Genomic DNA, 72,089 nt, shown 5'->3' with positions numbered 1-72,089 from the left:
AAGCCCTGCATCGGTGGAACATCATCATCGTCACCACGCCGTCGTGCTGACGAAACTCTCCCTCAACACTCGGCTGGATCGGAGTTCGAGGGACGTCATCGAGCTGAACGTGTGTAGAACTCGGAGGTGCCATACGTTCGGTACTTGATCGGTCGGATCGTGAAGACGTACGACTACATCAACCGCGTTGTGATAACGCTTCCGCTGTCGGTCTACGAGGGTACGTGGACAACACTCTCCCCTCTCGTTGCTATGCATCACCATGATCTTGCGTGTGCGTAGGAATTTTTTTGAAATTACTACGTTCCCCAACAGCTGGTCCTATCATGTGCTGTGGCTCAGAGTCCTTGATAATCTTTTCTCACTTTTAATTGTGGATCAAGTGCTGGTGCATGATTTCTGGTGCAATATACATCTTTGTGTCCATGAATAGCACAAATATAAGTTGGAACATTCTTAACTGGAACATTAGAGGGATGAATTCACAGGATAAATGGTTGGCCTTAATGCAGAAAATAGATGAGAGTGACTGCAATATTTTGTGCTTACAAGAAACTAAGAGAGAGAACTTTGATGATGCTTACATAAATTTTTTTTGTCCCAATAGAATCAATAAGTTTGCTTTCCTCCCTTCTATTGGAGCTTCAGGGGGGCTCCTAGTGGCTTGGAATGGCTCTCATTTTGCTGGAGAAGTTATTGCCCAAAATAGATTTTCACTTTCCATTCAGTTCACCATTTTGCTCTCCAATCAGTCCTGGATTCTCACTAATATATATGGTCCATGTGACCCACATGACAAAATTGAGTTCATTGAGTGGTTTTTGAATATTCACATGCCTGATGATGTGGACTGGATTCTTATGGGAGATTTCAATTTCATGAGGGCTCCATCAGACAGAAACAGACCTGGTGGAGATGTTAATGAGATGCTTATGTTCAATGAAGCAATTAGTAATCAAGGTTTACTTGAGCTACCTTTGCATGGAAGGAAATTCAGTTGGAGTAACATGCAACAAAATCCTTTGCTGGTCAAGCTTGACTGGTTTTTTACTTCTGCCTCTTGGATGACCACATTCCCAAACACTATGGTTCTACCTCTTGCAAAACCAATATCAGATCACTTACCATGTGTCATCAAAGTTGGTACTTCTATCCCCAAAGCAAGAGTTTTTAGATTTGAGAACTATTGGTTGCATCACTCTGATTTCAAGCAGGTGGTTAATGTTGCATGGAGTATTCCAGTGGGGAATCTTGATTCTGTCAAAAGTTTGAATGCTAAGTTTAAAAACTTAAGGAGAGCTCTGAAGTTGTGGGCCAGATCTTTATCTTGTCTTAAAACCCAAATTGCTAAAATCAATGAGCTCATTTTCCTTGGGACTTTTTTGAGGAGTTCAGAGAGTTGGACACTTATGAGTGGAATTGTAGGATCCTTCTCAAAGAACATTTGCTAATTCTTCTGAGGAACCAAAAGATTTATTGGAAACAGAGGGGGAAAATTAAAGGGGTAAAGTTTGGGGATGAAAACACCAAATTCTTTCATACCAAGGCTTCCATCAATCACAGGCACAATCATATAGCTGTCTTGCAAAATGAGGCTCAAGTTGATATATCTGATCATGCTGGGAAGGCTGCTATACTCTGGGATACTTATAAGAAAAGAATGGGGACTTCTCACAAAACTTCCATGCATTTTGATTTGGAATCATTATTTGGCCAGAGACAAGATCCCACACTGTTTGATACCTTGGAATTGCCTTTCACTGAGGAAGAAATCAATGATGTAGTAAAAGAATTACCTCTGGACAAATCACCTGGCCCTGATGGTTTCAATAATGAATTCTTTAAAGCTTGTTGGGACATAATTAAAGGAGATGTGCTCAAATTCATTTCTGATTTTCATGCTGGACAAATCTCTCTAGAAAGTTTGAACACCTCTTTCATAACTTTAATCCCTAAAGGAAGTACTCCCCTCACAGCAAATGATTACAGGCCAATCTCCCTCCTTAATTGCTGTCTCAAGCTAGTCACTAAATTGTTGGCAAACAGGTTACAGAGGGTGATCTTAAAATTGGTCCACATTAACCAATATGGCTCCCTCAAAGAGAGATCCATCCATGATTGCTTGGGTTGGGCCTATGTATATCTGCATCAATGCCATAAATCCAAGGAAGAGATTATTGTGCTGAAATTAGATTTTGAAAAAGCTTTTGACACCATTGAACATCAGGCAATTCTGGACATTCTAAAAGCTAAAGGTTTTGGAGATAGATGGATTAACTGGATCAAAATGTTGTTCACTTCTGCCTCATCTGCCATATTGCTTAATGGTGTTCCTGGTAAAAAGTTCTACTGTCTGAGAGGAGTGAGGCAGGGAGACCCTCTGTCACCACTTCTGTTTGTGCTTGCTGCAGATCTTCTTCAATCAATCCTCAACAAGGCCATGCAGCTGGGTTTACTATCTCCACCTTTGCAAGTGAATTCCTGCCCTAATTTTCCAATAGTACAATATGCAGATGACACTTTGGTCCTTCTTCAAGCAGATGCCAGGCAACTCCACTGCCTCAAAGCCCTTCTCAACACTTTTGCAGATGCTACTGGTCTGAAAGTTAATTACTCCAAATCCAGCCTCATCCCACTCAATGTGTCTGAGGAGAAAGTTGAGATTTTGACTAATACTTTTCAATGTAAAAGGGAATTTTTCCCCATTCAATATTTGGGTGCACCTTTGGGTATTCATAAACCAACTGTTGAACAATGCCTACCTCTGGTCACAAGGCTGCAGAAGAAACTTATGGGTCTATCTTCCTTCATGACCATGGCTGGAAGGCTGCTGCTGGTAAAATCTGTGCTCAACTCTCTGCTGATTTACCTCATGGGATGCCTTGATGTGCCTGTCACTATTAAAACTCAAGCTATTAAATTGTTGAGGCATTGCCTCTGGAGAGGCCCTGACTTGGAGGATCATAGGCCAGCCATGGTGGCTTGGAGAACTGTTTGTAGACCAAAAGACCAAGGAGGTTTGGGAGTGATGGACATCTTTGTCCAAAACAAAGCTTTGTTACTTAAGAATCTGCACAAGTTTTACAACAGACACAACATTCCATGGGTTAATTTGATCTGGGAGACACATTATAATGGTGATTTGCTGCCTGGCAACAGTTGGATTGGATCATTTTGGTGGAAGGCAAATCTTAAGCTCATTGACAACTTCAAATCTCTGGCCAGATGTCACATTGGAGATGGCAAAAGTGCTTTTTTCTGGTCTGACCTATGGCACTCAGCTTGCTTGCAGGACATGTTCCCCCATCTCTTCTCTTTTGTGAAGAATAGGAACTCCACTGTGCACACCATTATTCACACTGAATTTCTGGAGGATCTATTTCATTTACCCTTGACAGTGCAAGCATTCCAAGAATTTGAAGCAATGGAAGACATTTGTATAGCTTTGAGGGGTTCTGAATATCTGGAATGTACAGATACCTGGAGCTACATTTGGGGAAATGATCAATTCTCAGTTGCTAAGGCATATAAACTGATGATGGGAGTAAAAATAGTGCCCCAGCAATTTAACTGGATCTGGAATAGCTCTTGTCAACCTAAGCACAAGGTGTTCTTTTGGAGGTTATTACATGACAGGCTCAATACTAGGAATCTCCTTCGAAGGAAATCTTTTCAGTTGGGTAACTATAATTGTGCTGTAAATAATTGCCAGCAGGAGGAAACACTTCACCATCTCTTCTGGACATGTCCTTTTGCTGCTCAGTGTTGGGACCTGATTTGTCCCTCTAGACAGGCCAATGTTTCAGTGCTTGAAGCTTTTGCTGATTTAAAACTAAAACTTCATGTGCCTTTCTTCATGGAAATCATCATCCTAGCATCCTGGGCCATCTGGATCTCTAGGAACAATCTCATTTTTCAAGCCATTCAACCAAGCATACAGGGATGGCAAGCCATCTTCTTGGAGGAGCTCAACTTGCTTAGGTTAGAATTAAAAAGAGCTATGCTAGAGCTTTCTGTCTATGGCTTGACAGCCTTGTACTGTAATTTAGTAGCTTTTAGTTTTTTACTTCTTTTTTATTTTTTTGGCTTTTCTCAAGCCTCTTTGTACTGCTAGACATCTCTTTTTTGATATAATTTAAAAATTGCAGTGGGGTTTTGCCCTACCGTGTATAGTCAAAAAAATGCTTAGAAAATGCACATAATCCCCTAAATATTGAAAATGAACCCGGAAAAGTGCCAAATTTGAATACGGTGATTTGCAGGGTTTATGTTCATCATAGAAAATAACTCATAGACAAAGGACAAAGGAAATTTGGATTCCCCTTCAATCTCGGTGATTTACTATCACACACGATTCATCTTCGTCGCCTCTGCGAACTGTGTGTGTTCACCCACACATGCAAAAGGAAAAAAAGAAAACCTCGCCCACTTCGTCCCCACCCACTCGCCGCGGACTCCTCCGCAACTCTGCACCTCATCAACTTCTATCGCGGGGGCCACCCTAAGCTCGACGGCTTTCGTCAATGGGCGGAGGTCGCGCTCCAAACGGCACGGATTTCGCCCCTACCACTTGTCGCCGCCTATCTGCACCGACATTCTAGACTCTTGGTCGATTGGGGTTTTCTGCTGGATTGGGCCGGGGATTTTTCTCATGGAGAAGGTAATCAGTTTAGCGAAATATGCACTCATCTCTTATCGTAGTCCATCCGTCGCTGTTAATAAACCAGCGGAAATCGCCGTTGATTTATTTTTCTTCTAGCTGACTCGAGGGTTTCCATTCATGTGCCCACAGTGCGAGCACAAATCGGGCAAGTGTGGTCGCGGCCAGTCAGAAACAAAGTTCTACCTCACCATTCTGGATGACTTCAGGGAGCGCTCCGTATGTTCAATCTCACCCTACCACGGTCAGAATGGCCTAAATTTGTGAACATATATCGTCTGTTGCTACATTTGGATAAAAGGTATGGTGCCACATGCAGCCCAGATGTCGAAGCCGATTTGCCCCTATATTAGGCAAATTTATGATGTATTGTTCATTTAGTTACTCTCATATTTGGATCAAATCTTTGTTGCATTATCTTTTTTTAATTATATATTTTTGTACTTTGCCTTCATCTATATATTGATCGGTTCTATCAGTTACTCCCATATTTTGCATCTTGCTCTGTTAATTCAATGTATCTAATTTACGATCTTAGTTTTCATTTCAAGCAGTACATCCCTTTCTTTGCAAGAATAGGAGTAGAAGGAAATCTTGGGCTTTACTTTGTTGATGAATCCATGGATGTCATATTGACAATGCAGCATGGATTTACAATGACAGTTAGCGTAAAACTTGATAATGATGGTCACTCCTATTTTGATGTGGACCTTTGGAGAAAAATGTCTAAGTGTTATGAACTGAAAGCTGGCAATAAAATTCTAGTGCGTGCACCACAGTCTGGTCTAATTAACATGGATGTTTACTTCCCCAATGTCATGAGCCGATCAAAGTCTGATCGAGGTTAATGTCCTTTCAACTTTCTCCATGCTGGCATATTACTTAGCAAAATCGGGGTATTTGTTCTGACTAATTGATCACTATTTAAGCAACCAATTGTGATTTCATTTTCTGACTCCGTTCCTAGGCAGTAACAAATTCTATTTACCAATTTATGCGCACTATATATTCTTTTGCCATGTTCTGAATAAATAATACATTTCCACCTTTTAAGCAGGATATGTTGGATGCATAGTGAACGATTTGTATGTTACTAAGCATACCAAATTTCAATGAAGGACTTGAAGCATGTCATAAACTTTGTTGATAATCTGACAGAGATAGCACAACGTATGAACTCTGGATTTTGGATGGGATTAATTATACCTATGGTGCACACATTAAACAAGACCAATTGTGTGCACAAAACGCTGGTACAAAGTCTTACTTTTATGTTGATGCTCATAAACTATATATATCTTCAACGATATGTTACAGTTGGTTTTTATTCTACATTTCAACAGAAATTGCCCACTGTAGTTGTTCCTGGATCGATTTCCCGGCGTGGTCGAATCACACTTGTGCCAGCTAATAACGCCAAAGTGATTGCAAGGTACTGCATTTCCCGCAGAAATGCAACCATTCAAATTAACAAGTTCTCGCTTGTCATGGCAATGCATCCATATTGGAAAATTGGAGACACTGTTCTACTCATGCTCTACCAAGGCACAAGAGGGCTCTTCCTTTTCACTGACGAGATGCCGAGTCGCCACGATCAAGCTTCTTCTAGTGGATAGTTGTGGTTGTTGTCCCTTAGCCTCTTAAAATGTGCTAGTTGTTACTATGTTAAGTATGTAGATATGGACCATATGGTTGCCTCTTAAAATGTGATAGTTGTTACTATGTTAAGTATGTAGATATGGACCATATGGTTGTCAAAACTATGTTACGAAGATCCTCCTTTTATCGAATAGTGTACTATATATATGTTACTCAAATGCTGTTAGCCAAGTTCTTAAATTTTCACGGAAAGTATTAGTATCGTACACAGTTCATTGAGTTTAAGCGTGTGCCCGGTAGAGCGGTAGAGTAGAGGACGCCCATATTTTGGACATCGCGGTCAGCACCGATGTCCAGAAGGCATTTGCATATTAATTGTCCATATTGCAAATTCACACATGTGTTAACATAAGGAAACGTATGTGTAACTTACTAATCATCGCACACGAGTACTCGCTGTCGCATCGTGTGCGATACTCCTAGTCACCGCAAGCAACTAGTTTGCAATTTTCAAAGTTTTTTGTACACACAGAATCGCACACGAGTTAACTGTAGCAACCGTCTGTGTTGTAATTTCTCATCGCAAACATTTCATCTGAGTGGGCTTTTGCCGCATATCACACACATCTTGTTTACATGACTCGTTTGTATTCTTTTGGCCCATCGCAAACAATTCATCTATGTGAATCGTATGCCGCATATCACACATATCTTGTTAAGTTGAACTGTTTCTGTTGTGTTCCCTAATTGAAAACAGTTCGTCCAAGTGAACCGTATGCCGTATATCACACACACCTTCATCTGGATAACCGTTTCCGTTGCACTCCCTAATAGCAAACAGTTCATATGAGTGAACTGTATGCCGTATATCGCACACACCTTGATATGGCTGCCTATTTCTGTTGTTCTGTCTCATCGCAAACAGTTCGTATGGATCATCTATGTGCCCTGCATTGCACACGCAACTAAAATCTGAACCGTGTTTGATGTCTCCGCCATCGCAAACATTTTGCATCTTTTTTGATGGTTTTTTACATCACCGTTTGCGATTAATGCATCACACACAGTTTCGTCAAAGGGTCTCTGATCGTAGTGTCACGTTAGCAGCATCCTGCAGTAGTGGGTGGCTGGACCTGGAGATGAGATGATGAATGAGACGTCATGATGATTCGAGACAGTAGCTAGGGTTGACTGTGTTTATATAAGAGCTCTCCCATAGCCTCCTCCATTGATGTGGCTTCTCTCCTTTGATCCAAGGGCTCTAAATGAGCCGAATCCTCTCCCAAATCATCCCTTGAAGGCCAAGAAAGTCATGGGAACAAATGGGGCCAAAATCCACGAAGAATCCCATCACAAGAGACAACTATTGAGGTTCATACGGGCGCTCAAACGACCGCACGCGGTCGTATGAAATGCCGTCTTTCATACTCATTTCTTCTACTGCCTCCCTTCGGTAAAACGACCGCCATTTCTTCATACAAACTCAGAATTTGAGGTTCTTAGGCTCGTTCGATTCGTATGAACGATGCCGATCTATTTCTAGTTTTATATTTTGATTTGGAGCACTTTGGGAAAATGATTTTTTTCCACCTTCGAAATGGCTAAGTTTGGGTCCTATATGTCCATTGTTTGAACTCCTTTCATCGTGCTAAGTACTTGGGAAGTCCATCTCACCTACAAGACACACTAAGACAAATAAAACTAATAAAAACTAACAAAGAATAAAGATTATCAATGCTCGTGGTGAAAAGGATAAAAACTGGAAATCAAGCATATGGACATGTAATTGGCTCAATGGAACATGGTATGACTTGATATACAGAGATAATGTGCAACAAATGAGCTCTAAAGATGCGTAAAATATGGAGTCATCAGAAGGCAGCTGTCACGCCCAATATGCAACTCTATCCTAAAGGAACTCGAAGGTCCCACCAAGAATAGAACCGCATATTGACACGCTTTTGCAAGATGGATATCATTACATCGTACCATTACATAATAGTTGGGGATACATACAATAGGCATACAACGCCACAAGAATACATCAATACATCATACATAGAACAAAATCAGACTACGGATGAAACACAAACAGAAACTCAACGACATCCACCCTGCTAGCCCAGGCTGCCGACCAGGAACCTAACCCAAGATCGACGAAGAAGAAGAAGAACTCCAAGACAAGTAAACATCGCTCTCACGTCATGTTCATCGCATTACCTGTACCTGCAACTGTTGTTGTAGTAATCTGTGAGCCACGAGGAGTCAGCAATCCCATTACCATGGGTATCAAGACTAGCAAAGCTTAATGGGTAAGGAAGGATAAGTGATGAGGTTGCAGCAACGGCTAAGCAATGTATGGTGGCTAACTTACGAGTACAAGAATAAGATTAGAAACTACGCAACGGTCGCAGACTAGTAATGATCAATAAGTGATCCTGAACTACTTACGTTCAAACATAACCCAACCGTGTTCTCCTCTTGAACTTCCCCGAAAAGAGACAGTCACGGTTACGCACGTGGTTGGTGTATTTAAATTGAGTTTGCTTCAAGTCCTCTACAACCGGATATTAACAAATTCACATCTGCCACATAACCGCGGGCACGGCTTTCGAAAGATTAAACCCTGCAGGGGTGTCCCAACTTAGCCCATGACAAGCTCACGATCCGCGGAGACAATCCTCCATCGCGGGACCCTCCGATCAGACTCGGAATCCCGGTGCACAAGACATTTTGACAATGGTAAAACAAGTCCAGCAAAGCCTCCCGGCGTGTCGACACCCTGATAGTAGTCGCGCGTATCTCGTCTCAGACCACGTCCGGATGGGTCAGCCTACAGGTATATACCAAATACCTCGGGTTTCTCCGAGGCGGCCCCGCAGTCTGCCCGTTTGGGACCAACACCATCAGCACTGGCCCCTCCCTGTATTATGTTGAAAGAATCCTCAGGGACGCGACCCCCTATGCAAATTAATTAATTATCAGGTTTAGTTATTATGTTGGAAAATGGTAAAACCAATGTTGGGCCTTGCTGGAAGAGTTTTATTCAAAGTAAATTATCAAGAGGGCCCCATACCCCTCACCGTGTTAGGGATGCAAAATCAAGGAACATAACACCGGTATGATGGAAACTAGGGCGGCAAGAGTGGAACAAAACACCAGGCATAAGGCCGAGCCTTCCACCCTTTACCAAGCATATATGTGCATTAATTAATAAAAGATATTGTGATATCCCATGATATCCATGTCCCAAACATGGAACAACCTGCAATTGCACCTGCAACTAGCAACGCTATAAGAGGGGCTGAGCAAAGCGGTAACATAGCCAAACAACGGTTTGCTAGGAAGGGTGAAAAAGGTTAGAGGCTAACATGGCAATTTGGGAGGCTTGATAAACAAGTGGTAGGTAGCGCAACATAGCGATAGCATCGAGACAAATGAAAATGAACCACCGGTAGGATTTGGGAAGAACGAATGAATTGGTATGATAAGAATGGAAGTAAAATTCTTAAATGAACCACCGTGGCAATGAAAACGAACGAAGATAAGAGAACGAATCGCCGGAAAGAATTAGAAAATGAACGAAGATACTTGAGTGAATCAAGATGCAAGAGAACAAAGAGGTCGCGAACTGATTAAGGAATGCTTGAACGAAGCACCAGTACAAATATGGAGATGAACGAAGCCAAAAACTTGGAACGAAGAAATATTCTGCAATGGAGGCCTCCGGATCATCGAAACAGAAACAAAAACTCCTGAAATACTCTGGATGGGTAAGAAACGAATTTCTGACAAACGGAATAATTTGAGAGGATAACATGAAGCTAGCGCCACGAATCTTCGGGAGAACGGACAAGATTTAGGAGAAACTCTTCTTCGGTCTTCAAATGTTGAGAATGACAACGAGGAACACCACCAAAATTGTTGAGATACTCCGGGAGAATGAAAAGCGAATAGGTTGAACCAACAATGAAAATAATTTGAAATCGATCTTGGAAAGGCATCTGACTGGTGAAATTCATTCTTACGTCAAACTTTGAAAAGAATTTGAGAATAATTCTGGGAGAATTAAAAGAGTCAGGTAAATCCTTGGAAAAGACTTGTGGGTTAGGGCCCACTGAAAAGAAACACCATTGGAAAGGATTGTTGGAGAGAGAGATGATGCACCGGAATGACTGAAAGACTCGAATGAGGTGACAACCTCGAATTAATTGAATGCAGACACGAATCTTCTGAGATGTCTTGGGCACTTCGGAAGGATAAACTGACGAGAGGCGAACGAGCAATGGGAAACACTTGAACTGACGGAAAGAATATGATCGATTCGGAATACTTGAATTGAATCCACCAGAAAGAAGACGAGACGAACAATGATGAACTTGACAAAAATTCACCAGTTGAGACAATTTAGAAAAGAATGAAGAGGCTTCGCACGAATGAAATTGATGCTCGAATAGAGGCTCAGACTCCGGGAATAAAAGGGGTGGGAGGGCGGGAAAATCAAAGGCAACTTGGAACGGGGAACCGACGACTAACTTGAAGAGGAAACCCACCGGTTGAAATAATTGAGGAAAAAAAGCAAAGGCTTCACATGAGTAGGATGGATACTCGATTACGGACTCCGGCTACGAGAAGAAAAAGGGTGGGCGGGTGGAAAAAAGAAAGACAACTTCATACGGGGGAGCAACGTCGTTGATAAAGAACTGAGGATTGATCTTGCAAAAGACAAAGAGGGTCGAATGACTCGAGTGCGCTGGATAGAAGAGCTGACATCGCAACGAACGAAAACTAACTGTGTGATCCTAAAAAAATTTGAAGGGAAGAGGAGTATATCAGAACACCTACGTCGAGATTTCTCACCAGAGCGACGAAGGGCTGAGGAGTAAAAAGAATTCCTACTCTCCGATATAACTAGACTCCAAAAAAAAAGTTTTCTTCTAGACTCGACAACGGCAAACTACGAACAATCAATGGGGGCTCCTATGGTTAGTCGAGGCTCTGATACCAACTTGTCATGCCCAATATGCGACTCTATCCTAAAGGAACTTGAAGGTCCCACCAAGGATAAAACCGCATATTGACACGCTTTTGCAAGATGGATATCATTACACCATACCATTACATAATAGTTGGGGATACATACAATAGGCATACAATTTCACAAGAATACATCAATACATCATACATAGAACAACAGCCGACTATGGATGAAACACAAACAGAAACTCAACGACATCCACCCTGCTAGCCCAGGCTGCCGAGCAGGAACCTAACCCAAGATCGACGACGAAGAAGAATAAGAACTCCAAGACAAGTAAACATCGCTCTCACGTCATGTTCATCACATTACCTATACCTGCAACTGTTGTTGTAGTAATCTGTGAGCCACGAGGACTCAGCAATCCCATTACCATGGGTATCAAGACTAGCAAAGCTTAATGGGTAAGGAAGGATAAGTGGTGAGGTTGCAGCAGCGGCTAAGCAATGTATGGTGGCTAACTTATGAGTACAAGAATAAGATGAGAAACTACGCAACGGCCGCAGACTAGTAATGATCAATAATTGACCCTGAACTACTTACGTTCAAACATAACCCAACCGTGTTCTACTCTCGAACTTCCTCGAAAAGAGACAGTCACGATTACGCACGCGGTTGGTGTATTTTAATTGAGTTGCTTCAAGTCCTCTACAACCGGATATTAACAAATTCCCATTTGCCACATAACCGCGGGCACGGCTTTCAAAAGATTAAACCCTGCAGGGGTGTCCCAACTTAGCCCATGACAAGCTCACGATCCGCGGAGACAATCCTCCATCGCGGGACCCTCCGACCAGACTCGGAATCCCGGTGCACAAGACATTTCAACAATGGTAAAACAAGTCCAGCAAAGCCTCCCGGCGTGTCGACACCCTGATAGTAGCCGCGCGTATCTCGTCTCAGATCACATCCGGATGGGTCAGCCAACAGGTATATACCAAATACCTCAGGTTTCCCCGAGGCGGCCCTGCAGTCTGCCCGTTTGGGACCAACACCATCAGCACTGGCCCCTCCCTGTATTATGTTGAAAGAATCCTCGGGGACGCGACCCCCTATGCAAATTAATTAATTATCAGGTTTAGTTATTATGTTGGGCAAATGGTAAAACCAATGTTGGGCCTTGTTGGAAGAGTTTTATTCAAAGCGAACTGTCAAGAGGGCCCCATACCCCTCACCGTGTTAGGGACGCAAAATCAAGGAACATAACACCGGTATGACGGAAACTAGGGCGGCAAGAGTGGAACAAAACACCAGGCATAAGGCCGAGCCTTCCACCCTTTACGAAGTATATATGTGCATTAACTAAATAAGAGATATTGTGATATCCCATGATATCCATGTCCCAAACATGGAACAACCTGCAACTGCATCTGCAACTAGCAACGCTATAAGAGGGGCTGAGCAAAGCGGTAACATAGCCAAACAACGGTTTGCTAGGAAGGGTGAAAAAGGTTAGAGGCTAACATGGCAATTTGGGAGGCTTGATAAACAAGTGGTAGGTAGCGCGACATAGCGATAGCATCGAGACAACTAGCATAGCAATGATAGTAGTGAGATCCAAGGTGACGGTCATCTTGCCTGAAATCCCGCTAGGAAGAAGAACGAGTCCATGAAGAATACGATCCCACGTAGTCGAACGAATCCTCACAATCGCAAAGGAACGGGATCTATCGAGAAGGAGCACAACCGGAAAGAAGCAGACAACATGGTAAACACACAAGCATGAACAAGACATGATGCTCAACCAAGTATGATGCATGACAAGGCTATATGATGCTACTCATGGCAAGAGATGATGTATACAGGAACAACACATCAAAGCAAATTTAAATGAGTCCGGAAACAACATATAACAATTCCGGAAAAACCCCGTGTGCATATTTCGAATTTGGTATTGTGCTGCCCTATACACAATTTTAATGGTGTTAAACAGCAAAATAAAGTGCAGCAAGTTAATCTATGCATTTTTCTACCCCCATTTACATATAAAGTTTATTTAATTTGGAGCTACGGTTAAATAGTTATGAAATAAACCGTTTTAATATGTTACTGATGCAAATTAGTGCAAACAACAATTTTAAACATTTTAAACATGGATGAAAGTTGGAAATTGTGAAAGTGCATAAAAATCTGAGCAAGATGCACATATGACATGTTTCATTTGGATGCATGGATATTTAGTTATTAACAATTCAAAATGATGACATTGGTGTGAATATACTGAAAAAGAATAAATGCTAAATCACATGGGACCGGAAAAAAACATACACGGGCCGGAAGCATTAGAGTGCAGCGGCCCAGAATGGAATCAGGTCCATGTGTGTGAGCCGGGGAACAAAACAGAACTCAAAACAAAATAAAAAGAGGTGACGGTCATCTTGCCTGAATCCCGCTAGGAAGAAGAACGAGTCCATGAAGAAGACGGTCCCATGTAGTCGAACGAATCCTCACAATCGCAACGGAACGGGAACTATCGAGAAGGAGCACAACCGGAAAGAAGCAGACAACATGGTAAACACACAAGCATGAACAAGACATGATGCTCAACCAAGTATGATGCATGACATGGCTATATGATGCTACTCATGGCAAGAGATGATGCATACAGGAACAACACATCAAAGCAAATGTTTAAATGAGTCCGGAAACAACATATAACAATTCCAGAAAACCCCATGTGCATATTTCGAATTTGGTACTGTGTTGCCCTATACACAATTTTAATGGTGTTAAACAGCAAAATAAAGTGCAGCAAGTTAATCTATGCATTTTTGTACCCCATTTACATATAAACTTTATTTAATTTGGAGATACGGTTAAATATTTATGAAATAAACCGTTTTAATATGTTACTTATGCAAATTAGTGCAAACGGCAATTTTAAACATTTTAAACATGGATGAAAGTTGGAAATTGTGAAAGTGCATAAAAATCTGAGCAAGACGCACATATGACATGTTTCATTTGGATGCATGGATATTTAGTTATTAACAATTTGAAATGATGGCATTGGTGTGAATATGCAGAAAAAGAATAAATGCTAAATCACATGGGACAGGAAAAAAACATACACGGGCTGGAAGCATTAGAGTGCAGCGGCCCAGAATGGAATCGGGTCCATGTGTGTGAGCTGGGGAACAAAACAGAACTCAAAACAAAATAAAAAGAGGGTGTACTAGGGCTTGAACCCAAGACCGCATGGATGTTTGAAAGTGTGGTCAACTAGTTGTGCTAGGATGCATCTGTGATGTGGGACGAGTTCGGCTCTGAAATACACAGAACATCGGACTGATCTGGAAAAAATAGGGGCGCCTGGGATTTGAACCCCTGCACTGAGAAGAACTACGATGGCCAGTTGGACTGATCGGTGCTCGTGATAATTGTGAGGATCGAACCAAGATGAACCAAGTGGGCGTGCGTGTGAAATATCAGTAACAACAACAACAACAACAAAAAATGTGGAGCTCACTAGGTTTGAACTCAAGACCTCCTGAACGAAAGACGAGTGCCTAACCAGCCGGGCCACTCTTAGGTTCGTGTTTAACAATGAGGAACGGCTCTACTTAACAGAAGGTAAAGGCAGCGCCTTAGAATCACCATGGACGCATGGTGATTGCCTGAGACGGCAGCGACCAAGCACGACGGCGCTAGCAGCAGCAGGGTAGTGGCGGGCGTACGGAATCCCTGAGAGAGTTCACTGAAGAAGGATGTGCGCGTGCGTGTAAAGAAAAAGAGAGAGGCTAGGCTGGGCTGCGGGCTCCTACTACTGGGCCGCGGTTGGGCTGGCAGGTTAGTCTCTTCTCCTGTTTTCTTTCTTCTGAAACTCTCTGTTTATAAAAACTAAACAGATCTTGAAGAAATGCACAGGGGCTTAGGAAAGGGATGTGAGAGATATAAAAATATCAATGAACTCCTGGAAATATGTACTATGTGAATAAATTGCTTAGGGCATTTTTAAAGGTAGAAAATTAAACCAAATTTGAATCAACTTCAAACTTGATGCAATTTTCAACCCAACCAAAACAACTTGAAAAGGGGTGAAATCCGATAGAGAACGTGTAGGCATGGTGAATTAGATATAGGGAAAGAATGAACATTAATGGAGGAAGGGAAAATAAATATCCCAAATAAATGGAAAAGAAGAAAGGGAAGAATATGATTATGCAATGGGTCATGGGTGGAGAAGAAGATGAAGAGGAGTTCACAAATATAACAAGCACAACAAATATACACACTACCAAGATGATCATGATGCAAATGCAACAAAAAAATGACAAAGGCAATATCACATCATGAAGCATAGAACAAAGCAAGGATGGTGCAATGCAATCTAATATAAGATGAACATGATGCAAGAAGCAAAATGACAAGGCACTCAACATGATCATGGCATAAACATATAGGAATGAAATATGCAAAACAATTATGATAATGCAACAAACACAATGAACACACGACAACAACTAGAATAAAGGAAGGCATCTAGAGCATTGGTCTCGGGGCGTCACAGCAGCAAAGTACACCACTTTAGTGATGTCAACAGTAGGCAAATCTTACTGTGGCCGCTACGGACGACTTTGGCCACACGGAACATACCGGGACCCAGGCGTGAGGACCGGTCGTACACCTTCAGCCTGCCACCTAGAGATGGTAGGCGTCCTCTAGGGCATGGGCTGCTGCTCATCTTCTCCTAGATCAAGGTCTTCTCTTCTTGGGCGTGCTAGATCCTGCTCCTGGGAGAATCCCGGGAAGTGATCCTGGTAGAGATACGTCTCCAACGTATCTATAATTTTTTATTGTTCGATGCTATTATATTATCTGTTTTGGATGTTTAATGGGCTTTAATATACCTTTTTATATTATTTTTGGGACTAACCTATTAACCGAAGGCCCAGTGCAAATTGCTGCTGTTTTGCCTATTCCAGTGTTTCGCAGAAAAGGAATATCAAACGGAATCCGAACGGAATGAAACCTTCGCGAGGATCGTTTTTGGAACAAACGCAATCCAGGAGACTTGGAGTGGACGTCAAGAAATCAGAGAGGAAGCCACGAGGCAGGAGGGCGCGCCCCAGGGCGGTTGGCGTGCCCCCCACCCTCGTGGGCCCCTCGCAGCTCCACCGACCAACTTCTTTCGCCTATATATACTCTTATACCCTGAAACCTTCGGGGAGAGCCACGAAACACCTTTTCCACTGCCGCAACCTTCTGTACCCGCGAGATCCCATCTTGGGGCCTTTTCCAGTGATCTGCCGGAGGGGGATTCGATCATGGAGGGCTTCTACATCAACACCATAGCCTCTCCGATGATGCGTGAGTAGTTTACCACAGACCTTCGGGTCCATAGTTATTAGCTAGATGGCTTCTTCTCTCTCTTTGGATCTCAATACAAAGTTCTCCTCGATCTTCTTGGAGATCTATTCGATGTAATACTTTTTGCGGTGTGTTTGTCAAGATCCGATGAATTGTGGGTTTATGATCAAGATTATCTATGAACAATATTTGATTCTTCTCTGAATTCTTTTATGCATGATTTAAATATCTTTGCAAGTCTCTTCGAATTATCGGTTTAGTTTGGCCTACTAGATTGATCTTTCTTGCAATGGGAGAAGTGCTTAGCTTTGGGTTCAGTCTTGCGGTGCTCGATCCCAGTGACGGAAAGGGAAATGACACGTATTGTATTGTTGCCATCGAGGATAAAAAGATGGGGTTTATATCATATTGCTTGAGTTTATCACTCTACATCATGTCATCTTACCTAATGCGTTACTCTGTTCTTATGAACTTAATACTCTAGATGCATGCTGGATAGCGGTCGATGTGTGGAGTAATAGTAGTAGATGCAGAATCGTTTCGGTCTACTTGTCACGGACATGATGCCTATGTTCATGATCATGCCTAGATATTCTCATAACTATGCGCTTTTCTATCAATTGCTCGACAGTAATTTGTTCACCCACCGTAAAATATGCTATCTTGAGAGAAGCCACTAGTGAAACCTATGGCCCCCGGGTCTATTTTCCATCATATTAATCTCCCATCAACTAGCTATTTCTGTCGTCGTTTATTTTGCAATCTTTACTTTTCAATTTATACAAAAAATACCAAAAATATTTATCTTATTATCTTTATCAGATCTCACTTTTGCAAGTGGCTGTGAAGGGATTGACAACCCCTTTATCGCGTTGGTTGCAAGGTTCTTAATTGTTTGTGCAGGTACTAGGGATTTGCGTGTAGTCTCCTACTGGATTGATACCTTGGTTCTCAAAAACTGAGGGAAATACTTACACTACTTTGCTGCATCACCCTTTCCTCTTCAAGGGAAAACCAACGCATGCTCAAGAGGTAGCATGAAGGATTTCTGGCGCCGTTGCCGGGGAGATTTACACACAAGTCAAGACATACCAAGTATCCATCACAAACTCTTATCCCTCGCATTACATTATTTGCCATTTGCCTCTCGTTTTCCTCTCCCCCACTTCACCTTTGCCTTTTCTTCGCCTTCTTCCCGTATGTTTTTTGTTTGTGTTTCCATGTGCCTTCTATTTGCTTGCATCTTTGCTTGCTAAAAATCTATTGATATGGATCCACGTAAAGTGTTCTACTTGGAACATCTTCGATCCTTATGCGCTCGTGCTGAAACCCCAACTAGCCTAGTTGATGGGAAATCTTTAGATGAGCATGCTCATTTTGTGCGTCACCGTCTGTCTGAAAAAGGGAGACTCTTATGGGATCAAATAAACAGATTGCTCTGTTATGCTTAATCTTTGTGAAATTTATGATTTTACTTGTTGCTCTAAGAACCCTAAAAACACCTCCCCTGCCTATGTGAGTTTAATGATAATTAAATCTTATCTTCTTATGCATAGGGTGTTTATAGTTACTACGATATCGAACAAATTGAGGAATTTGTTGCTTTTAAGGGTGCTTATGAAGTTGCTTCTTTGATTGAAAAGTATGATATTACTCTCTACGAATCTGAAAATTTTGACATACTTCAATATTGCTATGAAAACTATGCTCATAATGTCCATGTCAAAGAATTTATTGAAAGAATGACCGTTGCTTCTGAAGAAAATAATGATATGCATGAATCTATAGATAATTATGATTCCGATGACTTGATTGAAATATCCCTTGATGAACATGATGCTTGCTATTCTTGTGGCCATGATGCCAATATTTATGAAGATGAATTTGCTATAGTTCCTTATGTTAAACATGAGATCATTGCTATTGCACCCATACTTGATAGTTCCTTCGATGAAAAGCATGATTGCAATGATGTTATTATAAATTCTCTTAATGTCAATTGTGTTAGTGATATACAAAACCCTAAGCTTGGGGATGCTAGTTTTGCTATATCCACTACTTGTTGCAATGATCATGATTGGGGTGATTCTTCTTATGATCTTGAAAAATTATTTAAGCCTCATGATGAATATGAGATTGATAATAATGTTGGCAATAATATTGAACGTGGGTTTAGAAGAGTGTCAACTTTAGATCCCACATATTTGGAGAATGTTCAATCTTATGAAGTTTTTGATAAAAGTGGGTTTGGAGAGGTCATGACTTTAGTTAATGTTAATCCCACTATTTTGGAAGAGTGTCAACTTTGCATACATGTGGATCGTGTTAAGAATATGTTTTGTGATAGCTATATTGTTGAATTTGTTTATGATCCTACATGTAATTATTATGAGAGAGGAAAATATGGTTGTAGAAATTTTCATGTCACTAAATTTCCTCGATTGCTATTGTTTCTTTCTTCTTCCTTGCATATGCTAGATCTTGCTTGTCTTGCTAATTTATTTTCCTATAAAATGCCTATGCATAGGAAGTATGTTATACTTAGATGTGATTTTCACATGTTTTATGATACTCTCTTTGTGCTTCAAATCTTGTCTTTCATGCGAGCATCATTGAAATTATCAATGCCTAGCTAGGGGCGTTAAACGATAGCGCTTGTTGGGAGGCAACCCAATTTAATTTTTGTTCCTTACTTTTGTTCCTGTTTAGTAATAAATAATTCATCTAGCCTCTGTTTAGTAATAAATAATTCATCTAGCCTCTGTTTAGATGTGGTTTTATGTTTTAGTTAGTGTTTGTGCCAAGTAGAACCAATAGGATCTTCTTGGGTGATAGTTGTTTGATCTTGCTGAAAAAGATAGAAACTTTGCGCTCACGAAAATAATTGTTAAAATTCACCAGAACATGATAAAATACCAATTATTTTTGAAGCAGATCAATATACAAATTATCCAGGTTGTTATAGTTTTTCAGAATTTTTGGAGTTCCAGAAGTATTCGAACAAATCAGATTTCTACAGACTGTTTTGTTTTTGACAGATTCTGTTTTTCGTGTGTTGTTTGCTTATTTTGATGAATCTATGGCTAGTATCGAGGGGTACGAACTATAGAGAAGTTGGAATACAGTAGGTTTAACACCAATATAAATAAAGAATGAGTTCATTACAGTACCTTAAGGTGGTGGTTTGTTTTCTTATACTAACGGAGCTCATGAGATTTCCTGTTGAGTTTTGTGTTGTGAACTTTTCAAATTTTTGGGTAAAGAATTGATGGATTATGGAATAAGGAGTGGCAAGAGCCTAAGCTTGGGGATGCCCAAGGCACCCCAAGGTAAAATTCAAGGACAACCAAAAGCCTAATATTGGGAATGCCCCGGAAGGCATCCCCTCTTTCGTCTTCGTCTATCGGTAACTTTACTTGAGCCTATATTTTTATTCACCACATGATATGTGTTTTGCCTGGAGCGTCTTGTATGATTTGAGTCTTTGCTTTTTAGTTTACCACAATCATCCTTGCTGTACACACCCTTTGTAACATCCCAAAATTCTAAATTTTGGAATGTTATATTAAATAAATAATTGTGATTGTTTGTTTGATTTCTGTGTGATTGATTGTGTGAAATTGAGTGGAAATAGAAACTTTTTTGAAAGTTGAATGAGAGGGAATAAAAGGACTTTCCCAAAACTTTTCATCTTGCATTTTGATCTCCATGAATTCAAATTCATTTCATCACAAAACCCTAGAGTGAAGATAGTATGACTTCCTCCATTTAAAGAAATGAAAAGGGGTTTTGAAACAAAATGATTTGAATTCCATTTGAAACATTTCAAATTTAGAAACTTTAAGCAACTCAATGAGTTCATAAAATGACTTCTTCTAATTTGAAGAAAGAGAGTTGGGAGTTTCAAAGAAATAATTTGGAAGTCACTTTGAAGTTATTTGAAACTCATTTTTCCATTTGAAGTTGTTTGAAGTTCCAAATTCAAATCCAGTTGGGAGTTATTTGGGTTTCTATTCCAATTATTTTTCTCCTAAACATAAATAAACGAAAATAAGGGTAAAATGATTCCCTTCAACAGAAAATTAGGAGAAAATAATTTTGAAATAGTTTTGCTAATTAAAAAATGTTTTTATTGATTTTAAATGCAACAGTAGCACAATTTGACTTTTATGAATTTTTATGGAATTTATTTGAACTTGAAAAATAGTTCATCTTATTCTTGGTAAATTTCTGAACATTTTGGTATATAAAATGCCTATGTAGATTTTTTTATTTACTTTCTCTGTGTTGCAGTTCTTCTTTCTGTAAAAAACAAAAAAAACGCGCACCACCCCCCTGGACCGAGGCCAGCTCAGCCCAGGAGCACCCGGCGGCCCAGCCGGCTAGCCGCGCCAGGCTAGGCGCACCCCCGCGGCCCAGCTGGCGATTGGCCAGGCAGCCCGAGCGCCACTTCGCTCGCCCGCCTCGTCTCTCTCTCACGCTCGCAGCCGCTCCCGCTGCCTGCATTAATATGCTATTTTATATTATTTTTGGGACTAACTTATTAACCAAAGCCTAGTGCCAATTTCTATTTTTTCCTTGTTTTGGAGTTTTACAGAAAAGGAATATCAAACAGAGTCTAGACGGAATAAAACTTTAGGATGATTTTTCTTGGACCAGAAGAGACACGTAGGACTTGGAGAGGAAGGCAGAAGAGTCCCTAGGGCTCCACAAGCCCTCAGGGCGTGCCCTAGGGGGGCGTCCCCTGGCTTGTGGGCCCCATGGGAGTCCTCCAACCCTAATCTTTGGCCTATAAATTCCCAAATATCCCCAAACCAACAAAAGCGTCCACCAAAATACTTTTCCGCCGCCGCAAGCCTCTGTTTTCGCGAGATCCCATCTTGGGGCCTTTTCCAGCATCCTGCCGGAGGGGAATTTAATCACGGAGGGCATCTACATCAACTCTATTGCCCTTCCGATGAAGCGTGAGTAGTTTACCATAGAACTACTGGTCCATAGCTAGTAGCTAGCTGGCTTCTTCTCTCTCTTTGATCTTCAATACTTGGAGATCTATCCGATGTAATCTTCTTTCGCGGTGTGTTTGTCGAGATCAATGAATTGTGGATTTATGATTAGATTATCTATGAATATTATTTGAATCTTCTCTAAATTCTTTTATGCATGATTTGATATCTTTGTATTTCTCTTCGAATTATCTGTTTGGTTTGGCCAATTAGATTGGTTTTTCTTGCAATGGGAGATATGCTTAGTTTTGGGTTCAATCTTGTGGTGTCCTCACCCAGTGACAAAGTAGGGGCAGCGAGGCACGTATTTGTATTATTGCCATCAAGGGTAAAAAGATGGGGTTTTCATCATATTGCTTGAGTTTATCCCACTACATCATGTCATCTTACTTAAGGCGTTACTCCGTTCTTATGAACTTAATACTCTAGATGCATGCTGGATAACGGTCGATGTGTGGAGTAATAGTAGTAGATGCAGGCAGGAGTCGGTCTACTTGACACGGACGTGATGCCTATATTCATAATCATTGCCTTGGATATCTTCGTAACTTTGCGCTTTTCTATCAATTGCTCGACAGTAATTTGTTCACCCACCGTATTATTTTCCTTCAAGAGAGAAGCCTCTAGTGAAACCTATGCCCCCGGGTTTATTTTCCATCATATATTTTCAAGATCTATAAACCAAAAACACCAAAAATACCTTGCTGCAATTTATTTTATTTTATTTTGTTTTACGTTTAGTAATCTTTTATATCTATCTCTATCAGACCTCACCTTTTCAAGTGACCGTGAAGGGATTGGCAACCCCTTTATCGCGTTGGGTGCAAGTGTTTGTGCAGGTGCATAGATTGGAGACTTGCGTGTATCTCCTACTAGATTGATACCTAGGTTCTTAACTGAGGGAATACTTATCTCTACTTTGCTGCATCACCTTTTCCTCTTCAAGGGAAAACAACGCAAGCTCAAGAAGTAGCAGCGCCCGACCCCGCCACCGCGCCCATCTGCGTCCGCCGCCGTCTCCGCGCCATCTCAGTCCGCCCCCACTACGTCAACCATCTCAGTCCGCTCTCGCCGCCACAACCAACTGCATCCACAACCGTCACCGCATCTCTGTGCAGGAGAGAAAAGAAAGGAAGGAGAAAGGGCCAATGAACTAACCTTCGCGAATGGCTCATCGATTTGCAGCCGTCGGCGCCCACGGGGAAGGAGAGAGTCGAAGGAACGAGGGGAAAGGATAGGGTTGGGGATTTTTGGAGAGATGAGCGGATTTTGGAGAGGTGGGCGGGGGCGAAAATGCTTCCGGCGCGAGCCTGGCTGCCCATGTCTGCGAGATTTTCGCGCGCCCGTGGAGCCGGATTTTTCAGGAATATTTGCAACATCTGGTTATCCATGTCCTACTCATCCCACCCCATCCCTAAACCAAACATGTGATATCCATCCTAAATATGGCTATGCCTGCTCCCTGGGTGGCTATCCCTCCAACCAAACGCATCCTTAGTCTCCCATGGGCCAAACGAATGGTGAGATATGTGGTGCATCCACTGCCAGGTTCACCGGGGTAGTATTGTCTGTTAGAAGGGATAGAGAGGGATTGACGGAATATGATGGATGTATTATTGAGCCTTGAGGGCGAGTATATATTGAGTACAAAACTTGGAGGGCAAGAAGCCCATCCTGGTGATAAAGTAGGAGACGGATTACAAATCCTAGAGTACCAAATACATGTGACCCAAATATATCTCTAACATCCCCCCGCAGTCGTAGCGGTAGCGTCGCAGACAACAGGAGCATCGCGGATGGTCAGACTGGAGAGAATAGCAGCCGACGGGCTGACATCCCCCCGCAGTCGCAGCGGGAGCGTCGTGGACGGTGTCGCGTCATGGACGCATTGACTGTAGAGGAAGCCGACGAGTTGCTCAAGCGAGGTGTGCCGTTGCCGAGGTAGCCGAGAGCGTGGGTGGTGTAGCCGTGGTCGAGGTAGCCGTGCAAAGAATGCCGTGGTTGATGTCGAGTCGGGGTAGCCGGTGTCGAGGAAGTCATCGTGGAGCCGCGGGCGGAAGGAGGTGCCGAGTTAGTCATGGGCGCAGTAGTGTCGAAGAAGTGGTGCGCCGGGAAGAAGAAGTTGTTGACGACGCGTCGGGCCGGGTTTGCCAAGCCCGGGGACACATAGTAGACGAAGGCACGCGTCGGTGTTGCCAGCACCGGGCATGCGCAGACGGACGTAGATGAAGTTGACAAAGCGCCGCACCAGGCTTGCCAGACCTAGGGACACGTCGTGGACGAAGGCACGCATCGATGTTGCTAGCATCGGGCATGCGTAGATGAGGGACCTGCACGAGCTGTAAGCCATGTCGAGGAGTCGGAGGGGCCAACAGAGAAGAAGACTCGACGACGGTTGTGGCGCCAATCGGCATGAGGGCCGATGTCACCAACGGTGGGCGGAGTAGACGAAATGGTCGAGGTAGATGACGGCGACACTGGCGATGGGCTGGTGCTTGGACGAAGATGAAGGGGGTGGACGGGCGGCGCCGGCGGTTACAGAGGTAGCGGCGGCGGCGACCGAAGAATGGCGGCGGTGGCGGCCTGACGGCGGCGACGACGACTAAGTTAGTAGCGTGGCGGCGATGCTCGAAGTAGGTGAGGAATGCGACAGCGTGACGAAGACCGGTACAGATGGTGGCATTCCCGCGCCAGGGAAGGCGGCGCGGCGCATACCATGAAAAAGTCAACGCACGGTGACGGCGGAGTGATCCGCTGGTCGCGGCGCTACGACCCGAAGGGGCGACGCAACAGCGGCGAGCGGGCGGGTCGGTCGAGGGCGGGAAGACCTCGGGCGGCGGCGGGGACCGCGGGCCGTGGCGATGCTGCCCGAAGGGGCGATGCAACACTGGCCCGCTAGTCGGTGCTGCCGCGAGGATGGCCTTGGGCGGCAGCGGAGACAGCGTGCCAAGCCCGCTACAGCCCGATGGGGCGACGCAGCGGCAGCACGCGGGTCGATGCAACCGTGAGGAGAACCACGGGGCGGCGGCGCTGTGGCCCGACGGGGCGATGCAGCGGCAGCCCGTTGCTCGATCGGTGGAGGGCGCGTTGAACTCGGGGACGATCTTCACGGGACCTGCGGAGGCGCGCAACCGACGGGCCAGGTCGGGCGCGCGACGTAGATGGGGCGGATCGCGGCGGCGAGCGGGTGATCAAGCCGATCGCGCGCGAGGTCAGGGACGCCGCTTGGTTGAGGCATGGTGGCGGCGGAGTCCGAGATGAGGCCGACGATGACGAACGGCGTGGGACGACATATGGACGAGCGCGTCAGTACCGGCACCCGGGCTGCCAAAACAGTGCCGGCGCCCGGGCAGCGAGGCCCGAACGACCAACGTAGCAGGGACGCACTAGCTGAGGTAGCCAACGAGTCTGACGCAGCTGGCCCGACGCAGCCGGGGACGAGGCCGACGAGGCATACCGCAGGGCCGCCGTGTAGACTCGGCGAAGACGGGTGACATGGATCGATGGGCGGGCCAGCGCGCGAACGACGACTGTGATGGGCCGTCGCATGGCGCGAGACCGCCGGGTTGGGGCGATGCAGGGGTCCCGGTCGAAGCAGGGAGGAGATGGCCAACGCAGGGCGACGGGTGGGCCGACGCGCGGACGACGGCTGGCCTGACGGGCCGCCTCGGCGCGCATGGCCGCCAGGTCGGAGGAGAGGCCGGCTGGTCGCGCCGAGGTCGAAGTAGAGGCGCGCCGAGGTCGACGGCGATGACGGGCGACGCAAACCGATTAAGAATATCGAAAAACAAAAAAAATGCCGATCAAGATGACCGACGAAAGAAAGAAAAACCCGGAGCAAGGGCTCGAAGAAAAGACTCCCTAGGGCAGCCGGTCAACACGACCAGCGAACCAACGCTAGGTACGGGCGGCGCACGGTGCGAAAGCAGCGGAGGCGGCTAGGGTTTGGATCTGTTAGGCTGATACCATGTTAGAAGAGATAGAGAGAGATTGACGGAATATGATGGATGTATTATTGCGCCTCAAGGGCGAGTATATATTAAATACAAGACTTGAAGGGTAAGAAGCCTCTTCTGAAGATGAGATAGGAGACGGAGTCTCAACTTTATATTGCTAACTTTAATATAAAATTATATCTCTAACATTTTTCAGTGGAGATCGTCGCTGAAAAACATCAGATTCCTTATCCGCCTCAAAGGCGAGTATATATTAAATACAAGACCTGAAGTAAAAAAGCCACTTTTAAAGATGAAATAGGAGACGGAGTCTCAATTTTATACTGCTAACTTTAATACAAAATTATATCTCTAACATTTTTTTCAGTGGAGATGGTCGCTGAGAAACATCAGATTCCTTATCCGCGGAAATCTCTCACATGCACAACGGTCGAGCTTTGCCACCAACTGCAGCAATGTCTTCGGCCACCCTCCCTCCGCCGGCGTCACCGAACCCGGAGGCGCCTCCGCGCGTCGTCCGCCCGCCGCCTAGGCGGTCACCGAGGTCGCCTGGGCCGCCGCTGTGGGCCAAGCGGCGGCCCTCCGTCTCCGTCGACTACGACCGCGGCCGCCGCACAGTCCGGGTCGAGGTGGACGGCGTAGGTGCCGACGCGCTCCCCGCGCGGCACCGCCTCCGCGTGGAGGGGAGCCGGTGGCAGCGGGACTGCAAGGTGTCCCAGGTCGCCGCGCGCGTGCTCGCGCTCCCGCGGGCCGACACCCATGCCGTCGACGCCGTGCTCAACTGCTGGGCCGGGCGCTTCGCCTGCCGTAACTTCCCTCTCCTTATTCGTGTAAGACACCTCTGCAATTTATGTGTTCGATGCAATGAGTCTCTCTGACTCCCACATACCGGCTTTCTATGTGTTCGATGAATGAGTTACTGGGCATCCATTTGGGTTTATCATAGGAGTAAATGAACAAAAAAACGAAAGATTATTCTGCGACTATTGCAGTCTTGTCTTGCAGCTGTTGGCCATTAAAGTGTCTCCGAAATGTCTAGATGGGAGTGTTGAAACTGAACGAACTCAATTTCTGTTTTGGATAGACATTCTAGTCATCTAGGTATTTTATAACACATGTGATTTCGTGCTTGATTCAAGCATTCGGATCTTGTATTGTTTCTAGTCATCTTGCACGTATTAGCTAGTTCTAGTAAACTGTGGGAGCATTATTGATTTTAAGGATTCTTGCTTGATCCTTGTAATCATTAGGTTTCTCATGGCATTTTTTTTAATGCTTTTGTCAGTAATTCCAAAATTCTAATTACTTAATTCATGTACCATCTTACCATCTTTCTGCTCCAATATATACATTGCTATTTACTAGAGAATGTGCTTCTGTACTCCTTATGAGCTTCTAGCTACTGAAGCTACAAGTCACATGTCAAGATTTCTCATTTTGTTAATAAACCTCCCACCTTTGTAAATCCACTGACATAAAGTGCTTACATGATCTACATCACTTGTAGGAAATGGCCTTTTCTGGGTCCTTGCAACATGCTGTATATGTGTTCTGCTGGATGAAAAACCAGGAGAACTACTGTGCCCGTAATGACATTTATGGTATGATGATACGATTACATGCCAGACACAACCAGGTTGATCAAGCACGTGGCCTGTTCTTTGAGATGCAAGAATGGCGGTATGAATAATATTAACTTGGGACATCAGATTTCATTTAGCTACCCTCGGTTTTCACCAAAAAGTCAATAAGCCATAATAGTCCTCATGTTATCTGTGTTCATGAGTCTACGTACAGACTATAGAACATGTTTGGCCTTGGTTGCCTCTGTTATGGATGCAACTTGATTGTATTGCAAGGCCCATGGGGCAAATATAGCCTAATAAAGACCCCTACAGCTATACCAATACTCCTGGACCAATACTAATACTCCTTAACACCTCAATGACAAAGCATATGCAATAGCTTTGCATTTGAAGAAGTGTAACACTAGAAAAAAAATGGTAATCCAAAATCCGCGTCTTGAGAGTGTCGTTGTAGCATGGAGAGTCTTGAAAGCTTGTTGAGTCAAGCCAAAGGGGATAAGAGAAGATGGTGCATCAACAGAAGACACCGCATCAATAGAAGATACAAAATAAGAGAATGGGCGTAAATCGACAATCCAAAAAGAGGCCACGAAAATCCTATAGAAAACAACAAGGACCGAAAAAGGCCACAAAAGCTGTATAGAAAGGACTAGAACCAGAAAAAGATGCTGACATATAAAGGTTTGATGGACTTACATGGCATGAGAAACAAAAAATATCAACGGATTTGGTGGACGCAGCAGAAAATATGGAGAACTAGAAGCAAGGAAGCACATACACAAAACGTATATCACGTGCTAGGATTGGGACCGGCCCTAAGACCGATGAATGTGACATGGTTAGGGGTACAACTGTAAGGAGTGAAGGTTGGCCAGCCATGGTGCCAGGGATGAGAGGGAGAGAAGGTTGGTGACATGGATTAGATCTTTACTAGTTTATTCAGGGATTAGATCTTTACTAGTTTATTCTTATCTACTATTTCATAATCCTTATGAGGTACGTGGTGTCCCTTTTATAGGGAAGACTCAACTTGATGCCTAAGAATAGAATCTCGACTTTCCTAACAAACCATATCTTAATCTTCCTAACTGAACCAATCTCTTTCCTAACTAAATAATTATCTCTAATGGGCTAAGTATGAGATCCACGCCTTTGACAACATAGATTCAAGAGCCATTGTGTATGCAGGAGAGTCTGTGGAGGAGGCCTTGCAGGTTGTTGAGCTTCATCCGCTAGCCAACGCAACTAAAAGTTCGAACTGATAGAAAGGGCTAGGCAATCCACATATACACTTCAACACCCCCTCTCACATGTGAGCGGGAAGTCAACACGTGAATAGATTCAGAGGTAGGAGTATGGCCCAAGAGGCCTATACGTGTGCACAGAGGGCGACAACAGCAATTTTTGAATAAATTGCAAAAGCCAGGACCTTAGGCTCTGATACCATGTTAATCTTCATGCATTAGCGAATGCAACCAAAAGTCCGAACTGATAGAAAGGGCTAGGCAATCTGCAATCCACATATACACTTCAACACAGGTGAGATGCCGGTGAGCAGCAGCGCGGAATAGCAACTAGCGGATGAACATGCAACACCGACGGAAGGTGCATGTGGGAGATGGAGTTGACGAAATGACCATCACCGAGGAATCACTAGAGACAAACGACATTGTAAACTTATTTTTTCATTTTTTAGAAGAGTTGAAGCTAAGGAGCACATAAGGCCGCAACATCAAGCATCTAGCGCACCAGCTAGAGCAGGGAAGAGCCACACGCTGAGCATACAACAACCAGTAGCGTGCAAAGCAAGCCGCTGCAAGGAAGAGCCAACACGCGAAGCAGCAAGCATCCCGCACGCGGGTCAGTAGCAGCCATGCAAGCAATGCACAAGTAGTCAAGGGAGAACCGCGTGCGAGGCAATAGAGAAGCAGTCTGCATGTTGTCCTCTGTCGGAGAGGTAGAGGTGCGTCATGACCAGGGAGGCATCTGCACCGGGAAGACGGTGGCCAGGGACTGCAGGCGGACGGTCGAGGTTGCTGGAGTTCCGGCCGGCGGGCAGCGGTGAAGCCGGTGTGAGGCGAAGCAGGCGGGGCGTGCCGACAGCATAGTCGTTCTCCTAGGGCAGCGGGGTGGTGAACTCCTGTAGCGGCTGCGATTGATCTGGACGGGGTGGCTTCTGTTGATCTAGACTAGATGATCGAGCGTGGGATGGCTGGATCGTGGGCATATCGATACGGAGATCGATCTGGCCAGCATTGGCGACGGCCGGTGCACGATATCGATCAGAAGAGGAGACCAAAAAAGTCCATCAAGAGCATGAGTTGCGGCACGCAAAAAATCCCTAAACCTGGGCTCATGATACCATGGCCTAATAAGGACTCCTAGACCAATACTATTACTCCTTAATAGCCTCGTTGGCTGCTTGCCGAAATCATGAACTCGTCTGTTTTATGAAGTGTATCCACTTAATTTTCTGCCAAAGGCATATTTTATATTGTTACATATTCGCCATTCTTACCACACATTACTAATGCCTTTACTGGAATAGCCAACTTGGCAGTTTGAAAAGCTGTACTATTATCATATGCACCAATATGATTTATCTCCAGTAATATGTAGGTTATAGCTGCCTTATAATGGTCTGTCTTGCACAAATGAGATAGGAAGTGGGGGCCTCTTCTACATCATCAGTTTAGTCTATGATTTTTTTACATAATCAATATTTATAGGTGCAAGCCAGATGCTGATATATACAACTCTTTGATCAATGCTCATGCTCGGGCTGGTCTATGGCGCTGGGCCATCAACATTATGGATGATATGCTTCGTGCAGCTGTCAGTACTGTTCGTTGAAATAATCATTGTGTTCTAATTGCTTTGTTTTCTTGAATATGACTGGTTATATGTGATTTATGTGTTCTAGTTGTTTTCTTGTACATTCCAAAGTATGCTATTACTCTCCTTAAAGAAAGTGACAGAGGTATGGGCCTTGTCCACTTATAATATTGCCTGGGTGGCACCAGTACTGTAGATGGATACTGAGTTCTGGTATAGAATTCCCTCTAGTCTCCAACAAAGCCATAATTGTTAAGCATATATGTAGATTAGTACTACCACATTAGTTTTGGTTTACAGTCTCTTAGAGTATTCATAGTTGACCCTTGGCCTACCAGATTAAAACCATCATAGCACTACTAATCCACATATATCCTTAGTATTGGCTGTGAATTATATTGCTGTTTAGTTTGGTAATGATGGGTGTTATCTCTATTTTATGTTGGCTTGCAGCGCTGCCTCATATTTCTTGAATTTCATTACTGGCCCACTTAGAAAACACTTGTACTTTTCCGGAATTATGGATGTTATGCTTAACTTTCTTCCTGTCCGAGGAAGTACTAATGTTTTCACCAATTCTTGCCTCTTTGCAATAGGTGCGAAAATATCTGCAGTAGTTCATTGCACCACTAGCAAATAATAAAGACCTATTGCTGAAAGGGGATCAACATCACTAAGATCACCATGAATGTACTACCAGGAATAAATTGCAAATCTTGATTTTCTATATAATGCAGTCTGTAGTTTGCTCCGGCAACCACTTTGGCAAATAACATTTCTGTAAATATTATCAACGCTCAGATACTTGTACCATTGTTGGTTGTCATCGTTGTGTTATTAGTTTACTTTCTGTGTTTGTCCTGCAGATACCTCCTAGCCGAGCTACATATAATAATGTCATAAATGCATGTGGTGCTGCTGGTAACTGGAAAAAGGCTTTAGAGCTTTGTAAGAAGATGATAAGAAATGGTGTAGGGCCAGACTTGGTTACACACAATATTGTATTATCTGCTTTCAAGAATGGCTCTCAGTATTCGGAAGCCATAGGTTACTTTGAAATGATGAAAGGAGCAAATATTGCCCCTGATACTTTCACTTTGAATATTGTCATCCATTGCCTTGTAAAAGCCGGACAGCACGGAGATGCTGTCGATTTGTTAAACTCGATGAGGGAGAAAAGAGCACAGTGTCCTCCAGATGTTGTTACGTACACTAGCATAATGCATTCTTATTATGTTTGTGGGCAAGTGAAAGATTGCAAGGCAGTCTTTGATATGATGGTTGCTGAAGGAGTTAAACCTAATATTGTATCATATAATGCACTTTTGGGTGCTTATGCCTCACATGGGATGCACACTGAGGCCTTGGGAGTTTTCAAGTTACTGAAACAAAATGGTCTGCGACCTGATGTAGTTTCCTATACCACTTTACTGAATGCCTATGGTAGGTCAGCACAGCCTGAAAAAGCTAGGGAGGTTTTTAACGAGATGAGAAAGAACTCATGCAAGCCAAACAAAGTCAGTTATAATGCACTAATTGATGCTTATGGATCTGCTGGAATGTTCAAGGAGGCTATTAGCTTACTGCATGAAATGGAGAAGGATGGCATTCCACCAGACGTTGTTTCAATAAGTACCCTGTTGACTGCCTGTGGCCGCTGCAGGCAGACAACAAAAATTGACACAGTTCTTGAAGCAGCAAAATTTCGAGGGATTGAACTTAATATAGTTGCGTACAACTCGGGCATCGGAAGCTATTTAAGTTTTGGAGATTATGAGAAAGCTTTGGAGTTCTACGCCACAATGATGGCGAGCAATGTGAATCCAGATGCTGTAACTTACAATATACTCATCAGTGGATTGTGTAAATTGGGAAAATATGCAGAATCTCTGAAATTTTTTGAAGACATGGTGGACTTGCAAATTCCTTTAACCAAGGAGGTTTACTCGTCCTTGATTTGTTCATATGTCAAACAGGCAAGTGTCGATTTTCATTAGTTGTCTAGTTTTCTCTGGAAAGTTGCTATGCTAACGATGGTTCCCACTCAGGACAAACTAGCTGAAGCGGAATCTACTTTTAGTTATATGAAAACATCTGGCTGCTTCCCTGATGTTCTGACATATACTGCTATGATTCAAGCCTATATTGATCATGGTAAGATCCTCTTAAAAGTCTTAGGTTGAGATAACATTTTTTCACTGATCATGTTTTTCTTATGGATCATAAGGGAGTTGGACGAGTGTGTGGGACCTATTCAAAGAGATGGAAGGAAATGCCATACTGCCAGATGCCATTATATGCTCATCCCTCATGGAAGCATTGAATAAAGGAAATCAACATGAAAGGGTCCTTCAGTTGATGAAATTCATGCACGATCGATCCATCCAATTGAACCAAAAAGCTTATTTTGAAATAATAGCTTCATGCAGCATGTATGTCTATCCACTCTCTTAAGTTGAACAAGCATGAATTGGTAATTGCGCTGTTATGATCTGAACAAGGTCACTACGGTAACACCGGTGGTCGTTACTTTATCATTTTAAGTATGTTCATATACTATATCTTAGATTTTCCAGCGACCTGCATGAATTTTTTTGCATGTGAGTCCATAGTTTTTAGTATATTTTGAAAATACTTTCATATTTATATATGCACATATTAACAATATACTAAAATAACAGTTCATGCTACCTAAAGAGTGGTATACTACCGAAATATTCTTATATACTACCTCCATTCATAAATATGTGTTTTAACTTTTATCTGAATCGGATGTATATAGACACGTTTTAGTTTGTTTGTTTGCTCATTCCAGTCCGTATGTAGTCCATATTAAAATATCAAAAACATCTTATATTTGTGAATGGAGGAAGTACATACTATGCCTACATACTCCCCAGTTTGACAGATACTACATACTCCCTCCGTAGTGAACTAAACGCTCTTATATTTCTTTACGGAGGGAGTACAACATACGAATCTCACTTGAGTGTAACTATCACCGGTTGTATGTAAAATATCTGGGGCACGTAGGTGCATGGGCAGCTTGTTCGGGTCAAACCCGTTATCGCATTTGGTTGCAAGTGGCATGCATCACTCTTGATTAGTTCCCTAATTTCTTTCCATGCAATTCTATCCATGTATGAGATAGCATCAAACATCTGAGATTTGATTCCTAATTAAATAACATTATTAGTTATGTTGGATTTCGAACCATTCTTGTCTATTTGAATCTGATATACCCACACGTACGTGTTACCAATTTAGGACGACACAATAATAACATTTTTTGGTATACACATACCCGAGATACCCACTTGTACGTGTTATTAGACGCGATACCAATTAGTGGGTATTATACCTAACGAAAATATTTAGTGTTGGTGTTATACCTAATCAAAATATATACACTCGAGGTATTATACCTAATGAAAATATACACATCCTGAGATACCCATGCGTACATGTTTGTAACTCAGTCAAAATATGAATGTGCAAACCCTCCTAATTACAAATAGTTCCTTCTCTATTCCTAATGGGTATCATGTACCTTCCATCTATGAACATGGAAAGAAACACGAGATAATTATTCATGACGCATTGATTTCTGATTTCTCTCTCCTATTATGTCTCTCAACATGGAACGTTGCCATGCATGGTATTTTTTATTTGCTGCTAAAGAAATGTTCAAACAAGTGATGGCGACACTGGTGACTTTCCAGTTAAAATAGGATTGCACCAAGGGTCAGCTTTGAGCCATTATCTTTTTTGCTTTGGTGATGGATGAGGTCACAAGGGATATACTAGGAGATATCCCATTGTGTATGCTCTTTGCGGATGATGTGGTGCTAGTCGAACGAGGGTTAATAGAAAGTTAGAGATGCGGAGACAAACTTTAGGATAGAAAGGGTTTAGTCTTGGTAGATCTAAAGCTGAGTACATGAGGTGTGGTTTTAGTATTACTAGGCACGAGGAGGAGGAAGTTAGCCTTGATGGGCAAGTGGTACCTCAGAAGGACATATTTTTAGCGTACTCCTTTTTACACACAAATATGAACGTATTTTAAATATATACTAAAAACTATGGACTCGCTTGTAATCTGAAACACACGCGCCAGCGCATCAACGAGGCGAGCGAGAGGGCAAATAGACAGGCAAATGTATACCTTGGAGGCGCGGGTGAGGCGATCTCCGCTCTCGCCGACAGAGATGTTGAGGACGAGCTTCTGCACCTTGATCTCCCGCATGGGGTTTAGCTACTTCTTCTCCATCGACTGCGAGCACCAAAACACAAACAACACCCAACCGTCAGAACACCAGGAAGGATTTGGAACAATTGACAAAGCAGAGGGGAACTCACCATGGCTGCGGGATCTGGGGTGCGGCGGCAAGGGAGAGGAGAGGGAGAGGGGGAGGGTTTAAAGCGTGGTGCATGGCGGCGGCGGCAGGGGCTTTGTAGGGAGAGAGAGGAAACCCTAGCGCGGAGGGTGCTTATATGCCTACAATTACGTCCGTGCCCCCGTGTGCAGGTGTAGAATGGAGGGTGGTTTAATAATTTTGGTTAATCTGGCTTAGGAGCGCTAAAAAAGGACATGTAGCTTGCATTGGAATCTTAGATATAGTACTCCCTCCGATTCTAAATATAAGTCTTTGTAGAAATTCCACTATGGACTACACACGGAGCAAAATGAGTGAATCTACACTCTAAAATGCATCTATATACATCCGTATGTGGTTCATAGTGGAATCTCTACAAGGACTTATATTTAGGAACGGAGGGAGTATATGAACATACTAAAAATAATAAAGTACTCCCTCCGTCCCACAATGTAGCTTGCAAAAACGTCTTACACTGTGGGACGAAGGGAGTAGTACATATACTACCCCGTGGTAGTTGAGACGTGGGTGTAACTAGACCTGGTTGTAGGATGTATTTTCCCTACGGAAACATAAAATGGTTTTGTACTCCTGGAAGTATGTACTGCTCCTCATACACCACACAGATAAACTGATTAAAGCTCTTAATTATTTGACATATTTTGCTAATAATTACTAGATACCTAAGTGAGTTTTATGAAAATAATTGCCAAGTCCATATATTTTACGTAGTTTACATATGACGGCTTTTTTGTACGTAGAACTGTTATATTGCAAAAACTAGGGACCTAAGTGACAATTTTTTGTACTACTTGTACTGGGGTATCTTACAGTGATTACTATGGTATATTTAGACTGATGAGGTATACTATGGTATATTTAGAATGATAGAGGTATAATAGATGCATATGAGGTACATTGAATGTGGGAGTACGTACTCCCAGGAGTACAGAAAATTAGTCCATATATCTTATATTACTAGACTTTTAGATTACCATGTCTATTTATCAGGTTATCGTTCGAGTCACTTGCAACTAGGTCTGCTGTCTTCTGAGGCAACCATGCCGAATATACACACCATGGTTAATAAATAGAAACATAATAAAGTTGAATATTTATTGGGATAGCAGCATAGAGCTTTCTTGTGGTTGAGATGCCATCTAAATTGTGTTTGTTCAGTTTTTATAATAGCTGCATGGAACCGCCCTTGATGTATTGAATAGGTCAATGTTCATTTGTGTCGCTTGGTTACTTATCGACATTTTGCTTCCCCATAACAGGCTACGGGACTGGAGAACTGCAAGTGAAATAATTGAACATTTGGATTCCTCTCTCCCATCCATTTCTGTTGGGAAGCTAAACCATCTTCTGAATTTTCTTGGAAAATGTGGGAAGACAGAGAGTATGATGAAGGTACAATTGGTCTGCGTAACATAGCTTTCATACCAGAACCTATTTTTGTTATTTCCAACTTCTTCTATGCAATTGATGTAGATACTTCAGCATTATCTGTTTTCGTAGACCATCAATTTGTTATGTTGTTGTGTATATGAAGCGGAAGTTGTACCAACCAGTTCACCCAAAAAGTCTAAGCTTAGGGAGACGGTCAGACATTATACTCAAACACCCCCCCTCGCGTATGAACTGGGTTGGAGATATGATGTGTGCATCGGAAGTAGAGGCAGATCACAATTATTTATTGCATGTACTGGGTTTTGAACCTAAAATCTCTTGGATTCAAATTATGTGCTTGACCATTTCATCCATCAACTCAAGCTTAGAGGGGGTTAGATATGACATTCTGAACATGTTTGTTGTTGCTAGTTATGCTATAGACACCTAACAATATTTTTTTAATGCACTATCACTTAGTGTTTTTGTCCTTACCATGATCAATTTAGACAGCATGGCTCCTCGTTTAAAAAGAATGGACTGCTTGTGCATAATGGCTTGCTGGATCCATATATCAATCTTTCCCCTTGAAGTCTATTGTGTTTGGTTTGAGCCCAAGCCAACCTTGTCAAAAATTTGTGAGGGGGGAGGGGTAGTGGAGCGGGTACATGTAGTTACATCTACGCTCAGCTATTTACAATCCTAACCCTAGATGAACTGATGTACCTGAGGGCGGGTTGGCCTTTTACTTCTGTAATATCCTGAGAATATGCGTGGATCCCACTTGGTGCTGAAGATGTAGTTTTCCCGAGGCATCGAGCTGGTGGCATTCCTCAAGGTATTAACTTGGTGGAAATCCTATTGGGTCTCTGGTTGGTAGCAATTCCGCGGGGTGTCAAGTTGGTGGCGATCTCGAGAGGTTATAAGGTTTTCCACAAAGTCTAGTAAGATGTCGAGTCCAAGTAGCACAGTGAACCTTCCTCAGCAGTAGCCCCTCGTAGGCCTGGGCGGTAAAGTAGCGCATGTCCGGGCCGATGCACGAATCCTAGAGGGGTTGGCGTGCCGACCGGATCAATGAATTTTGAGGCATGCGTGATGATGGTTGAATCCAACCTCTATGGTTCATTGGATTTACTCATGCATCCTTTTGATCCCATCACTCAGCATACTAGTGGTTGTATGATTGATGCAGCTCGCAAAACCTCTTGCCTTGGTCGTTGACTTCGCGTCCTTGGTGATTGGGCCCATGACCTCGGCTCCGCTACCCATGGTCGCTTTGGTGCGCACGATCCTGGTGTTCCTCCCGCGTCACATGGGCTTGCAGATGCTATCCGTCTACCTTCACTCAGTAAATACCGTGAGGGCACAGTTGGGTATCTTCTTGGGTTGGCTTGAGTTGCCTCGTGGCAGCCTGCTCCTTGTTCGGTTGTTGCTCCCCTTACTCCTGGAGCAAGTACTTCCTCATGATGGCGTAGAGCCTCGTAGTTGTTGACCGTAGACTTTGATGCAACTTGGCGTAGATGGCTGGGTCACATATCGCTAGTCGCATGGCGGGCCACACGCTCTCATCGGTGATGGTGCTGATTTGACACTATATGCCGGTGAAGTGCTTTTGGAATGCTTTGATAGATTTGCGTGGATCTTGAATGAGCGCGTAGGGTTTGACGGCGGTCACCTCCTTCGTCTCATTCCCTTGGAAGTCAGCATGAAGATGCTAGCAAAGTTGTTCCCAAGTGCACCGATCTAGGAGCGAGCGCTAGGTATCATGACCGAGCCATCCCAGAGATCTTGAGAAGAAGGCTCTTGGCCATGGTGGTTTCGTCGCCTCCCGCCACCTACACGACGGCCTCGTACATAGGTGAACCCGCTCAAGTCGGCGTCACTTGCATAGCTCGGGAGGTCCGCTGGGCAAAGCTTGTGCGGCCATGGCTTCACTTCAAGTCCTAGGCTAAGGGGGTTGCGCTCGTCGGCAATGTTGATGACTTCACATCTTCGAGCATGCATTGTTTGTGCGGAGATGTATTTGTTGAAGCGCTCACTGTCTTCCTCTAGACCCAATGCGACACTCATCTTTCGCTGAGTAACCAATCTGGTCATGCCTGCGTAGGATGATGGTCTGGAGTGCTTCTACCTCCGAAGCTCCTCGGAGTGGCCGTCTCGCCCACACAATCATTTTTGCTATTGGCCATCTTTGCTCCTCGACGATTTCGGAATTCACCTTAACTTCCTCCCTTGCCGCATCACACTCTTGGGTTTGGTGGTGGCGAATGTCCTTGGTTTAAGCCATGCGGAGCGGGGGTTCGGCTTTGCCGAGGCTATTGTGGTCACTTGTCGTTCATGTATGTCGGCGGCCTCGCGTAGGAGCGCCGCCAAGCGAATGGAGTCTGCTTGAGAACACAGGTCTAGGATGGCTTGCAGTTCTTCTGCCCTTGTGCTCGCGTCTGTGGCTTGTTGCCTGAGTGCTTCAACTTCCTCCTTGTTGATAATGACTTGTGCAGATCCTTCCGAGCTGGCGACCTGCGCATCGGTGGAGGGTTCATGTGCTTTGTTAGACGTGCGAGCCTGGCGCATGCTGCTTGTAGGTGACGTGGGTTGAGTCGTCTCCTTCCTCTTTGACGCGCTTATGTTTCTGTGGTGCCATCTCCTTGCCTTCCCGTCCAGGCCTCCAAGAGAGTGCACGGGGTGGATATTAGCTGGCCTTCCGCATCGGTCCGTGACGTTTGTGCTCTCTTGGTCACACTACTTCTGGCTAGGTTCCCATAGACGGCGCCAACTGTCGTAGCATCGAGGCTAGACTGTGAACTTGTTGCACCCCTAGCCGGATACAAAGACTGCCACGAGGTGCGTGGGAAACTTGAGGTGGAGACACGTGCCCCCGTTTGCAGCGACCCAACGCGGAGCTACCTGAAACCAACAAATATTGCAAGGTAGGAAGACAAGTTACAAATCTGCCCTCCGGCTATTTATAATCCTAACCATAGATGAACTGATGTACTTGAAGGCGAGTTGGTCTCTTTCTGTGGGAATATCATGAGAATATGCTGTGGGTTCTGCTCGGTTCTCAAGATGTAGATTTTCCGGGGCGAGCTGGTGGCATTCCTCATGGTGTCAGACTTGGTGGCAATCCCGCGAGGTTATAAGGTTTTCCACCAAGTCTAGAAAGATGTCGAGTCCGGGTAACGTGGGGACCCTTCCCCAACACGAACAATCTTGGGCGACGTGGTTGGCCTCACGAGCAGAAACGCGTTCTTTTGTGGAATTGAGAACCATCTCTGCATATCTTGCCCATCAGGTAGGAGATCATGACTTTCTTGGTGGGCTGGAATTGAGAACCATCTCTGCATATCTTGCCCATCAGGTAGGAGATCATGACTTTCTTGGTGGGCTGGAATGGCCTTCTAATTCCACACCTAAAACCAATCTCTGTTTCTCTGAATTATGATGCTTGATGAGAGGCTTTACTGAAGGCTTGTGAAAAGGATATGCGAGGGTGTTTTAGCGGGCTGCTCATATATATTCTCTGGAATGTGTGGAAGGATACTCCAACTAGTGGATGTGGCGCCCTTGCTCATGAGGAGTTTGCCCTATGTAGATTGGCTTTGCTTAATATGTAGTCTGTTTGTTGGTAAAAAGTTGCTTGTATTTTGTCTTAGGAAAGGCTTAAGCAGTAGTTTTTGTTTACTCGAGTAATTGGCTTGTTGCTTCCTTGCGCTTGCTTTGGCAAGCTTTGTAACAAACTGCTTTTCCTTCTTTGTGAAAAAATATGCTAATATCTACAACATCAAATATATATAGTACTATATTTATGATGAATCTAATGAAGCTAATTTGGTGTCGTTAGATGTTAATATTTTTTTTGTAGACTTGGTCAAACTTTTTTAAGTTTAACTTGGGACAAAGCTAGAACTTCAAACAATTTTGTATGGATGGAGTACTTCATGTATCACCTATATAACTATATTTCTGATATTATTGGCCCGAAGAAGCTGGTTTTATAGTTAAGAACGCTAGCTTCTTGACTAGTTTCAAAACCATCAAATCACCGTCTTTTCTTTCATGAAAATACATTGATACTCGAGGGACCCATGTAATCTCATATCTAAACACTGGACTTGTGAGGAAATAGTTTCAATAAAGGTGCTTAGATTATTGGATGTGCTTTCCAGTTTATGTTTTACCCCGAGTCCTTGTAAAGATGGGCCTAAGATATTTAATTTTTTCTAATGCAGCTGTTTTACAAGATGGTGAGTTCATGCTCTACTGTAGGCCTTTCTACTTATAAGGTTCTGCTGAGAAATCTCTTAGCAGTTGGAAAATGGAGAAAGTATGTCGAGGTAAAGATGGGTATTCACTAGTATCTGTATCACTTATGATTACATATTTGCATGGACATCTATATCTGGTACATTCAGTTTCCATAACTGTGCTCTGGCAGCATGATGGTGTACTGCAGATACACATTTATCTTGGAACAACTTCACATTTTTACCTCAGAAAAAAAACCTCACATTTTTTTCTTCTGTTTTGACCTGTATTATATTGGTCCTTGTAAAACCTGCACCAATATGTGCTTCTGGGATCATAAGAACTGTGGCAAAAGCAAGTGATTTGACATTACATTGAAAGTTTTGCTTGAGTTACTTCTTCCATGAGCAAAGCTCTAATGTCAGCAATAAAATGCTAGTACTGGACGGGTATTTGATCCTCCATTATATAAACAAAAAACAAGAATCGTGGTTGTTTATGGGCATGAAACTCAACTCCTTTGTTTTCTGAAACATGTAGGTTTTGCAGTGGATGGAGGATGCTGGAGTCCGTCCAACACTATATATGTATCAAAATGTTCTTCCATATATTTGGAGGGACAATAGCATGGATTGTGTCACTCTTATGCAGGAAAAAATAAGTATGTTACTTCTTTAACTTTAGCAGAAGTACTATTTTATCATGCAAGAACCTCTTTCAACATTTCTGTTTTCCCCTTGCCATTAGTGATCTAGTCAAATCTAGGACATGTCTTGTTTGGTGCTTGTGGTTGTTGAACTATCATTGTTGTAGACCTGATCATTTACATGGTTTTATCCTTTTCCAGGAAGTGTCATATTTTGCAACAGTTTCTGTACAGGGAACATTTTTTGATATTTTAGTAGTCAATAAAGTGTCGAAGTATCTTATGTTTGTTAATTTATAGTTGTGATAGGAAAGAAATAGTAAAGACATAGCTACATCATGTAATCCAGATATTCAGAAAACATAAAACTGTGGCATTTAGACAGCGAACTGAACCATCTATGCTACCTATATGAGGCATAGCCTTCCATCATCTCGTATACTCCTTTATTGAGAAAATGCAAAAGCTTCTGTCTTGCATATATAGGAAAAGAGAGTCGTGTACGAGCCCAAGAGCGCCACACCCAAAAGTAGAATACCACACACCTGCAAGCTAAGGCGCCACCGGAAGCATCACCACAAGACCCAATGCTCCCACTGATGTAGGGTGGAACCCCAGGGGCTGATCTTTCACGTTTTGGAGGGGGATTCCCCAAGAACACGACGAACACACGAAGAACACAAGGGGAAAAACAAGAGTAAACACTTAAATTGACTTGATCCAATCACACATATGCTAGATCCATGAACACAAGAGATCACATGATCCAAAGACAACAAAGAAAAGATACAAGTAGCTAGTTCTTCTCCAAGAGAAGGTCTTGAATCCACTAAGGGATCTTCTCCGTGAAGAGGTCTTGAATCCACTTTGGGGGGTCTTCTCCTAGATGGAGGGCTTGGCTTGGCCTCCAATGGATTAAGTGGATGAGCAACACTCTATCTCTTAATGAGCTAAATCAATGCTAACCCTAAAACGTTGGGAAAGAAAAGTATATATATAGCCTAGGGGGATGAAGGGATACATGGGCTCCGGCCCTTTACACTGATGTAGGGTGGAACTGTAGGGGCTGATCTTTCACGATCTGAAGGGGGATTCCCGAAGAACACGACGAACACAAAGAAAAAAAAGAGGTGTCGGTGTTCTGGGAACGGGGGTCCTCAGACTTGCCTGCCTGCGGCCCACGACGTGACTTTGCTAGCAGGCCTATACGGCCCATCTTCATCAACAAGGCATTCAAGACCCTCGCGAGGGGCCAAGCCTCGCGAGGCGGACGACGCAAGACCTTCTCAGGAGCGGCCTCACCAGGTTGGCTCGCGAGGGGCGGAGAGATCAAGGCAAGGCAAACCTCGCGAGGTACTTGTGACGTGAGCCATGACGATCAAGATCAGGCGGGCGCCAGCACGCGCAGTGTCCTTGTTTCCCCTTTGGTGCTAAGGAGCCAAGCGCAGGCGCGGAGTACCGAGGCATCAAGCAAAGGTTTCCATATCAATGCAAGGAGACCAAGACCAGCAGGACGACAAGACGGAGGTCACCATGGAGCCCAAGACGGCGTCACCACCAGAGCCTTTTGCAGGCGAAGACCGCTTTTGTCAGGATAAGCTGTACTAGCTGTCCCTTTCAAATTGACCGTTGTTGGCTCCCTTCCCGCTCAATATTTCGGGAGAGGACCAGGGCCCACCACCGTAGGGGATAACTCATTCAGAGACATTCATCTTGAGTAATCCTCACCCACACAAGATCGCCAAGCACAAGAACACCTCATCCTCAGGAGGCTGTTCTTCCCCTTGTATTGTTCATCATCAGCCCAAGAGGCAATCCACCACCATCACACTAGAGTAGGGTATTATACCACAACGGTGGCCCGAACCAGTATAAACCTTGTGTCCTTTGTGTTGCGAGTTCGTTGAGTTCGTCCGCGAGATCTTAGTAAGTTAGGATGCAGATCGGTAGGGGGAGAACTTCACGCGCACCCTAGTGTTCGAACCTTAAGGGTTTTGCCGGAACCCGTGATCCGACATTTGGCGCGCCAGATAGGGGTGCGCCGAAGCTTCCCTTCCGTCGCTCCGCGTCACGTCGCTTCATCGTCTCCATGGCGGACGCATGCCGTGCCCGCGCCGAGTGCCGGGCTGCCCTCGCCACCCGCGTCGCTCAGACGGCCCCTGTCGGCGGGCCACCTCGTCGTTCTCCGCCGCCTCCGCCAACGCCGCCACCGGCCCGGCGTGGAACGAGCAGCAAGCGTCCTCGCTGCATCCCTCGATGCGGCGGGACGGCCACACCGCCACTCCATCGCCGACTCCCGCTGGTTCGTCGTCTCACGCTCGTCGCGCTCCCATGGACGCACGGGCCGCGCTCCTCATGGCGCACGAGCTCCTGCGCTACCGTCCGGTCGATGACCTTTACAAGGATTGGCTCGACCGCATCGCCGAGCTTGTCTGCGCCGCAGGGGGCTCCCCTGCGCCGTCCCTCTCTCTGCCTCGCCCTCCGCCAGCTACGGGCGACGTAGCTCACGAAGCACCTCCACCACCTCTGCACCAAGATGGCGCCTTGGCGCCAAGGCGCGCGGCTCCCGCGCGTGAAGAAAGAAACTGTTAAGAAGTCCCTCGACCGCAAGAGAATGCTCCGCCACTCCTCGCACCGCCGCGCCAGGATCGTTTGCCATGGCAAGGCCCTGCGCCGCTCGCCGTAGCGGCGCGCGGGCGTCAAGACCAAGCTCCGCCTCCAAGATGGGCCCCGGTGACCACAGCCGGCTGCCGCGCCTTCACCCCCGAGCTGCGTAGTGTCGCCTGGCCGGGCAAGTTCAAGCCGGATCTGCCTCCTCGCTACGACGGCACCCCCGACCCCGCGGAGTTCCTACAGCTCTACGAGCTGAGCATCGAGGTGGCCAACGGCGACGAGAGTCATGACGAACTGGTTCCCTATGGCGCTCAAAGACGGCGCTTGTTCGTGGCTCCTGAACCTGCTTCCAGGCTCGATCTCCTCCTAGGACGAGATGCGTGAACGCTTCGTCGTCAACTTTCAGGGCACTCGCGACCGCCCCCCGGCCGCGGGTGACCTGCGTCGCGTCAAGCAGCAACCAGGAGAGACCCTCCAGAAGTACATCCAGCACTTCAACAACGTTCGTCTCAAGATCCCCAAGGTGACGGACGAGGCCATCATCTCCGCATTCTTTGATGGCGTCCGTGACGTCAAGATGAAGGAGGAGCTCGCCATCCACGAGGAGCTGTGCACGTCCCTGGAGCTGTTCAACCTGGCGACCAAGTGCGCGAGAGCTGAGGAAGGACGCCTCTCCCTCCTTGAGCTCCCGGCTGCGGACCCGGAGGAGAAGAAAGCCAAGGCCAAGGACGTGAAGTGCAAGGGAGCAGCCGTGCTCGCGGCGGAACCGGACACCAAGCGCGGCATAGACCAGCCCGAGTCATCCAAGAGCAGCCGACCGTTCCGCGCCTTTCATAACCTGCATACCCACAACACCAGCGACTGTCAAGAGCTCAGAGCCATTCGAGAAGGACGCTTCGGTCGACGCCCTGAGCGCAACGACCGGGGCTACGGCCGAGGAGGAGGACGTGTTGGCGGACGCTGGGACGACCGTGGCCCGCGCCAGGAGTGGCGCGACCGGCCTCGCGAGGGCGCCTGGAGGGACCAGCCTTGTGAGGATCGTCCTCAGGGCAACGCCGGTCTTCCCCCACTACCGCCGCCGCCAAAAAGGAATGGCGACCACCATCAAGACGAGGGGGCTGGGAGCTTCTAGGAGCAGCGCACAATCGCCTGCATCTTGGGCGGAGCTCAAGCCCCAGCCTTGCAGCGTATCTTCAAACAGTTTGCTCGCGAAGTGAATGCAGTCGTCCCCAAGCTCGAGGCCACACGCCCGCTCAGGTGGTCCAAGTGCGCGGCTATCGTAGGCGCCCTCCCGATGCTTTGCTTCCCAGTCATCAGAAACGTGCAAGTTACCAAGACCCTTATCGACGGCGGCGCAGGGCTCAACGTCCTGTCCGTCGACACGTTCGACAACCTCCAAGTGCCATATGACCAACTTCAGCCTGCCAAGCCTTTCTCAGGAGTGACCGACGGTTCCACAACACCGATAGGGCAGGTCCACCTCCCTGCCACCTTCGGAGAACACAAGAACTACCGCACCGAGCTCATCACTTCGACGTCGCGCACATCCGTCTGCCGTACAATGCCATCCTCGGGTATCCAGCCCTGGCCAAGTTCATGGCGGTGACCCATCACGGTTACAATGTCCTCAAGATGCCAGGAAGCGGCGGAATCATCACGGTCCCATGCGAAGAAAGAGATGCGGTGTGCTCCCTTGAGCGTGCCTTTCAAGCTGCAGCAATCGACGACCCCGACAGCAAGGGCGAGCGCCCTCCTGAGGCCACCCCCAAGAAGAAGCAGCTGCGCCGTGTAGGACCTCAGGAGGATGGCCTCGCGATAGGAACCTCGTCAGGATCAGCGCCCTCGCTAGGGGCGCCTCCCTCCATGGCATAGGAAGGCGCGCCCGGCGCCCTTCTCGGGCAGGGCTCGAGAGGGTCTCAGACCTTGCCAACATCATGAGGGAGGCGCTCGGGCATCACCTGAAGGCGTGATTCATGGCACGTCTCCCTCAGGAGAACACAGTGCAAGGAGCGCCCACCGCTCAGGAGTTCATCGCCAGGACCACTCAGGAACTGCAAGACGCAAGGGCCATGCGCGGCGACCGCCGCTCGCGAGGCGCAGCTCCCCATCCAGGCGAGGATGCTGGGCTGTGCGTCTGCATCGACGTCCCAGGGCTCAACAAGGCCGCATCTCAGGAGCCCTTCTGGCCTTCGCGCGTGGGCCGCTGCGAGGGTCCACCGCACAGCTACGTTCGCATGCCTTTTGGCCTGCCGAGCGTGTCGTCCGCCTATCAGCGCAACCTGCGAAGCATCCTAGCGGCTCAGGAGGCCAGACACCACGCTGTGCTGGCGGAGATGGAGACGGTCCTGAAGGAACCACCTGGACCCTCAGAGCCTCCCGAGGCTTAGGGCCCCGGTGGCTCATGAGGAGCAACTCCTTCGCCGCGTACCTTCAGCTGCCCCAACTCTCCCTTCATCAACAGAATGACATTTTCCAAGTTTATTTAGCTGGGAGCGCCCCCAGGGCTGCATCATTCCCAGGCCGTGTGGGTACGTCCCTGTGGCATGTATCTCTTCTTATGTCTTTAGCTTACCTTGCTGGGGCGCCCCTCGGGCTGCATCATCCCCAAGCCGCTCGGGCCTGACCCGGTGGCATGTATCTTACCTGCATTTACTTAAGCCTGCTGCTTCCATGCTTAATCTACCTATGACTATTACCTGCTTGATCGTCACCTATCATGGGAGCTGCGCGCCGGCCGTCTTTCTTCAGGATCCTTCGCGTGAGTAGGTTAAGCACGACGTCTGTGCTCGGGCCCGTCCCTGCAGCATCGATAAATCCAACGGCTGGGCTCTGTCTGGCGGGCCGGCCCCGTTCACGTCACCTCCTGGGGCCATTGGTGCCTGGCCCTCTCCCGCGATATCCTCAGGAGATTCGTTAGGTGCAGGTTGTCTGACCACCTCGCAGGACCAGCACAACGAACAAGAACCAAGACCAGGCGCAACCCGCCTTGAGGTAGGGCCTCGTGACTCCCGCGCTGGCTCACGAGTGCCCAGATACACCTCGTCTAGCCCTGCTGTGCAAGCCACGTGTCAGGGCGGGGCTGTACACGCCCCGGGGGCTCTCCGCAGTAGGGAGCCCCCCTCCCACGCACAAGTGGAAGCACCATGCTCCGCGCTAGCCGTCGACACTGCCGAGGAGCGGCTATGCCCGTGCACAAGCGGAAGCACTATGCTCCGCGCTGGTGATAAACAACTAAGGGCGGCCCCACGGCCGTATCAACCTCAGGGAGCCCAGAGCTCAGTGTCCGGCCTGACCGCAACGCCTCCCCTCGGGAGAATCGCGCGAGGGGGCTGGGCACGGGGGCTGCGCTCGGGTCACGCCCAAGCGTACGCCACCCAAGCCAGGTCCCTCGGACCTGGTCGTCGCACGCCCCTCCCGAGCCGAGCCTCGGCGAGGGCAAAGGTATGGAGATTGTTTGCACGTCAAGGGGGACTCCTGAGCATCGCGACTCAGGAGCCTAACTGGTCACGTAGCCCCGCACTCCTTGGTCCGTCCCGGTCTCCGGTCGGCCCAACGGCGGTTGATGAGGACATCAATACCATTGTTACACCCACAGCCCCTGCTGCTATACATACTGGACCAATTACTAGAGCTCGCGCACGCCAATTAAATTACCAGGTACTTTCGTTTCTTGGTAATGATTCTAATGTTCATGAGAATATGATGCTGCCTAAATTGGATACATTTGTTTTGCTTACAAATGAAGGGCCTAGCTTTAAGAAGGATGAACATTGGAGCAAGAACAAGCATGGAGATGATGGCATGCGCATGGGGGACAAGAACGGAGTTACAAGTGATGATTTCAGGACGTTGAAGCCACCATAATGCGTGCATGAAGCCTTGGACGAAATATACAAGATGCTACTTCATAACTTTCGTCCAAAGGCTATTCTAAGTGCTGCGTCACCTTATTATTGGGCCAGGCCCATGTAATTTCAAAATACTTGAGTATAGGCTATTTTTAGAGTCCGTATGTGTGGGGAAACAAGAGATAGGGTTGGTTTCGGACCCCTTCCCGAAGGGCCACGAAATTCCCCCCTCTTCCTCCATATATACAGCCCTTAGGGCGTCGTTTAGACTTTGGGTTTTGTTTAGATTAAAAGTTCGCCATAGCTGCAACTTCGCGTACTTCGTTTGTGTTCAACGACCAGACAAAGGCGTCACAGAACCCCACCTTGATCAATAAAGCTTTCATCTTATATTCGCAATATCCAGATTGCAATCTCAGTTTCTTGCTTGTTCTTCGTTTGCTCGCAGGAAACAGACCCTCGTGGTCAGGTTGATCGTGCTCCGGCGTGGTCAATAACCTCTCGGAGTTGATTTAGCGATTGCTAAGGCGCGACGTCCTCGCACGTTCGTAGTCGGATCGTCAAAGTCGACTTCCAACAAAGCGATATCCATCATCTCATCGAAAGACGGGACACCTTTGCCTCTATCAGCGGTTGAGGTATGCGCGGGGCCGGGCCCTGCCGACGTAGAACATTAACCTATCCTCGCGTCTCCCTCCTATTAGCTGTTTGCGCGTCAAGGGGACTCCTGAGCATCGCGACTCAGGAGCCTAACTGGTCACGTAGCCCCTCACTCCTTGGTCCGTCCTGGTCTCCGGTCGGCCCAACGGCGGTTGAGGTATGCGCGGGGCCGGGCTCTGCCGACGCAGAACATAAAGCAAATAGGAAGAAAATCACAAAATCTCAAAGCAAATATTACAAGACATATTGTTTTCACAATATCAAATGCGAGTTTAACGCCTCCACGAGGCATGGTGCATGTTGCAGGAATAAAACAAAAAAGCAGCCGCAGGTCACCCCTGGACACCGCCGTCGCCCACAAGAGGTGCTCCTTCCTTGGTGGCATCGCCTTCACCTGCACCACCAGTTGGAGCCGCGGGATCGGTGGCACTATCGGTCGAAGGCGCGGGGGTGAAGCCACGAAACTTCTTCAGCAGGGCCTCCACCTGGCCTTTCACGGCTGCGGCGGCAACCGCGCAGTGTTCATCAGCTACAGGCTCTAGTAGCTCGTCAAGACGAGCGCTGGGGTCACGAAGGTGCAGGTGGCTGAAGACCCGCGTCAGCGCGGCTGAAGAAAGGACGCGGGCCTCTGCCTCCGTCATGGGACCGATGCCCTCCACGACTTCCTCGAGCGCCTTCACCAAGCAGGGCCATCCTTGTCGGTGGTCAGCGGCTTCTCCAAGCCCTTCTCGTACAGTGACTTCAGCGCCACGCGGGATCTCTCCTCAAGGAGTGAGAAAGCCACACGGTCTTCTGCTAGGACCTTCGCCCTAGCGTCAAGATCGACCTTCTCCGCCTCCACCTTCCGCTCCAGCTCCTCCAGCCGGCCGCGTCCAGCGGCCTGCGTCTTCGCCAGCTCCCCAGCTCGGCGTTGCGGTTCTTGATGGCGTCCTCCCGAGCCCTCATCTCCTCCTTCGCCCGGCGGCCACGAGCTTCTTCTGCGTGCTCGTCGCGCAGGCCCTTCAGCTCTTTCTCCAACGCCCGGCAGCGGTCGTGGGCGGCCTTGGCGTCCTCCAGCGCCGCCTCGCAATCGGTCGCAGCCTGCGCGGCGGCTCGCTTTTCCTTCTCGGAGGCCGTTGCGGCCTGGTTCAGTGTCGCTCGGACCGCCGCGTCAAATTGAAGCCAGCCGGATGCCAGCTCCAGGCGCCCGGCCACCAGGCGCGGATCCGCGCCCCGGAGATCGTCCTGCAGCTGGGTCATCTCTGAAAGGGCACGCTCCAAGACAACAGAGGAGGCAGAAGAACCTGAGAACAATGGCACGGCAGGAGAAGGAGGCGACGCCGTCACCAGGGCCTGGGAGACCAAGGGCTCCTGAGCCTTTGGGGCCTCAGCGGCCAAGCCGAACATCGGCACTTCCGGAGCCAGCGGGGCCTGACTCCTCGTGACGACGCTCCTCCTGGTCTCGCGAGGGCGACCGAGCCGGGGAGGTGCGAGTGCCGTCACCCCCTTTCCTCGCGGAAGGGGGCGCGGCCGCTGCATCCTCCTTCCTCTTCTTCGCCGAAGGCAGCGGCCTGGCCAGCCAACGACGGACGTCAGGAGGCAGCAATATAAGCATAAACAAGACGAAGCTCAAGCACTTACTGGTCCACCGCAGCATAGTCCACCCTCCGCTTGGTAAGCTTGAAGCCCGAGAGCCTCGAGGCTTGAGGCGCGCGGGCGCGCCGGCTCCAGAAGCAGAGGACGACGCAGCAGAAGGGCCGGAGGTAGCTCCGGGCGGCGTCAAGGCGGGGGCAGCGTCTCGGGAGACCAGCGATGATCTGCCCCTTGTCGGGATGACGGGCAGCTCCCCCTCTTCCTGCCGGGCGTCGGTCTCGGCGTCGTCTGGCAGGGCGCGGAGGATGTCAGCTTTGCTCAAGGGGGAAGTTTCCCCCATCTCCTCGGGGGTCGCCTCCGAGTCCACCTCTTCTTCCTTCCCATGGGACTCGTCAGAAGACAGCTCCACCGGCTTCGGCGCTCCAGGGGCCCCAGTAGGCGCCAGCGGCACCAGCCCGTGCCCATCGAAGGTAGGCTTGGCGGCCACGACCTGGTCCCAGTCCGTGCGGCGGAACAGAGGAACAAAGGCGCTCGGAGGGTACTCTTGGTTGTCCCCGACCAAGAGGCGCAAAACTGCAGACAACTCATCGTCAGGCAAGGGCTCCGGGCTCAGGTGAATCTTGTCCTCTTCATCCCCGAGCCTCCACAAGGGGCAGAGGAGCGACACGCAGCGTCAAGAATTCCCTCGGGAGCATGGCCCCGGTCACCTTGGCCGCCCTCGCATTTCCCGGCTTCAGGTCGGCCTTCATCTGCTCCAACATCGACGACGCCCGCTCGTCAGTAAGCTCTGCACGAGACCACCCCTTGTGGGACTGGGGCATCTCCGTCGGCAGCGCCAAGCGCGGGTGGACGCACTTGGCGCCCATCATGACCCATTTGGCCCTGAGGTTGTCGGCCTTCTTCCCGGTGTTCGAGATCGAGTTGGCCTTGCCGGCTGCAATGAAATTGGCGCACCCGGAGATATGGCCCTCGCTGACGCGGAGGAAGAAGTGTCACAGCAGAGCCACGGACGACATCACGCCCAGATACGCCTCACAATAGTAGGCGAAGATGGACAGGAGAAGGATGGAGTTGGGATGAAGATGCAGCACCTACAGCTTGTAGTGGCCGATGACCTCATAGAAGAAGTCAGAAAGGGGGGAACCAACCCCGCGGCTATGTTGCTCGTGAAGAAGGGGAAGAACGCGCTTCCCTCGTGCTCCGGCACGTCGGAGGCAACCCGGAGCTCCGTCTTCCCCCTCTCGTTGCTCTCCCCCGCCGCCAGCAAGCGCGTAGCAGCGAGGTTCTTCTCCGAGACATTGGGCGCGTCAAGAGCGGGTTCGTACCAGGTCGACGACGAGGAGGGCTTGACCTTGCGCTGATAGAGGCGAGGGTGTCCCGATCTTTCGATGAGATGATAACTATCGATTTGGTGGAGTCGACTTTGACAATCCGACTACAAACGTGCACGACGTTGCGCCTTAGCAATCGCTAAACCAATCTCCTGAGGTTACTGACGATGCCGGAAGCACGATCAGCCTGACCACGAAGGTCTATTCCTGCACGCAATCGAAGAACAAGCAAGAATATGATAATGCAATCTGAATATTGTGAATATAGATGAAGTATTGATAAAGGTGGGGATGCGTAAGCGGTCTTGGTCTGGTCGTTGGACACAAACGAAGTACACGAAGTTGCAATGGCTAACTTTTAACTAAACAAATCCCAAGGAAAAAGCTACTAGATGGATCTACTTATATAGGAGCAAGGGGTGGCGGCCAAGGAGGTGGGAGGACGTCCCAAGGCAGCCTAAAACCAACCCTAGGTCGTACAAGGCTCATGGGCCCAAGTGGAGGTGATGCAACACCTTTGGACTTGTAGTTTGACTCGGATTCTGGTGCAACGTCAGATTGTTTCGACCATAACTCAATGCTCCGGACGAATTTAAAGGTGAATCCAATTGGGTTGGAAAGAGCACGAAATCTAGTTTCCAACAAAAAAAGAATCACCCAATTCGGAGTCCGTATGAAAAAGTTGTTGGCGTTTTGAGTCAGGTATGTATGTGCAGTCCGAATCTGAATCCAGAACGTGAGAGACTTGGACTCTATCTTCTCTTGGCCCAAAAGTGACGTGAGAGGACTTTTTGAACAGAACCTAAACTTCTCCTTTTGCCTTATCTTCATATGTGGATTGTACAAATGTCCCATACACCTGCAATTAGACAAAACACAAAAGTGTGTGAAGTATTTTTGTTCTGGATAACATAAATAGATTATTGAATAGTTTGCACTAGAAATCACCTGACAAATATGCATGTATGCAATATTTTTGGTCGTATCCAAGGTAGTCATGTCCTCATCATCCTCCCCTTCTTGAAAACAAAGCCGTCCTCGGCGTTGCTTAATCTGAAATGTGGCTAACAAAAGAGACAAGGTGTACATGTTGTATATGTATATGTCATCCATTTTTACTTCCCGTGGATTTTGCACATATGACACATGTATACATGAGTAACTTTCATAGTTAATAAAATATAAAGCCAAAATATTATCACAAGAAGTAGAAGGCATGAAAGTATTGCAACTCAGTTTGCACATATAAGTGAAGCTCTTATTCATATGAAAAGATTGACAATATTCATCATTAAACCATCCCAACATTGATGAACCATCACCAAGATTAGAGGTCATATCAAAATGATTAAACATTGGCACAATTATTTTCAAACATATTTGATCCAAATCTGATTTATTCCCTGATTCACTTGATTCTTTTGCATCGATAGTTAATTCAATGGGCTCACTCAAAATTGTTTGATCACATGGCAAAGTCAAATCATTAACATAGTCCTCTAAGGTAGCTGGTGTGATCAAAGTAGTGGGTAGCTCACCGCATGGTGCACTTAAATTGACAAGACATTCATCATACTCATGTGGAAGTGGAAGATTAGTACCTTTGTCATTACCTCTTATGATCAACTCAGATGAGGTAGGCACTCTCGGTGATGATGTGTCACATGGTGGAGGTGATGTAGTCCTCACAACAACGGATGTGGTTGTCATAGTATGCTTAGTAGTTGAAGGGACAACCGTATCAACTCTTGGAATGTGCATCTCGCGCTTGTTCTCCTTGTGCGCAACACGTCGTTTTATTTCCTGTTCAGCTTTGCAAGCAAGATGAAACAAATGGTCCATAGGATAACACTCTTCATGTATTAGTATCTCCTGAATGTCACGATTTAATCCTCCCCAAAATCTATCCATAAAATCTTCTTCACTTTCTTCTAAAGAGGAATGCAGCAAGGTAGTTTGTAAAGTATCATAATATTTCGTTACGGTGTCACTACCTTGTTTTAAATGTTGCAACTTTGTAATCATGTCACGAGTATAATAAGCGGGAACGAATGTATGTCGCATGGCAAGTTTCAAATCATCCCAAGTAGTAGGTATATCATTAGGGTGTAACCGACAATATTCACTCCACCAAACTACAGCATAACCAGTGAAAGAACCAACCGCAACCTTAACTTTTTTACGTACATCAAAATTATTGGAAGCAAATATATTATTTAGGTCAAACTCCCATTCAATATATAAAGCAGGTCTAAAACGGCCATTAAATGGTGGTATAGAAACATTAACCTGATCATGTGCATTTGGATGTTTGTGCACCTCTCGTGACGGTTGTGGTATTTGCATAGGTGATGGCACATCTCCCACGATCGACAAACCCCATGAATTGACTCTAGATCCTGTCATGATTAGTAGAAACAAGAAACAAAATTCAAGAATAATGTTCCTATGAACTACTAGGATGTGGTGGTAAAGCGCTCACAGTAAAGCAAATATCAATATCTTACAAGTTCTTACCAAGCAGCAGGTGGTGACAGGCAACCAGCGGTGTCAAATAACTCCAAAGATTGAGTAAAGCGATTGCCAGGGGAACGTACGTATACACGGTGTAGAAATATGTGGAGCTGGGTTGGCTATATATGGTAGCAAAATATTAGCAATAATCAATTCAGAGATGCAATGTTGAATAAACGCTCAACGACGGTATTGTGCTGGTCCTAGGCTAGACCGGACTAGAGACGCGAGCCTAGAACACTAATGAGGTCACGGCGTAGCACAACTAGCATCAATGAAGGATACTAAGTAGCTCTCGACAGCAAGATATAAGTGAAGATCACAACGGCAGTAAAGATAATGATGAAAAACAACTGCCAAGCAGGATATACAACAACTCTCTCCAACTTTCCTCTTGAAAAGTTTGTGCCAATTTTCTGATAATTTTTTTCAAAGAATGCTACTAACTCAAGCTTTCCAATGCAAAAAGAATCACTCAATTCCGAGTTGATATGAGGAGTGAAAGAATTCTGAAACTGGCTTGAAAAACTGGAATAAGCTGTGTCCGCGAATTTCGGAGGGCAAAAAGACCTATTTAGAAGACGATTTTGAGGTATCAAATATTGAACTAGTCTCTGCAACTATTTAGATGCGGCTCGTCGCTAGCTCTCATTTGAGTACTCGCGGAGTCAAAACGGACTTCGTATGAGGAAGTTATGCCTGTTTTACTAAACAGTGCACAAAACAGATTCCAATCCGAATTCAACTACGAGATCAAGTCTAGATAGATCCGAATTTTGTTTTTTTTTCTTCTCTTTTTTTTTTCCTCACACTTTTTTTTTCTTTCTCTTTTTTTTTCACTTCTTTTTCTTTCTTTTTTCTCTCTTTTTTTTCTCTCCCTCTTTCCAAGACAAACTAGATAAGATGCAGATTGGATCAAGCGAAGATGTGAACGACCCCAACTATGATTGTGACAATGAACTATGGGTAGCACGTGGTGGAATTTGATGGATGGTGTGGTGGACAGCAGAAGGGATAACGATGCAGCGGCAACGTGACTAATGTGAACAGAACTCGAAACTCTAAACGAACTAGACCCTAAGACCAGCAACTCGACACGACGATGCAACCGATAATTCAATAATGCAACCAATGAATAGAAAATTGCAAAGGCTCAGACTGGCTTGGACAATTGGATGAATAGATCTAACTTTTTTGTGGCTTTTTCTTGGACAATAGGTAAGAAAATAAATCTAATCTAGGGGAAACTGGAAATTCTCACCGAGCAACCTGAAAACTGATACCACTTGATAGAGGCGAGGGTGTCCCGATCTTTCGATGAGATGATAACTATCGATTTGGTGGAGTCGACTTTGACGATCCGACTACAAACGTGCACGACGTTGCGCCTTAGCAATCGCTAAACCAATCTCCTGAGGTTACTGACGATGCCGGAAGCACGATCAGCCTGACCACGAAGGTCTATTCCTGCACGCAATCGAAGAACAAGCAAGAATATGATAATGCAATCTGAATATTGTGAATATAGATGAAGTATTGATAAAGGTGGGGATGCGTAAGCGGTCTTGGTCTGGTCGTTGGACACAAACGAAGTACACGAAGTTGCAATGGCTAACTTTTAACTAAACAAATCCCAAGGAAAAAGCTACTAGATGGATCTACTTATATAGGAGCAAGGGGTGGCGGCCAAGGAGGTGGGAGGACGTCCCAAGGCAGCCTAAAACCAACCCTAGGTCGTACAAGGCTCATGGGCCCAAGTGGAGGTGATGCAACACCTTTGGACTTGTAGTTTGACTCGGATTCTGGTGCAACGTCAGATTGTTTCGACCATAACTCAATGCTCCGGACGAATTTAAAGGTGAATCCAATTGGGTTGGAAAGAGCACGAAATCTAGTTTCCAACAAAAAAAGAATCACCCAATTCGGAGTCCGTATGAAAAAGTTGTTGGCGTTTTGAGTCAGGTATGTATGTGCAGTCCGAATCTGAATCCAGAACGTGAGAGACTTGGACTCTATCTTCTCTTGGCCCAAAAGTGACGTGAGAGGACTTTTTGAACAGAACCTAAACTTCTCCTTTTGCCTTATCTTCATATGTGGATTGTACAAATGTCCCATACACCTGCAATTAGACAAAACACAAAAGTGTGAAGTATTTTTGTTCTGGATAACATAAATAGATTATTGAATAGTTTGCACTAGAAATCACCTGACAAATATGCATGTATGCAATATTTTTGGTCGTATCCAAGGTAGTCATGTCCTCATCATGCGCGGCGCCATCGGTCGCTGGAGCGAAGGAGGATGGAAGCAGATCTGGAGGTTTCGGCAGTAAGGAGCGAGAAAGGGGATCTGGAGCAAGGCGAAAGGGAGCAGTAAAGGCAAGCACTGTCTGTGCTAGCCCTTGTCAAGACGGGCAGTTGCCGAGGCAGCGTGGGGAAGCGGAGACGCCCACGTCCAATCAACCGCCACGCGTCGACCAGGGCCGCAGGCTATTGGGGCCCGCGACGCTCTCCACTTGACCTTTGGCTTCGTCTCGAAGCCAAGCCCGAGCGCGCCTTGGGCCCGGGGGCTACTGTCGGCGTTCTGGGAACGGGGTCCCCAGACCTGCCTGCCTGCGGTCCATGGCGTGGCTTTGCTAGCAGACCTGTACGGCCCATCTTCATCAACAAGGCATTCAAGACCCTCACGAGGGGCCAAGCCTCGCGAGGCGGACGACGCAAGACCTCCTCAGGAGCGGCCTCACCAGGTTGGCTCGCGAGGGGCGGAGAGATCAAGGCAAGGCAAACCTCGCGAGGTTCTCGTGACGTGAGCCATGACGATCAAGATCAGGCGGGCGCCAGCACACGCAGTTTTCTTGTTTCCCCTTTGGTGCTAAGGAGCCAAGCGCAGGCGCGGAGTACCGAGGCATCAAGCAAAGGTTTCCATATCAGTGCAACGAGACCAAGACCAGCAGGACGGCAAGACGGAGGTCACCATGGAGCCCAAGGCGGCGTCACCACCAGAGCGTTTTGCAGGCGAAGACCGCTTTTGTCAGGATAAGCTGTACTAGCTGTCCCCTTTCAAATTGACCGTTGTTGGCTCCCTTCCCGCTCAATATTTGGGGAGAGGACCAGAGCCTATATAAGGAGAACTAGGCACCACCGTAGGGGATAACTCATTCAGAGGCATCTCATCTTGAGTAATCCTCACCCACACAAGATCGCCAAGCACAAGAACACCTCATCCTCAGGAGGCTGTTCTTCCCCTTGTACTGTTCATCATCAGCCCAAGAGGCAATCCACCACCACCACACTAGAGTAGGGTATTACACCACAACGGTGGCCCGAACCAGTATAAACCCTGTGTCCTTTGTGTTGCGAGTTCGTTGAGTTCGTCCGCGAGATCTTAGCAAGTTAGGATGCGGATCGGTACGGGGAGAACTTCGCGCGCACCCCAGTGTTCGAACCTTAAGGGTTTTGCCGGAACCCGTGATCCGACAAGAGGAAACACTCAAATTGACTTGATCCAATCACATATATGCTAGATCCATGAACACAAGAGATCACAAGATCCAAAGACAACAAAGGAAAGATACAAGTAGCTAGTTCTTCTCCAAGAGGAGGTCCTGAATCCACTAGGGGATCTTCTCCGTGAAGAGGTCTTGAATCCACTTGGGGGATCTTCTCCTAGATGGAGGGCTTGGCCTCCAATGGATCAAGTGGATGAGCAACGCTCTATCTCTTAATGAGCTAAATCAATGCTAACCCTAAAACGTTGGGGGAGAAAAGTATATAGTCTAGGGAGGCGAAGGGATGTTCGGACAGGCAGGGTCCAGTTTCGGTGCTCTCTGGATAGGCGCGGTCCGGATTTTCGGGCTGGAGTTCGGATGCCCGGTGGCTCATGTCGGGCTGGATGTCCGGGGCCTGAGCCGGATGTCTGGGCTGGCGGGGGCCGGCTTCGGTGAGGTTCTGTGAAGGATGCCGGATTTCCAGGCTGGGGCCGGATGTCCGAGCCCTGTAGCTCGATGGCTGGGCGGCTGCTGGTGACACTTCCAGGGGCCGGATGTCCGAGGTCCTGGTCAGATATTCGGGTCCTGGGAGTTGTTCTCGGTCCCTTTCGTTGGTTCCCTTCATCCATGAACTTGGGGACTTGTTCGTCTTCGTATGCATCTCCGAGAGGGTCCTCTTGATATCTGATCATGCACAACATTTCGGACTTATGTAGTAGCCATGTCTCGAGTGAGTCATATGGAATATCACTAAGGAGAATGTCACCTCGGTCTCGAGAGCTCTAGCTCATGCTCGTGTCATCGGTCTTCTTGGCACTTGGTGAGACAATGGTAGGTCCATGGGGATGACCATAGGATGCTCCGCATCATCTCCCCCCTGGGAAAGACCCGACCTCGAATCAGAAGCCTCATCACCATGGTAGGGAGAGAGATCCTTGACGTTGAATATGTCGCTCACGAAGTACTTGTCGCGTGGGATGTCGATCTTGTAGGCGTTGTTGTTGTAGTGTTCTAGCACCTTGAAGGGTCTATTGGCTTGTGGTAGGAGCTTGGACTTGCGTTCGTTGGGGAAGCGTTCCTTGCGAAGGTGTAGCCCACAAGATCTCTGGTGTTGAATATCATGGGATTCTTGTTGCAGTTGACCTTGGTCGCGAGGCGTTGTACTTGGCGCTCGATGGCATCCCTTGTATCTTCATGCATCTTCTTGAGATAGCTCGCTCGTGCACTCGCGTCCATGTTGATGCGCTCTTGTAGTGGTAGAGGTAGAATGTCCAATGTGGACAACGGGTTGAAACCGTAAACGACCTTGAAGGGGGACTTGCCGGTAGTCGAATGTCTTGCGCGATTGTAGGCGTACTCGGCTATAGGTAAGCACTCTTCCCACTCGTTGATGTTCTTTTTTATCAACACGCGTAGGAGGGTAGATAGCGTCCGATTCGTGACCTTCGTTTAGCCGTCGATTTGTGGGTGGTATGTCGAGGAGAATAGGAGCTTGATTTCGAGCTTGGGGCATAGAGTCTTCCAAAAGTAGCTTAGGAACTTGACGTCACGGTCCGATACAATAGTCTTGGGCACTCCATGTAAATGCAAGATTTCTCTACAAAAGAGATTGGCAACATGTGAAGCATCGTCTATCTTGTTGCATGGAATAAAACGTGCCATCTTAGAAAAACGGTCCACAACAACAAACACAGAATCTTTGCCATTTCGAGTTCTAGGCAAACCAAGCACAAAGTCATACTAATATCTCCCATGGGTGATATGGAATAGGAAGTGGTATATAGACACCATGGGATTGGGCTTTAAACTTAGCTTTGCGACACGTAGAGCACCAGTTTGTGTAGCGAGAGACGTTACATAACATCTTGGGCCAAAAGTAGTTCTTGGAGAGCGTAGCGAATGTCTTGTCGCGTCCAAAGTGTCCCATAAGATACTCCTCCATGAGCTTCTTGCAAAAGTAACAAAGCAAGAGAAGACTCGGGGTACATAGTTTGTTAGCTCGCATAAGATACTCATCCTTGATGTAATATCGTTCCCAAGATGTATGCGTCAAGCATTTGGCATATGGAATAGCAAAAGTAGCATCATGCGCATACAAGTCTTTTATGTGCTCAAAGTCAATGGCATTCAATTCAAGTTTAGTTACAAGCATGCATTTGCGGAAGCATCCGTCACAACATTTTCCTTACCTTTGATATACTTGATAACATAAGGAAATGACTCAATGAATTCACTCCATTTCGCGGACACTTGTTCAATTTAGTTTGACCCTTAAGGTACTTAAGCGTTTCATGATCCGTATGGGTTGCAAATTCATGAGGGCGAAGATAATGTTCTTACACATGCAAAACTCGCACTAAGGCATATAGCTCCTTGTCATAAATTGGGTAGTTTAGTTGTGCTCCAGAAAGTTTCTCAGTAAAGTAAGCTATGGGGCGCTTCTCTTGCATTAACACACCTCCTATACCGTTGCCACTAGCATCGCAATGAACTTTAAAAGTTTTGTTAAAATTGGGCAAGGCAAGCAAATGAGCATGTGTAAGCAAATTCTTAAGCTCATGAAATGCGGTATCTTGGGATGGTCCCCAAACAAATGGTGCATTCTTTTTACTCAAGGCATGCAAATGGGATGCAATAGTGCTAAAGTCCTTAACGAATCTATGATAGAAACCGGCTAAGCCAAGGAAACTACACACTTTGTTGCAAGTTGGTTGATTGTGGCCAACTTTTAATAGCATCAATTTTAGCTTCATCTATATGAACACCCTTAGAAGACACAACAAAACCCAAGAAAACAAGCTTATCAAACCAAAAAGGGATTTGTCCATATTAGCTAAAGGCGCTCTTTTCTTAGAGTTTGCAAAACGGTTCTAAGATGGGTGAAATGATCGTATAGGGACATGCTAAACACAAGAATATCATCAAAGTTGACCACAACAAATACGCCAATGTAAGGGCGGAGAACATAATGCATTACACGCATACAAGTGTCGGGTGCTTCGGAGAAGCCCATAGGCATAACGAGCCATTCATACAAGCCAAATTAGGTTTTGAAAGCGGTTTTCCATTCATCACCTTCTTGAATGCGGATTTGGTAATAATCACTTTTAAGATCAATCTTAGAGAAAAGTGTGGCTCCGCTAAGCTCATCTAGTAAGTATATCATCAAGGCGAGGAATAGAATATCTATAACGAACGGTGATAGCATTGATAGGACGACAATCAGAACACATGCGAAAACTACCGTCTTTCTTAGGCACAAGAATTACCGGCACTGCGCAATGACTTAAACTTTCACATACATGCCCATTGTCAATGAGTTGTTGTACTTGCCTTTGAATTTCTTTGGTTTCTTCCGGGTTGACGCGGTAGGGTGCCTAGTTTGGTAACGCTGTGCTGGGGATGAGGTCGATTCGGTGTTCGATACCGCGTAGAGGAGGTAGTCCCGGAGGTAGCTCATCGGGGAAAACGTCCTTGAATTCCTGCAATAGAGAAGACAACACTAAAGGTAGATGGTGAGAGGTGTTAGTTTTTGTTGCCTCGTCCTTGCACAATAGGACATAGTGTATAACACTTGATGGGTTCTCACACACTTCTCTCATCTCACTTTTGGTAGCAAATAACACTAAGTTTTCCTTGTCGCTCATCGTGGAGGCACTCAATTTTGGCTTTTGGCGCTCACTCTCTTTTTGGTGGCTCACTCTCTCATTATTCTTTTCGTGATGGGTAATTGCTTGCTTGTCGGTGATCACTTGGCTTGGTGACATAGGTCGTAGCACGTACTCCTTCCTCTTCATCTTGAAGCTATAGTGATTGGTTCTTCCATTGTGGATGACACCGCGGTCGAATTGCCAAGGTCGCCCAAGCAAGAGGTGGCAAACGGACATAGGAAGCACATCACACTCCAAAGTGTCTTCGTATGCACCAATCTTGAAGGAGACTTGAACGGTGTGCTCCACTTGGATGGTGCCGGAGTCGCTAAGCCATTGGACCTTGTAGGGACGAGGATGCTTCATCTTGACCAATTGTACCTTGGAACATAGCTCTTCACTTGCCAAATTGTGGCAACTTCCTCCGTCGATGATGACCTTCACAGACCTTCCATTGATGCCCGCCTTGGTGTGGAAGATATGACATCTTTGGTCTTTGTCTTGTTGATGTTGATGCGTCAAGATCTTGGAGACAACGAGAGCGGGGCTCGAATCATTGTCACAAAAGACTTGGTCATCTTCATCTTCATTCACTTGCCGGTGCATAGCCACATGCTCAAGGGCTTCCATTTCTTATTCACTCATAGAGTTGTATGTGCCATCGTCGTTGGCAATCATGGTGCGCCCTGTGGGACTTTGGTAGGTCTTGTGGCCTCGGCCTTGGCAAGTAAAACACTTGATGGAACTTGTCTTGTCGGTCTCATCGTTTGGAGTCGTTGATGAAGCTGTTGATGATGAAGCACTCGGCTTGAAGTTGCTTGTAGTAGGAGGACGACTTGAAGATGTCGAAGTTTTCTTGTAACTTGACTTGTCGCCGGTGCTTGTAGAAGGTTTGGTTGAGGTAGAAGGCGTTGTAGTCATTGAGGCTTGTATGAACCGGTGTGGCTTGGAAGAGTACTTGACATACTTGTAGTCTTCTTGCACTTGACGCTCCGCCTTGGTAGTTTGGTGCACGAGTTCGATGAGGGTGGAGTAAGGTTGGAAGTCGGCGATCTTCTTAATAGGATGGTTGAGGCCATTCAAGAAACGCGCCATGGTTTGCTCCTCATCTTCCATGACATTTGCTCGAATCATGGCAATCTCCAACGGTCTTTGTGCCTTGCTTGAGGAGTTGTAGTGCTTGAAGAGGTCGCGACTATAGTACATGGGTACAAAGCGCGCTCGCTTGACATCCTACATTCGATTCCATGTTGTGATGTGTGGGTCACCTCTTGCCGCTCGACGCTCAATGACTTGCTCCCACCAAATGAGGACATAGTCTTGGAACTCAAGAGATGCCATGGCGATCTTCTTCTCTTCTTCATGGTTGTGCAAGCGAAAGATCTTGTCAACTTTCAATGCCCATGGAAGATAGTCTTCGGGGTCGTTGCTTCCGGAGAACTTAGGCATGGTGAACTTGAGCTTGCCGTAGCGTTGCTCTTCATTGTGTTGGGGACGATGGCGATGACGCTCTTGACGTGGAGGAGGGTCTTGAGCCTCATGCTCTGCTTGATTGTTGTGTCGTTGAGGTTGTGGAATTCTTGCGCGGTTCCTCATTTCTTGGCGCTCCTCAAGGCGTGCGGCTTATTCTTGTCGCTCTTGTCGGAGGGCCTCTTCTTGAAGTCGTGCTTGGCGGTTGCGCTCGTCGACGGATAGTGTAGCTTCGCATAGAGTACGTTGGGCTTCAAGGTTTTGTTCCTCACGACGATGTTTTTCTTGTCGAGGGGCATCATCATCTTGTTGTTCTTGTTGATCTTGGCGTATTCGAGCTTGCCCTTGGACCGGATGATCATTAGCTTGTCGCCGTAGGCGGTCACATTCACGTAGGCGGTAACCCATTGCGGTGGAATGGATTTTCTGGAGCTTGATGAACTTCATGGTCTTGGCGACGATGTGAACGAGCTCGAGGAGGACTTGCATCTTAAGAAGATTGCGAAGAATGTCGACTTGAGTGGCTCCGTTTTGAATAGGACGAAGATGTAGAAGAGCGATTGACCATCATTGCTCGTATGTCTTCCTTGAGAGTTGCCATCGATATGTTGAAGTAGTCTCTTGTACGTTGCTCGGATTGTTGTAAGTCGGTAGCGAGTATGTCGATGCGGTCGCCCAATACTTCATTCTCTTGATGCAAAGCTCTTTGCGTGCCAAAGAGGTGGTTCTTGGTGATGTAGATGTTTGGGTCATCATCTTGCTCGATGAAGAGTGGGTTCGAAGAGGTAGTTGGCCTATCCATCATCTCAAGCAAACATGAGTGGGAGAAAGAAAAGAACTAGACCAAATGTACCTTACTCGATGTTGAAATGGATCAATGATCACTCAATAGTGAAACAAGGAAATAACACAATTGGTATCGGATCTCGTCAATTCTCACACCTACAAATTAAAGCCTTTGGTGAAGGTTGGTGGCACAAAATTTGATGCGAATGTTAGCAAGACTCAATAATGTTGAAAAAGATTCACAAATTCACAAATGCAACAAGTAGACCAATAGCTATATGTGTTACACGGAAACACACACACAGATAGATAAATGGGGTCGTGCAACCAAGGAAGGAGCTCAAAATGTGGAATCCACAAAAATGCTCTAGTTGCACAACTCTAGAGAGACGCTAGCACGATTGCACAATAGGCGGATACGAAACTTGTGCACAACCTACAAAGCAAAAATGCAACGACTTTCTATCCCAAGTATTCTATTATGTATGATGTTCGGGTGATATGATCCAAGATGATCGAGTATGACCAGTATGATGCTGTGGTTCTTGCTTAAAAGCTCTTTGCTTATCTTTCTCTTTTGCTTAAAAGCTTTTTGGCTCTTTCTCTTTTGATCTCTTTCTTTGGCCACTTATGCGCAACTTCACAAACCAAGATAGCAATTGTGTAAGCGGAACAAAGATGTTGCACTAGTGATGACACTATGATACCAAGATGGGTATAGCTAGATGATGTGGTATATATGCAATGGAGATGATGATCACTAATGTGCACAAGTAACGTTGCCGGCAATACTCAAAGGCTAGTCTCGATGGGTAAGTGACGCAAAAGGAAGGCTACGGGGTTATCAACGCAATGGCAAGGGAGAATGTCCGAGAGTGTCGTCGAAGTTATCGCCCTTGCTTACGGTTAGTGGTGTCAAAATGGTGAAGTGGTTGTTGTCGATGACGAGTCCGTGGCGAAGATGAGTGGCGGTGATGTCGTTGTCGAACCGTCCCTAAGTAGCCGAAACACGTTAGGAAACGGAATCCGCAACTCAAATTCTCAAAGAACAAAACGTGTCAAAATTGTCGGAGTGGTAGTGGGTAAGCGATGGTGGTTGCGGAACGCGGTGGTGGTATGCGGAAGTATTGGTGGAAACCCGAGCAAAGTTGGTGAAAGTTAGGCGGAAGATGGAGTGGAGGATGAAGTGATGCTGCGGGAGGCCTGATGTCCGGGGTCCACGGGCCAGATGTCCGGGGCTCCAAATCCGTGATGAACTCGGTGGATCTAGTGGGAAAGAAAAAATTTCGGGGCAAAATTCGAGGGATTTCGTGGATGAAATTGGGGAAAAAGTTAGGAGAAGCTAGATCTACCTACAACACATCAAATCCACAGATCAAATTCAACAAAACATCATCAAACCAACAAATCACAAAAAAAGTTGGAGCTATTTTTCGTGGGGATTTTCGAATTTAGGAAGAAATATAACAAAATTAGGCTAGAAAACGGGGGTAGGGGCTCCAAATTCGTGATCAACCTGGCTCTAATACCAAGATGATGTAGGGTGGAACCCTAGGGGCCGATCTTTCACGATTTGGAGGGGATTTCCAAAGAACACGACGAACACACGAAGAACACAAGGGAAAAAACAAGAGGGAACAATCAAATTGACTTGATCCAATCACACATATGCTAGATCCATGAACACAAGAGATCACAAGATCCAAAGAGAACAAAGGAAAGATACAAGTAGCTAGTTATTCTCCAAGAAGTCTTGAATCCACTAGGGGATCTTCTCCGTGAAGAGGTCTTGAGTTCACTTGGGGGATCTTCTCCTAGATGGAGGGCTTGGCCTCCAATGGAGTATGTATCAGGTGGATGAGCAAAGCTCTATCTCTCATATGAGCTAAATCAATGCTAACCCTAAAACATTGGGGGAGAAGAGTATATAAAGTCTAGGGGGGCGAAGGGATACATGGGCTTCGACCCTTTACACTGTGCGCAGACAGGGGGAGTCGGATGTCCAGGCTTCGGGCCGGATGTCCGGGCAGGCAGGGTCCAGTTTCGGTGCTCTCTAGATAGGCGCGTTCCAGATTTCCAGGCTGGAGTTCGGATGTCCGGTGGCTCACGTCGGGCCGGATGTCCGGGGCCTGAGCCGGATGTCCGGGCTGGCGGGGGCGGCTTCGGTGAGGTTTTGTGAAGGATGTCGGATTTCCGGGCTGGGGCCTGATGTCTGGGCTCGTGTCGGGCCGGATGTCCGGGCCCTGTAGCTCGACGGCTGGGCGGCTGCTGGTGACACTTCTAGGGGCCGGATGTCCGGGGTCATGGGAGTTGTTCTCGGTCCCTTCCGTTGGTTTTCTTCATCCATGAACTTGGGGACTTGTTCGCCTTCGTATGCATCTCTGAGAGGGTCCTCTTGATACCTGATCATGCACAACATTCCTGACTTAGGTAGTAGCCATGTCTCGAGTGGGTCATATGGAATATCACTAAGGAGAGATGTCACCTCGGTCTCGAGAGCTCTAGCTCGTGCTCGTGTCATCGGTCCTCTTGGCACTTGGTGAGACGATGATAGGTCCATGGGGATGACCATTGGATGCTCCGCATCACCCACCTTCTCCCATAGTGGGGCCTCAGCTTTAACCATATTATAGGCTAGCGATACTGAGTTTGCACACCCTTGAAAATGGCCGCGTTGCGATGCTCCCAAATTCACTAGACCATGAGCATGATCACCGTGGAGGTGCCCTGACCTTACGACCGCTGGGATGGAGGTGATGGCTGTTTCCACCAATCTGCAGAAGACTGGCCTATTGCCACTAATCTCGTGTATTATTTCAGTGTCTACTGTGAGTTTACCTTATGCTGCCAATACTCTGAAAGATGTGGCATTTGAATAATTTGGTCATGAGAAAATTTGCAGTCCCTCGGGGTTTAAGAAACCATCAAGCAGCCATAATACCCGCTTCATGTGAAATCTTTATTCTTTAGTTGTTGAAAGAGGCACATATTAGCTTCATAAGAAATAGTTAGCTATTTAAATAGACATACGCTACATGTTCTAGAATATACAGGGGGCGCTTGGTTGGTCGTTTCCTACCCAATACCAGCGTATAATATGAAGTATGTTTCTTTTCCAATCTCAGCGATTGGAACATAGTTTTCTTTTTCCACCAAAGGTTTATGCATGGTCTGGCCCAGACTACAACTGTAAAGTTTACAGACCAATCGAGGCCACACACACAAAAACAAGCGCATCAACGATGGCCGGCCTCCCTCGCCCCCATCCTGCACGCCAGCAGCATCCACGTTGTTGAGCGCCGCCGCGGCCAGTACTGTCTCCCAGATGGAAGTGGTGAGGAGCTTGAGCTCACCCCGTGGCCGAGATGGCGGACGCGCGACGCCTGCTCTACCTGACAGAGCGAAGGTCATGCTAGAGGCTGACAGGGAATAGGAAGAAAAAGAGGCCGAGGCTGGCGATGGATTCGAGGACCAGCGTCATGTTGTCCTCTTGTGGCCGCCGACATAGTGCACAAGAGAGTTTCTCTAGATCTGCCATTTCTTTTCTTCCCCGCTTCCTTGCTCACCTTCCTCCTTCCCAAGGCGAGCATCCGCGGTAGATTGATTCGATTTTCATACGATCTTTAGATTTCCTCCCCTTCAATTCATTTGCCTCCACACAACCACTCCAATTAATACGCTCAATCTGGTGAGTGAAATACAGTTGGTGGTGTTACGACCCAGGGTGCCTCAACATACAGGAAGCCGGCCCGGCCCCCCTAGGCCGGTTATGCCTTGGGCCGACATATCGGCTCGTGGGCCTTACGAAGATATGACTCGGAAGCCTTGGAGTACACGACAAGGACTCTAGAACCGACTAGGATCATGTAACCCTAGACCCCGGTACCCACATAAGTCGGGGCTAGGCTAGTCGATAGGACAGGAACCCAAGGGTTGATACTCAATCTATCGATCACCTTTGTAACCCCTATACACAATCAATACAATCGAGCAGGGGGTAGGGTTTTACCTCCGTGAGGGCCTAGACCTGGGTAAGCTCTCCCTTGTTGCCCATCCAATCTACTCGTCTGGCCAGAGTACCCTGTCGAGGGATCTGCCAGATATAACTCCGACAACTATCGTAGCCAAACACAGGATATTACAACGAAAATGATACGTGTGTGTTCTACATGTGCCCACTAATATACATCAGTAATCATTTGCAGTTGTAAAGTTGTACAGGGCTTCCAAACGTGGTCTTAGCGGTTTACATAGGCATATATTATCTTCACCAAACTTGGACTTTTCTGGATTTTTCTTTTGGAAATATCCTACCAGAAGGAAAAACGGTAATTTCTGATTTCTGTCTACTTTGGTCACCATCTGGATCTAGAATCTGGAACTCTACCATCTTCTTTCTTGGGCGTTGCTTCTTTGGCGCAAAGTACTGGGCATGTTTGGTTGCGTGCAACACCCCAACAAGGCCCTAGGAAGCAATTTTGGCATATTTGCTTGCTTGGCATGCACTGATATCTTGGCCCGCACGCTTCTTAAAGCACTACTCGGCCTGGCTAAGGAGGAACGCTCGAATCGGCCTTTTTCCGAGAGCCAGACTCCAGTGAGCCACGCCTCGTCCTCGCCGGTACCCCTTGGGAAGCGGGAGAGACGAGACGACATTACTCCCCACTCCTCTTCCCTCACCCCAAACCCCTGATTCACACCCCTCTCTTAATGGCCTTTCGTTCGCACCGATGGCTGCTGATGCTCCACCACCCCGTCGCCCGACTCCTTGCCCTGCCGATGAAAGCAACCATGACCGTTGGCTTGCTGCCATGACAAAGTGGGGGCCTCACCCCCAGGCAGTTGGCGAGGATGATGAAGGCGGGCCCCTTCCCCCCATCTGCACTAAGCGACCGACAGTGACGAGGAGTGCGGCGGTGACGTCGGCCGCTGGAGGGACGGGGATGTTTTCTTTCTGCCGGAGTTTGCTCCGGCGCCATCCGCTCCCGCTCCACCTCTAGGGTACGTTGAAGTACTCAATGTTGCTTCTTCAGTTGTGCTGATCCTGTTTAGCGGTTAGGGTGTTTTAAGGTGTTGCTAGGATTGATTTTGCATAGTGCCGGATCGATTTTTGCATATTTTGCACCGATTCGATAGACTTTAGCACTGATCAGCACCGGATTGACTGGATCAGATTTTAGCACTGATTATGTAGTGAGTGTCGATTTAGGGTTAGTTTTTGGGGGGGATCTAAGTTCGATGAGGGGGTAGATCAGTCCTACTTGTGCGAATGACAGTTTGATTAAGGACCATGTTTAGTATTGATCTTCACTGATGTGCAGTCCATATATTAGGGTGAACATTGGTACGAGAGTTCGTCTACGCATTGTAGTCTGATACTTGTACAAGCTCTCCCCTTCTACATGACAACATGCAGTGAAGATCATCACCCTGGACATGCACATTGTGATCGTACACATTGTAGTTCGGTTTACATTATAGTTCGGTGGTGTGTTGAGCCTAATGTTCTTAACTGTTGCGCTCTGCGGGCACTGAGGACCGGGCAGCTGCTCCAAGGGCAAGGTTGTAGTAGAAGACAATGTCTCAAGGACCATGTTAAAAGTAGCTGGGTTGGATCTACTTCCGATCCTCGATGCCTTCCATGAACACATGACCACTATCCGTCATGAAATCGTTCTCATGGGGAACACCAGTTGCAACTGGAGGGTGAAGCTCTGGGAAAATCATGCTCTTTAGAATATCAATAGAAATTTGGAGTACTTATTGAAGCTGAAGGACAAGCCCACCACCACATCATCATCATCACCGAAGAAAGACACTTGAGTACACAGGTATGGGCATCACCCTAGATTTGTGCCAAGCTTGGGGGAGGTGCCCCTGTATCGTATCTTTACCTATCTTAGTTCGATCCTTAGTTATTTCATGGTTTAGAAGAATAAAAGTTTAGTATGTTCTATTTTTGAGTGATAGTTTCTTGATCTATCTATTGATACGTCTCCAACGTATCTATAATTTTTGATTGTTTCATGCTATTATATTATCCATCTAGGATGTTTTATATGCATTTATATGCTATTTTATATGATTTTTGGGACTAACCTATTAACCTAAAGCCCAGTGCCAGTTTATGTTTTTTTTTTCTTGTTTTTGAGTATCGCAGAAAAGGAAAACCAAACGGAGTCCAATTGACCTGAAATTTCACGAAGATTATTTTTGGACCAGAAGAAGCCCACGGAGTATCGGAGATGGGCCAGAAGAGTCCGGAGGCACCCACGAGGGTGGGGGCGCGCCCTACCCCCCTGGGCGCGCCCCCCTACCTCGTGGCCGCCTCGGAGACCCCCTTGACTTGTTCCCGACGCCAACACCTCTCATATATACCCAAACTTCCAGAACATAACCTAGATCGGGAGTTCCGCCGCCGCAAGCCTCTGTAGCCACCAAAAATCAATCGGGACACTGTTCCGGCACCCTGCCGGAGGGGGGATCCCTCACCGGTGGCCATCTTCATCATCTCGGCGCTCTCCATGACGAGGAGGGAGTAGTTCACCCTCGGGCTGAGGGTATGTACTAGTAGCTATGTTTTTGATCTCTCTCTCTTGTGTTCTTGATTTGGCACGATCTTGATGTATCGCGAGCTTTGATATTATAGTTGGATCTTATGATGTTTCTCCCCCTCTACTCTCTTGTAATGGATTGAGTTTTCCCTTTGAAGTTATCTTATCGGATTGATTCTTTAAGGATTTGAGAACACTTTATGTATGTCTTGCATGTGCTTATTTGTGGTGACAATGGGATATTCACGTGATCCACTTGATGTATGTTTTGGTGATCAATTTGCGGGTTCCGTGACCTTGTGAACGTATGCATAGGTGTTGGCACACATTTTCGTCTTGACTCTTCGGTAAAAACATTGGGGCACTCTTTGAAGTTCTTTGTGTTGGTTGAATAGATGAATATGAGATTGTGTGATGCATATCGGATAATCATACCCGCGGATACTTGTGGTGACATTAGGGTTTTTGTTGATTTCTGTCTGAATGTGTTATTCTACTACGAACTCTAAGATAGATCGAACGGAAAGAATAGCTTCATGTTATTTTACTACGGACTCTTGAATAGATCGATCAGAAAGGATAACTTTGAGGTGGTTTCGTACCCTACCATAATCTCTTCGTTTGTTCTCCTCTATTAGTGACTTTGAAGTGACTCTTTGTTGCATGTTGAGGATAGTTATATGATCCAATTATGTTATTATTGTTGAGAGAACTTGCACTAGTGAAAGTATGAACCCTAGGCCTTGTGATGACTTGATTTCCCTTGCACATCATAATGAACTTAGTTTGCTTGTGGGTTATGAAGAAATGAAACGTATAACTAAGGATATGCCAGAATTTGTCCTTGATAAAGTTCTTGATTTTGATCTAGAGAAAATTTATATGTATTGTGCGGTGAATTGCATTGAAAATCCTTATATTGCCAATTACATAAAGACAAGAAAACAAATAAAAGATGAAGAGAATACTAATGAAAGGGAAGATATTTCCTAATATCCTCCTATTCTTTTTTATGATGAATCAGGTAACGAGGAGGAGCTTTCTATTCAACCAATCTCATTAATAAGGAGCTCCAAAAAGAAGATTAAACCCACACATAATGTGAAGAAGAAGAAAAAGATGGAGAAACAAAGGTAAAAAGGTATCCCTCCCAAATGATGTTGCTCCTATTATTCATTGTGATGATGATAATTGCTATACTATTGGTGCTATTCATACTATTAATGATGAGAGTGATTATGCTTATGATATGAAAAGGCCCAAGCTTGGGGATGCTATGTTTGATGAGAATGACATGTTTGAGAATTTATTTGATGCAATTAATGTTTGTCCCAAGCTTGGGGATGCTATGTTCTATGAAGATGATATTTTTAACCTCCCAAGTTTTGATATGTAAATTTATTATGATGATAGCATGCCTCCTATTTTTTACATTACTCTTTTAATGTGGAAACAATTTATAGTATTCGAGTTTTTTTATGATACTCCTATTATTCCGAATGAGAAGAATTTTGCTTATGTGGAATGTAGTAAATTTTCTATGCTTGTAGATCATGAAAAGAATGCTTTATGTGATAGTTATATTGCTGAATTCATTCATGATGCTACTGAAATTTATTACGAAGGAGGAACATATGCTTGTAGGAATTGCAATAATATCATGTTTCCTCTCTATGTGTTGAAAATCTTGAAGCTATGCTTGTTTTGCTTTCCTATGCTAGTCGATTCTTGTTCCCATAAATTGTTTGCTCACAAAATCCCTATGCATAGGAAGTGAGTTAGACTTAAATGTGTTAGTCATATTCTTCATGATGCTCTCTTATGTTTAAGTTCATATCTTTTATGTGAGCATCATTGAAATCATCATGCCTAGTTAGGGGCGTTAAACGTTAGCGCTTCTTAGGAGGCAACCCAATTTTATTTTTGTTTTTTGCTTTTGCTCCTGTTTATTAATAAATAATTCATCTAATCTCTGGTTAGATGTGGTTTTACGTTTTAATTAGTGTTTGTGCCAAGTAGAACCAATAGGATCTTCTTCGGTGATAGTTGTTTGATCTTGCTGAAAAAGACAGAAACTTTGTGCTCACAAAAATAATTGTTAAAATTCACGAGAACGTGATAAAATGCTAATTCTTTTTGCAGAAGATCAATATACAAATTATCCAGGTTGTCCTAGTTTTTCAGATTACTACAGACTGTTCTGTTTTTGACAGATTCTGTTTTCTATGTGTTGTTTGCTTATTTTGATGAATCTATGAGTAGTATCGGAGGGTATGAACCATAGAGAAGTTGGAATACAGTAGATATTACATCAATATGAATTTAGAATGAGTTCACAACAGTACCCAAGTGGTGGTTTTATTTTCTTATACTAACGGAGCTTACGAGTTTTCTGTTGAGTTTTGTGTTGTGAAGTTTGCAAGTTTTGGGTAAAGATTCGATGGACTATGGAATAAGGAGTGGCAAGAGCTAAGGTTGGGGATGCCCAAGGCACCCCAAGGTAATATTCAAGGACAACCAAGAGCCTAAGTTTGGGGATGCCTCGGAAGACATCCTCTCTTTCGTCTTCGTTCATTGGTAACTTTACTTGGAGCTATATTTTTATTCACCACATGATATGTGTTTTGCTTGGAGCGTCATTTTATTTTATTTTCTTTTTTTTGCTGTTTAAATAAAATACCAAGATATGAAATTCTTAAATGTTAGAGAGTCTTCACATGGTTACATAGTTATTCAACTACTCACTGATCTTCACTTATATCTTTTGGAGTAGTTTGTCATTTGCTCCAGTGCTTCACTTATATCTTTTTAGAGCACGGCGGTGGTTTCATTTTGAAGAAATAGATGAACTCTCATGCTTTACTTATATTATTTTGAGAGTCCTAAACAGCATGGCAATTTGCTTTGGTTATGAAACTAGTCCTAATATGATAGGCATCCAAGATGGGTATAATAATT

General features: G+C 46.0%; 1 protein-coding gene across 3 annotated transcripts; it reads left to right on the top strand.

Annotated features, from left to right (window-relative positions):
- Nucleotides 1–25,945: 25,945 nt before the first annotated feature.
- On the top strand, nt 25,946–68,781 carry LOC123052762 (pentatricopeptide repeat-containing protein At2g41720). 3 transcript variants are annotated; one of them, XM_044476094.1, is made up of 10 exons: nt 25,946–26,396; nt 27,074–27,246; nt 29,882–29,987; nt 30,854–31,963; nt 32,036–32,141; nt 32,215–32,419; nt 35,644–35,776; nt 39,985–40,089; nt 40,541–40,661; nt 40,848–41,035. In XM_044476094.1, the coding sequence occupies exons 1-10, from the start codon at nt 25,986–25,988 to the stop codon at nt 40,892–40,894; spliced, it is 2,517 nt and encodes an 838-aa protein (XP_044332029.1). In that variant the 5' UTR covers nt 25,946–25,985; the 3' UTR covers nt 40,895–41,035. The 3 variants fall into 3 exon arrangements, 2 of the variants coding, with proteins under 2 accessions (XP_044332029.1, XP_044332031.1); XM_044476096.1 differs by lacking the exon at nt 40,848–41,035 and adding an exon at nt 68,738–68,781 and having other exon boundaries at nt 25,947–26,396; XR_006425044.1 differs by lacking the exons at nt 40,541–40,661; nt 40,848–41,035 and having other exon boundaries at nt 25,947–26,396; nt 32,215–32,488.
- The last annotated feature ends 3,308 nt before the right edge of the window (nt 68,782–72,089 follow it).

The sequence above is a fragment of the Triticum aestivum genome, chromosome 2D (genome assembly GCF_018294505.1).
Source record: "Triticum aestivum cultivar Chinese Spring chromosome 2D, IWGSC CS RefSeq v2.1, whole genome shotgun sequence".
NCBI classification, from domain to species: Eukaryota; Viridiplantae; Streptophyta; class Magnoliopsida; order Poales; family Poaceae; genus Triticum; species Triticum aestivum.
This window is presented reverse-complemented; position numbering and strand designations above follow the sequence as displayed.

What these genes read in the sequence shown, in the direction of transcription:
- LOC123052762 (XM_044476094.1), top strand. Translation starts at nt 25,986, where the DNA reads ATGCACAACGGTCGAGCTTTGCCACCAACTGCAGCAATGTCTTCGGCC. An exon ending in ATGATATGCTTCGTGCAGCT is followed by an intron (nt 29,988 to 30,853) that starts GTCAGTACTGTT and finishes TTTGTCCTGCAG; the next exon opens with ATACCTCCTAGCCGAGCTAC. An exon ending in TCAAGCCTATATTGATCATG is followed by an intron (nt 32,142 to 32,214) that starts GTAAGATCCTCT and finishes ATGGATCATAAG; the next exon opens with GGAGTTGGACGAGTGTGTGG.